The 72,089-nt window shown below is 36.3% G+C and overlaps 1 protein-coding gene across 1 annotated transcript; it reads left to right on the top strand.

Moving 5' to 3' along the window:
* Positions 1-41,577: 41,577 nt before the first annotated feature.
* Positions 41,578-45,565, top strand: LOC111896896 (probable auxin efflux carrier component 1b). Its single transcript, XM_023892863.3, has 6 exons — positions 41,578-42,954; positions 44,047-44,323; positions 44,396-44,481; positions 44,807-44,964; positions 45,053-45,129; positions 45,222-45,565. Exons 1-6 carry the CDS (start codon positions 41,832-41,834, stop codon positions 45,286-45,288), a joined length of 1,788 nt encoding a protein of 595 aa, XP_023748631.1. The 5' UTR covers positions 41,578-41,831; the 3' UTR covers positions 45,289-45,565.
* The last annotated feature ends 26,524 nt before the right edge of the window (positions 45,566-72,089 follow it).

Below are 72,089 nucleotides of genomic sequence, written 5' to 3'. Positions count from 1 at the left end.
TTCCCGAATCTACAAATGTTTTTGATGATCCTCCTCCGAAGTTCACAAATGAAGAAGCTATCAAGCCTCCAACTGACGATGAACTCTCGGATGAGGTCATGTTCGAAGATGACAACACAATAGTTGGTGTTATTCCAATCTCTACCGCTTTCGATCTTCTACAGTAGCTCTCCTCCTCGAAACTGATTTATGATTTCAGTCTCTCCTCATCCTCTAAGGAATCTAAAGAATAAGAAAATGTTGAAGCGAATAAGCACTCCTCTCCTAAAGTTACCTGGGAAAGCGATCATGGTAAAAAGGTTCAAGCTAACCCAATATATGAATCCAAGCCCTCTGAACCACATGATGATGCAAATGATGATGAAGATGACAAGCCTGAAAGCTCTACCTCAGATACAGGATCTTCAGGTGAAAATATTGAAGATCCTTTTGCCCTGTTAGGACTTTGAGATAATGTTACCTAAGCTATCTCCAAAGTTGATTCCCTTGATCAGAAATCATAGGCCTTGATTAAAAGGTTACAAATCTTGACTCCAAGCTCGAGTTGGTCCCTAAATCTCTTTCCGAGGTCCAAGCTAATGCACCCTTGGAACTTGACCGAGCCAATCAGCTTGACCAACTTATTTCCCTTCGTCTCAAGCGCACGATCGAAGAAGTTGAAAATAAGTACAATCATAGTCTCGACCATTACATTTCCACCACCATCATTATGCTCAAGATGTTGGATTATGAGCATGGTCCTTTTGGGTTGCCTTCACCACAGCAATATGTAGGATGAATTAAGGAGAGAAAGGATTAATTATGATTTATTAATATATTATGATAATAATATATTCGAGGAGAAATCATATTGTTTAATTAATATTAGTCAAGAATTAATTAAGAATTAATTTTGTGGCTAAAAGAGATTAATTAAACTTAGGGGACCGGAATTGCAATTATAAGATAATTGCAATTGGGCTATGGATCACCTTGGAATAATAGGTTGGACGAATTCTATGGGGAAGCCCATTAGAAATCGTCCAAGGCATGTGTCCAGAAGAGGTCCATGGGCTGCTTAGTGCTTAGCGTTTCCAGTCATTTTTGGTGCCTCCTCTCTCCTCCCTTTTCATCCAAGTTGCTTAGTGGTGTTTGTGACTCCATTAGAGGTGCAACACTTAAGGCACTAAGCTTTCTGAAGCCAAGGATTGATTTTTATTGCTATATAACAATCAAAGGTAAGATCTAAACCCTAATTTCAGTTATAGTTTATTAGATCTAGGGTTTATGGCTTTGGATTATCAATTGCATGCTCATTAGACAAACTAGATCCAAATCTATTAGGTTTTGCATGTACACCATAGGATTGATGTATTGCTCAAAACCCTTCAGTGGTATCAGAGCCTAGGGTTGTTTGTTAGTGAATTGATGCTTATTTGATAGTTTAATGGTTGAAAAAATTGTTTTTTCCCTTCTGCTTGACTAACTCGGCGAGTCAGTTGATGAACTCGGCGAGTCAGGCTGACCCGGTGAGTCCAGTCTCTGACTCGGCGAGTCCGAGGGTCTAGCAACGTTTTTTGGCGATTTTCCTGCTTTTTTAGCTTGGGATACTTACCATAAACGTTTTTCATTAATAAAATCCGATTTTTATTGATTTTGGGTGAATATCCTTACCAAAATAGTAGATAATTACCATTTAATCAAATTTTTGTTACCTTATAAGATAATATTTAATTATTTGAGTTATTTGATGAATTATCCTGCAAGATATTTAACTAGGTCAAAATTAGATAATTGCCTTTAAGTTGTATAGTTTAAATTTGAACTTAAAAGTTTTGTTCTTTGAAATTTAAATAGTTAAACCCAAATGTTTTGAAAAGTTTCAAAACTTTCCCTCAAGTTTTGGAATTTAAATTTTTGATTAAAAGTTTAATTTTGAAGTATTTAAATTCTAAACCCTAATGTTTTGAAATGTTTCAAAACTTGCCCTCAAGTTTTGGAATTTAAAATTTTGATTAATAGCTTAATTATGTAATATTTAAATTCTAAAACTCTAGTATTTTGAAAAGTTCAAATTACACCCATATGGTTTTATTAAGTTAAATAAAAGTTTAATTGAAAGTGAAAGTTAATAAAACCAGCTAGTATTTTAAAAGTGTAAAATACACCATATGCTATATATATATATATATATATATATATATATATATATATATATATATATATATATATATATATATATATATGAGTAAAGAGTTAGTCTTACCGTTAGTAGGCCTCATTCACGAAGCTGGTCTATAAGGGGTGTTTAAGGAAAATGCCTATAAAATGGCGATTGAATGGGCATCCACTTTTACCCACCGTACTGTTGACTAGTGGAGGGTCATTAGCCGAATGGGTAGGATAGGACAGAAACCTTCCATTATAAGTATAATGAAGTACAAAGTAACTACATGCTTTTACAAATTCCCAAATCATTGTTACTTTAGGCAAAATGTGAAATTATATGCTAATCCATGAAATTACACTTCATACCCTTGTCAAACGTTAGTGGAGCGTGTGTGGTTAACCGGCACACTAATTTGGGATTGACATTGGTGGCGAAGGGTGGCTCGATGTTTATCATAGATCAATAGAGCGTGTGTGGCTAACCGGCACATTGATTAGGTGATAGTAGCATTGAGTGCACCACGTGATTCGCATGGTTATTCACACCTTGTTTGTGATCCTCGTCATCCCAATCGCAAATTGTAGGACATAATCGAGATTAAACATGCCATTGAAAAGTTCAATGAATCTCAAAAGATCTAGGAGTTTCAATTAATTTAAAACTTAAATTTTTTTTTCGTTTTTCATGGTGGAAATTGGTGAATCTTCATTCACCTACCTTCAAATATTTTGCAACTAGATTACGACATCCCTCTTCTAGGTTGTAGATTATTGTGTTGGATCCTAGCCTTGATGTTTCATTTGGGTGTTACATGAAGGATTCTAATCAACTTGACTTGAATTTCTCCCGTTTTATAGATGTCTGAATCTAACAATGGTGTTCCCAAATCCCATGGAACAAGTTTTCCAAATGAAGATGATATTCCATGATATGATCGAGGAACCAGGGATCATGCTTCACTTCCTCCAACTCCTCCAATTATTCTCCCTGACCCACAAATTCGAAGGCTTGAAAAGTTCAAGCTCACTCGATCCCTTTTGGCAAGTAAACATGAAGATGGAAAACCTGTGTGTGCACACGTCTTAGAGATGAAGTCACACATTGACATGTTAAGGATGTTGGGTATCGAGATTTCAGGTGAGTCGGCTGTTGACTGGGTTCTTCAGTCACTTCCTAAATCATATAGTGAGTTTGTAAGAGAGTACTATATGATGGAAACACGACGTGACCCTCATTGATCTCACCTATTTGCTTATAGCTGCTGAATCAGCAATGATTTGGCGTGCTGGTCAAGCAAATTTTTCTGGTGAATCAAACTCCCAAACTTCAATGGACACTGGCAACATTGGAAGTCCAGAAAGGACTAAGCATGAGATTGTCCCATGTGTTGTGCCAAAGGAGTCCATTTGCTTTTATTTCCAAGAGAATGGGCATTGGAGACGAAGCTGCCCAAACTACCTAAGAGATCTAAATGATGGGAGAGTCTAGGAATATGTCTCTACTTCAGGTAAAATCCTTTATCTAACTCTTTTGAGTTCCTATTCTAGATTCTTAATTAATGATGTGATGAGATTACATTTTGATGTATTGTAGGATCCAAGAAAAACAGAGGAAGCTTAAGGGAAGAAGTGAGTTGAATCTAATCGTGAAGAAAATGGATTTCGATCGCATTATTTGAAGATTGGAGTTTTGAGCTACTACTTGGAGTTAGAATAGATTGCTTAGGAATATGTAATAACATAGTTTTTCAGTTGAATTTCATTGTAAGGAAAAAGTTTTTCCGCAATAAAATAAAATTTTTTTTTGTCTTATTTATTTATCCTTGCAATGGCATGTATGAAAAAATTGATGTTTGAATGTTTCCACTATTAGCAATAATGGATTTGATTCTTAATTGTGTTATTTTTGGAAATGTCGAGAATTTACCAAATAGGGAGAAAAAAAAACTTTTATATTTGGAAATTAGACTAATTCTTTGACAAAGTGTCAAGTGAAGGACTAGGAGATCAAGTACACTAGGTTGTGCGTTAATCAAGTCCACCACAAGAGTGATAAAGATATTCGTCATGATTTACTAAAGTTTAGTAAATATGATTATACTTATAAGATTAAGTGTAATTCTGAGCTGATTGAAAAGGTTTCAATTAATGGCAGAACGAATTAGAAGAATCAAGAAGGCAGACAGATAAAAGTTTCTCCATTCTAAGAAGAAGGGAGAGTACCTTTTATCGTGTTTTATGGTAACTCTTAATGATTAAGAACCATATCTCAATTGATCCTCTAAGTGAATCTTAGTGCACTTGTATGCCTAAGAAGAGGAACTGGAATTATTGAAATGGTTAAATCAAGAAGTCAACCATACTTCGTTCCAATATCGAGTCTTAGAGTCATACTCCAAGATTGCGAATTGAGTGACACGTCTTTAGTAGGTTTATAACACTCAACGGATGTGGAATTGGAAAAAATCTTCTTATTCCTGCACATTTGAAATTGATAAGTTGTGATGTCTTGCAGAAGACAAAGACCAACGAGAATCAATTGAGCGAAAGTGTTAGTCTTGATAGGATTTCGCACTAACTCTTGAATATTTGTTTTGTCAATAAAAGTTCCTTGACAAAGAGAATCATATATGTCAAGAAGTTAGTGGGAGTCTCAATTGTCTTGAAAAGTTCAAGAGCTAATCAAGAATAAACCGATAGTTAATCACTAGCACACGACTTGAGGTTGGCGACCCATCGTGTTGACCTAATTTTGTTTCTGTGCCATTCCAGATTAAGTCAACTATGCAATATGAGTTCTATGAGTTCTCAATTGGATTGCATAAAGGCAAGGCACCCTGATCAATGGAAAGTACATTGATAAGGTAAGGGTGAGCTGCTTAACGACCTGGAAGCAATGGTGAGCACTCATTCTGCCATAAGGCAAGAAATCTAGATTGAACAAGTTCAGTCCATATAAGTTGGATTTGTCACAAACATTGTCTTATGATTGTTATGAAAAATTCACATGGATAGGAACACATACACTTTAAAATCTAAGTGTCATAAGGTTTCCCTCCTTCATGAAAATGATTGTAAGGAAATGCTATCACTAAGAGAGATTTTAAGAAGACTGCAATTGTGAAAATTGTATTCTCAGATTCGATTATGATTACGGCATCCCTCTTCATAGTTCGAATTTTGAGATTTGGCGATTAGTCTGAACATTTGGGACTTAGTAACACAAGTTCTGAATTTCTATAGACACACATGTAAGCTTTCTAAGACAAAGGTGTATGAGTTTAAGAAGCTTAGACAAAGGCTTATCAAAGCATCAAGTATTTAGAAATATGAACTTAAGGAATTCAATAAGCATTGTTTTCTGAAAGTTCATATGTTTTCTAGATATATGTCAAAGCTAGTGGGAGCATAAGTGTTATGCTTGTATGGTAATAATCATCGTGTTAGTGGGAGCATGATTGTTATTTCAAGTATTTCAAGTTAGCAATATTAATTATAGAAAACTAAGATTCACTTGGCAGAGTTGTAGGGGTTGAAAAGTTGTTTGCTATAATTAAGGGAAAGAATATTATACTTCATTTCAAATCTAAAGGCTTAGAGTGTGGAATTTTAATCAAATCTAGTCAAATATAAATGAATGTTGTGTTGGAATGGTTCAACATGAATAAATTTTATATATGGAAAGAATAATTGCATTCTCAAAATTTGGTTATGATTACGACATCCCTTTTCATAATCAAAATTGTGTGAACATGGCAATTAGAAATATTATAGCGGAAGACTGGTAAAGTATCGCCGATCGCGTCTTCATGTGAGACATTATCAATCATGTTCTATATGCTTTGGGTATAGGATCGATTTCATATGCCATAATATTCGACCGTTCTAAAATTTTCCAAATGCTTAGCGCATTAAGAGGGAAAAAGGACTAGAACGTTTTTGACTAAAATAATTAAACAACTATCAAAGGACGATCTAAGGTTCGTCAAGGATTTGTTGCTTGTGAGTAGTTGGAAGTATAGTGTTGGATGGGCCATATCGACATTATTATGAATAGCTAAGATTTTATTAAGAATAAGTTGTCGTATGGAAAATATGGAAATGTTTCCATATTGGGAGTTGGAAATTAAGAATTTATGTCTAGATTAGAAAATTTTATGCAAAAAGGATGTTCAAATTAATGTACTTTGAGTGAGAGACATCACGTCTATAGAATTGTTTGTAACAATTTCCGATAGAGACCTTGTAATTTCATTTGCCAAGTCTTGGTGACTTTTGTGCTATGACTTTGCGAAAGGATCGTTGCATAAAATGTTAGAATCTAACGTATTCTAGTAGTGGTAAGAACCTTGTGTTCTTACACTAACGACGAGGATTAGGAATTATGAAATGAGCATCATTGGAAAAGTTTTCAATTGATCTATCTCACAAAGCATGGACCATAGGAAACATAGTGCGCATGCTCGGAGCATGGGACAACTATTGTTGTAATTCAAGTAATAAGTTGATTTTCTGAAACAATAAGCAATGAATAATGAGTAATCAATATGGTGTTTAAATAAAAGTGTTTTATTTACACTCAAAAGTTTTAGGGCCATATAGGATTAATATTATTATTGCGTTTCACTTTGGATGTTCTGACTTCCAAAATAACCGGGTTATTCAAACCTCCAAGGTCGGTTATATGTTGGAAGTAAGTATGAAGGAAGACTGTCATGAATCTGTATGTAGATTCTCTAGAGTGTTTAGACATAGTAGAAGTTTTTGCTGCAGAGTTTATGAGTGCTTTGATAAGATTAAAGTATTGGATTAAACCCACGCTCACTTGAATCACTTCATGGATTTATCACGGGTGATTAGTGAGACGATAACATTCTATATTCTTGAAACCAAGACGTGTGAGTTGTTATTTGCTGGTCGGTTGCACATTGATGATAAGTAAACGCACAGTAACTTGGTGTTATAAAACTAATTGTTGTGTGCGATTCGATTAGTAGGTGCAAGCAAGCATTTGAGTCAAAGTTTATCCATTCATTTTCCCCAAGGTGGGATAAAAGCGATATATGTGGTCCCCTCGACGATTTAGTGATGACACCCTAAGCACTTGGGCAATCTGGGACTAAGTTGATGTGCTCAATTGTAGTTTGCTGTCAGTCGTCATAAATCGGAAATCGGGAAACAGTATAGAGAGAATGGTCAAAATTCATGTCTTGTGTCTATACGATATCTTGAGAATGGAGGAATATATGATCCCTTATCTAAAGGACACACTATCTGATAAGATCAGAGTTGACATCGGCTTTTGAAAGCTACGATTACTGATCATGTTTTGAAGTTATGCAAAATTATTATTAGACTTATCCAAGTGGGAGACTGTTAGATTAGTGTCTAAGTCCATAACTATTTTGGTATGTACTTGACCCGATTATGAGCATGGTCCTTTTGGGCCTTCCCCATAGCAATATGTAGGATGAATTAAGGAGAGAAAGGATTAATTATGATTTATTAGTATATTATGAGAATAATATATTAAAGCAGAAATCATACTGTTTAATTAATATTAGTCAAGAAATAATTAAGAATTAATTTTGTAGCTAAAAGAGATTAATTAAACTTAGGGGATTGGAATTGTAATTATAAGATAATTACAATTGGGCTATGGATCACCTCGGAATAATAGGTTGAATGAATTCTATGGGGAAGCCCATTAGAAATCGTCCAAGGCATGTTCCAGAAGGGGTCTATGGGCTGTTTAGGGCTTAAGCAGTCAAATTAGAGTTTCCTTGTTTGATAACCTTAATAGCCTAAGTATATAAGGAACCCTTGGGCACCAAAAACGTGGCTAACACTTGGATTAGGGTTTCCAGCCGTTTTTGGTGCCTCCTGTCTCCTCCCTCTTCATCCAAGTTGCTTAGTGGTGTTTGTGACTCCACTAGAGGTGCAACACTTGAGGCACTAAGCTTTCTAAAGCCAAGGATTGATTGTTATTGCTATATAACAATCAAAGGTAAGATCTAAACCCTAATCTCAGTTATAGTTTATTAGATCTAGGGTTTATGGCTTTGGATTATCAATTGCATGTTCATTATGTTGGATTAGTGTCTAAGTCTATAACTATTTTGGTATGTACTTGACCCGATGGTGCATGGTCCTTTTGGGTTGCCTTCACCAAAGCAACTTGATAGGATGAATTATGGAGAGAAAGGATTAAATATGATTTATTAATATATTATGGGAATAATATATTAAAGGAGAAATCATATTGTTTAATTAATATTAGTCAAGAATTAATAAGAATTAAGTTTATGACTAAAAGAGATTAATTAAACTTAAGGGACTGGAATTGTAATTATAAGATAATTGCAATTGGGCTATGGATTGCCTTATATTACAAGGTTGGACGAATTCTATGGGAAAACCCATTGGAAATCGTTCAAGGCCTTTAAGGAAAGGAGTCAATGGGTTGCTTAGGGCTTAAGCATCCAAATTAGGGTTTCCTTGTTTGATAACCCTAATAGTCTCACTATTTAAAGAGCCTTTATGCCCCAAAAACGTGAACAAGCTTCCTTCTAGGGTTTCCACACATTTTGGGCAGCCTCCTTCTCTTCTCTTCTTCATCCTCTTGCTCTTGGTGTTTGTGAACCATTAGAGGACTGACATTTGTGACTCTAAGCTTTCTAAAGTCATTACAAGGAGGATTTGAGATTGTTATTGCTACATACCAATCAAGCTATGATCTAAACCCTAATTATATGTTATATTGATTATCATATGCTAGATCTAGGGTTTATAGTCTTGGATAAATTGCATGTACAATAGAGAAACCTAGATCCAAGCATTAGGGTTTGTATGAGCACATAGGATGTTCTTATGACCAAAACCCTTCAGTGGTATCAGAGCCTAGATTGGTTTCTATTGTATTGATGCCTTGTTAATTTGTTCATGCTTGAAAAATTCGATTTTTGTGAGCCTGCCTGATGGACTCGGCGAGTCCCATTGTAGACTCGGCGAGTAGGCCCCTACTCGGCGAGTCCATATGGGTACTCGGTGAGTTCATGCGTCAGAAAGAGGGGATTTCGGGATTTGTTGCTGTTTTTCTCATGGATACTTGCCTTATCTGTTTTAGATCATTAAAATCCGATTTTTATTCATATTTTTGAGTATCTCCTTGATTAAACAAAAGATAATTACCACTTAATTAGATAATAACTTCCTTATATGATTAAAGTTGATTATTTGTATTGATTGGGTAACTTATTTTGCAAGAAATTGAAATTGGGTCAAATATAGATAACGATGAAATTAATTGTTTAATTTATATTATTTGTTATTTGATCCTTGTGTTATGAAAAGTTTCAATCTTCCCCTTTAGGTTTTATAGTTTAAATTTGAACTCAAAGGTTTAGTTTTGAAATTTAAATAGTTGAAACCCTAATATTTTGAAAAAGGTTTCAAAACATGCCCTCAAGTTTTGGAATTTAAAAGTTGATTAAAAGTTTAATTTAGGAATGTTAAATTCTAAAACCCTAGTATTGTTTTTTGAAAAGTTCAAATCACACCCTTATGGTTTTATTAATTAATTAAGGTGTATAATTAAAAGAGGTTTAATAAATCCATAAAAGTTTTGGTTTACATTTAATTGAATTAAAAGTATAATCGTTAAATTTGACCATCTAGTTTTTTAAAAGTGTAAAATACACCCTATACTATATATAACATTAAAAGTCTAATATTATATATATATATATATATATATATGTGTGTGTGTTAGTAAAAGTCAGTCTTACCATTAGTAGGCCTCATTCACGAAGCTGGTCTATAAGGGGTGTTTAAGGAAATTGCCTATAAAATGGCGATTGAATGGGTATCCACTCTTACCCACCGCACTCTTGACTAGTGGAGGGTCGCTAGCCGAACGGGTAGGATAGGACAAAACCTTCGATTATAAGTATAATGAAGTACAAAAGTAACTAAATCTTTTACAAATTCCCAATCCTAGTTACTTAGGCAAAAGTGAATTGATGCAATTCCATGAAATTACACTTTGTGCCCTTGCGAAGACGTTAGTGGAGCGTGTGTGGTTTACCGGCACACTAAATGGTTCTAAGCAAAGGTAGCAAAGGGTGACTCAATGTTTGTCATAGTTCGGTGGAGCGTGTGTGGTTTACCGGCACATCGAATAGGTGACTGTAACATGTGAGGGAATCATGTAAGTTTGCATGGTTATTCACACCCGCTTTGTGATCCTCGGCATCCCAGTCACAAACTAGAGGGGCATATCGAGATTTAAACATGCCATTGAAATGTTCAATGAATCTCAAAGGATCTAGGAGTTTTCATAGATTTAAAACTTAAATTTCTTTTTCGTTTTTCGTGGTGGAAATTAGTGAATCGTCATTCACTTACCTTCAAATATTCTGCAACTAGATTACGACATCCGTTTTCTAGGTTGTAGCATATTGTGTTGGGTCCTAGCCTTAGTATCTCATTTGGGTGATTTACTAAGGACTCAATCAATCAACTAACTTGAATTTGTTTTCTCCCGTTCTGTAGATGTCAAAGTACGACAACTATGGTCTTCCCAAATCCCGTGGAAGAAGCTTTCCACATGAAGATGATATTCCACGATTCGATCGAGGAACAAGAAATCATGCTTCACTTCCTCCACCTCCTCCAATTATTCTCCCTAACCCACAAGTTCGAAGGCTTGAAAAGTTCAAGCTCACTCAAGCCCTTTTGGCAAGTAAACATGAAGAGGGAAAGTCGGTGTGTGCACACGTCCTAGGGATGAAGTCACACATTGATAGGTTAAGAATATTGCGATCCGTTGTCTGTGAGGAGATGGCTGTTGATTGGGTTTTTCAGTCACTTCCTAACTCGTATAGTGAGTTCGTAAGAGATTACTATATGATGAACTGCGACGTGACCCTTATAGATCTCACCTATATGCTTATTGCTGCGGAATCAGCAATGGTTTGGCGCAATTGAAGAGCAAAGTTGATTGGTGAATCTGCCTTCAAGACCTCTATGGATATAGACAATGGCAACGAAAGACATGCTATGATCGAAAAGTTTGATTATAAGAGAAAGGCAATGTCTGAAGTAGTTCCATGTTCTGTTCCAAAAGAGTCAATTTGCTTTTATTGCCAAGAGAAGGGGCATTGGAGACGAAGCTGCCCTATTTACCTAAGAGATCTAAGAGATGGGAGAGTCAAAACGTATGGCTCTGCTTTAGGTAAAATCCATTGACTAACTCTTTTAAGCTCCTATTCTAGATTCTTAATACATAATGTGATAAGATTACGATTGATGTTTCGTAGGATCAAAGAAAACAGAGGAAGCTTAAGGGAAGAAGTGAGCAGAATCTAACCGTGAAGAAATGGATTTCCATCGCATTACTTGAAGATTAGATTCTTGAGCTACTACTTAGAGTTAGAATTAGATTTCTAAGAAATATGTATTAGCATAGTTTTTCAATGAATTGCATTGTAAGGACAAAATTTTTCCGCAATGAAATAAATTTTGACTTTATATTATTTATTTATCCTTGCAATGGCGTGTATGAAAAATTGATGTTTGAATGTTTCTATTATTAGCAAGAATGGATTTGATTCTTAATTATGAAAATATCGAAAATTTACCAAATAAGGAGAGTTTCTCATCGCCCAAGTTTCAATTGGACAGAAACTTGGAATCATGCAACTTGGTTGCATGATGAATGATAAATTTCATATTTGGAAATTAGACTAATTCATTGACAAAGTGTCAAATGAAGGACTAGGAGATCGAGTACACAAAGTTGTGTGTTGATCAAAGTCCACCATAAGAGTAACAAAGATATTCGTCATGATTTACTAAAGGTTTAGCAAAATATGATTACACTTATAAGATTAAGTGTAATTTTGAATTGATTGAAAATGTTTAAATCAATAGCAGAACGAATAAGAAGAATCAAGGAGGCAGAAAGATAAAAGTTTCTCCATTCTAAGAAGAAGGGAGAGTACCTTTTACGCCTTATGATAGGTATTAATGATTAAGAACCATATCTCAATTGATCCTCTAAGTGAGTCTTAGTACAATTGTATGTCTAAGAAGAGGAATCAAGAATTGAAGAAATGGTTAAATCAAGAAGTCAATCATACTTCGTTCCAAAACAAGTCTTAGAGTTAAGATTGTGACATTGAGTGATAAGTATTAAGAAGGTTTATAACATTCATCAAATGACGAAAGTTGTGAGGTCTTGGATAAGACAAAGACCAACTAGGACCTATTTATGAAGCGTTTTGATAAAAACTACACTAACTCTTGAATATTTGTTTGTCAAGAAATGATTATTGACAAGAGAATCTTATATGTCAAGGAGTCAGTGGGAGTCTTAATGGTCTTGAAAGGTTTCAAGAACAAATCAAAAATAAACCTCGTTGATCATCACTAGCACACGAGTTGAGGTTTACAACCTATCGTGTTGACACTATATTGTTTCTATGTCGTTCCAATTGAGTTAATTATGCATGTGAGCCCTATGAGTTCTCATTTGAATGCATAAAAGGCAAGGACCTTGATCAATGAAAAGTACATTGATAGGAAAAGGTGAGCTGCTTGACTACTTGGAAGACATGGTGGGCAGCCGGGCTACCATAAGGCAAGAAATCAAGATTAAGAAAGTTCGGTCCATATGAGTTTGAATTTGTCGCAAACTTTGGTTTTAACAAATTCACATGGATAGGAATGTTGGGTTTTGAGCATTCTAACACTCCTATGGTGTACATGCAACCCTATAAACCTTGGATCTATGTTTTCTCTATTATACATGCAAATAAGAACTTTCCAAGGCTTTAATCCTAACTAGCATATTATGAAGCAACTATACTACAAAGACTAGTCAGATGACATACCTTTTTGATGTAGCTTGATGTCTTCAAGCTCTAAGAGATTAGCCCCAATAGTGTGGAAGCCTCAAGTGGAATCACAAATCACCAAAAACAGCTTGGAAGACTTTAGAGAATATGGATATTTGGTTCTCTCTAGTGAAATCGGCCAGCCCTTCTTAGTGTACCCACACTAGTGCCCATTTCACCAACCAAGGACATCTTTATATAGTGTGGAGGATTAGGGTTAAACCCTAATACCCATGACCTTTCATTTCCTAGGATCCACGGGTTAAAGCTCCATGGACTATCCATGAAGACTTAGCCCAACCTAAATGAACTTGGCCCACTACACATATATATCTAAGAGTCCATATTTAATTAGTTCATTTTGATCACTTAATTAATTATAAATTAATTCTTGATCAATACTAATTAAATAATATGATTATATTAATATATTAGAAATTATAATATATTAATATAAATCATAAATATACTATTCTCAAAATACTATCCATATAAATTGTGCCGGTGAAGTGCAACCCAAATGGACCATGCCGGGTCGGGTCAACTACATACCAAATATAGTTATGGACTTAGACATTAATCCAACAAGGAACACATACACCATTAAAATCTAAGTGTCATAAGATTCCCTCCTTCATGAAAGTGACTGTGAGGAAATGCTTTCACTAAGAAAGATTTTAAGAAGATAGTGATTGTGAAAAATAATTCTCGAATTCGATTATGGTTACGGTATCCCTTTTCATGATTCGAATTGTGAGATTTGGCAATTAGTCTGAATTGTTTAGACACACATATGAGCTATCTAATGGAAAGTTGTATAAGCTTAGATAAAGGATTATCAAAGCATTAGGTATTAGTAACATGAACTTAAGAAATTCAACAAGTATTGTTTTTCTAGAAGTTAAGCTAGTTTCTGAATACATGTCAAAGCTAGTGGGAGCATAAGTGTTATGTTTATAATAATCATCATGATAGTGGGAGCATAAATGTTATGATTGTATGATTATTATGGAAAGTATTGCAAGTTAGCAATATTAATTATAGAAAACAAGAGTTATACTTTGCAAAGTCGCAATAGTTGAAAAGTTGTTTTGCTATAATTAAGGGAGAGAATATTATGCTTCATTTCAAATCTAAAGGCTTAGGTTGTGGAATGTTAATAATTTAGTCAAGGATACATAGTGTGTTCTCAAATTTTCAACTATGATTACAACATTCCTCTTCATAGTTTGAATGTTGAGAACGTAGCACATAGAATATTATGGCAGAAGATTAATAAAGTATTAAATCTTCATGTAAGACATTATGCATCGTGTCCAATACGCTTCGGGTATGGGATCGATTGCAAATGCTATAATATTTGACCATTCTAAAATTTTCTAAATGTCTAGCGCATTTAGAGGGAAGAAGGACAAGAATCGGTTTTGACTAAGATAATTAAACAACTATCAAAGGACAATCCAAAGTTCGCCGAGGATTGGTCACTTATGAGTAGTTGGAAGTATAGTATTGAATGGACCATATCGACATTATTATGAATAGATAAGATTCTATTAAGAATGAGTTGTCATATGGAAAATATGGAAACATGTCCATATTGGGAATTGAATATTGAAAATTGAATATTGAAAATCTATGTCTAGATTATAAACTTTTATGCAAAAGGATGTTCAAAGGAATGTACTTTGAGTGAGAGACATCATATCCAAGGAATTGTATTGTAACAATCTCTGATAGAGGACTTTGTAATATCGTTGGCAATAGTCTTTGTGACTTTTGTGCTATGACATTACGAAAGGGATCATTGCATAAAATGTTAGAATCTAACATATTCTATAAGTGGCGAGAATTTGATATTCTTTCACTTATGAAAAAGGATCTGGAGTTGTGAAATGAGTATGATTGAAAATGTGTTCATTTGATCTATTTCACAAAGTAAGAACCATAGGTAAACATTGTGTGCATGCTAAGAGCATGGGACAAGTGTAATAATTCAAGTAAGAAGTTGATTACCCGAAACAACAAATAATGAGTAATCAATATGGTGATAAATAAAAGGTGTTTTATTATGCTCAAAGGTTTGAGGCCATATGGGATTAGTATTATCTTTGTGTTTCACTTTGCATGTTTTGAATTCCTGAATAATTTAATTGGTTTAGAACAGTCAAATTATTCGAACGGGCCACAGTCGTTCATATGTTGGAAGTAGGTATGAATAAAGACTGTCATGAATTGGAGTGTGGATTGTCTAAAGAGTATTAGACATAAGCAATTGTTTGCTGCAACGTTCATGAGTGCTTATGAATATGATTTGAGCGTTGGATTAAACCCACGCTCACTTGGATCACTCCATGAATTGTATCACAAGTGATTGGTGAGACGATAATATCTTATATTCTTGAAACCGAGATGTGTGAGTTGTATCTTGCAAATCGGTTGCACATTGATAATATGTAAATGCACCAGTAACTTGGTGTCATAAAACATATTGTTGTGTGTGATTCGGTTAGTGAGTGCAAGCAAGCATTGAATCAAAGTTTATCCGTTCCTTTTATCCAAAGAAGGATAAAAGCGATATCTTTGGGCCCCTCGATGATTTAGTGATGACAAACGTAAATGCCCGGCCGGGCTAGGGCTAATTTGATTTGTTCAATTAGTCAGTCGTCATAAATCGGAAGTCGAGAAATGGTATAGAGAGAATGATTAGAAATCATGTCTTATACGATATCTAGAATGGAGGAATATATGATCCCTTATCTAAAGGACACGCGTATCTGATAGGATCAGAGTTGACAACGGCTTTGGAAAGCTACGATTGCAGATCAGGATCTAAAGTCGTACGCAGAATAGTTATAAGACTTATCCAAGTGGGAGACTGTTGGATTAGTGTCTAAGTCCATAACTATTTTGGTATGTACTTGACCCGATGGTGCATGGTCCTTTTGGGTTGCCTTCACCAAAGCAACTTGATAGGATGAATTATGGAGAGAAAGGATTAAATATGATTTATTAATATATTATGGGAATAATATATTAAAGGAGAAATCATATTGTTTAATTAATATTAGTCAAGAATTAATAAGAATTAAGTTTATGACTAAAAGAAATTAATTAAACTTAAGGGACTGGAATTGTAATTATAAGATAACTGCAATTGGGCTATGGATTGCCTTATATTATAAGGTTGGACGGATTCTATGGGGAAACCCATTGGAAATCGTTCAAGGCCTTTAAGGAAAGGAGTCCATGGGTTGCTTAGGGCTTAAGCATCCAAATTAGGGTTTCCTTGTTTGATAACCCTAATAGCCTCACTATTTAAAGAGCCCTTATGCCCCAAAAACGTGGACAAGCTTCCTTCTAGGGTTTCCACATGTTTTGGGCAGCCTCCTTCTCTTCTCTTCTTCATCCTCTTGCTCTTGGTGTTTGTGAACCATTAGAGGAGTGACATTTGTGACTCTAAGCTTTCTAAAGTCATTACAAGGAGGATTTGAGATTGTTATTGCTACATAACAATCAAGGTATGATCTAAACCCTAATTATATGTTATATTGATTATCATATGCTAGATCTAGGGTTTATAGTCTTGGATAAATTGCAAGTACAATAGAGAAACCTAGATCCAAGCATTAGGGTTTGTATGAGCACATAGGATGTTCTTATGACCAAAACCCTTCATATTAGACAAACTAGATCCAAAGCTATTAGGGTTTACATGTACACCATAGGATTGATGTATTGCACAAAACCCTTCAAAAGATTCATGGCGACATGATTACTGCTACCAATGAACTCATCAAGCAAACTCATGTTCGTCATGAGAAACATATTCAACGACTTGTAAATGTGATTCGTAAAAGGATGCCATGAACATGGTCATGCAAGAGTTATTCATCAAGCTCATTCGAGCAACTTGGAATGTTGTGGATGTTGCGAACAACAAATACAATGAGATGCTCGTTATTCTGGTGAAACATTTGCCCATCTTAAAGATCAAGCTCCAACAACCGTGGAATACGACGCTCTCACCAAACAACTTAACCCAAGTTTTTAACGAGTCTTTGAACGATTGGAGTAACTCAAGACTGATTTCGTGCTTGCATCGTAGGCAGGGTCGTCCTATGCAAGAGGGGGAGAAAGAGAAAGAAAAAATCAATGGAAACCTGTCATGGATTTTATGCTCTGAGATGAATCAACCAATGATGAAATGCTTGAGGTCGAAACTCTTGAACCTCTTGACATAGATGATGAAGAAGATGAAGGCTTAGCTGAAAATGTGATCTTAGGACTTCAAGCCCCAAGAAACAACATGTGTATGTCCTTTCGGAAGTGGAGAAGATGAAATGGTCCTCGATTTCTTGGCCATCATCTTTAGTAGAAGTGTTCAAACGAAGTTGAGAAATGCCAAAGCTTAAGACCAAGTTAACAATTGATGCATTCCGAGCAACTCAACCCATGCTTCCACCAATTACTGCTCTGAGGATCGCTCAAATTGAATCAACCATTGAATCCTACACAAGATGTTGACCAAATGGACTTACCAATCTCTCCACATGGTCATTTCTATATCAAGTACGCTCCTCTACATCCGATTGGTGATCCTCAATAATAATCAAAACTGAGCGTGAGAGATTGAGAACCTTCTACTCCGTCAATGCACGACCCCAAAAGGAATTATGGTCTCGGAAGGGAATTACTAAGATAATCAGATATGGTAACAAGGTTCAGAGCAAGTTCGATCTCAACTGCATGTTTTACAGATACTACGTTTCTCCGAACAAAGAATCCACCATCACAATAACGAATGTAGACTTTCCTTCGATAAACCCAAACGACATTCTCATCTTAGTTTCTCACTTTCAAGATTGCCAAATAAGTGAATAAACCATTGGATCCTACAATGCTTCAATAAGCTTCCTGAAGGATTATATTTTTGAAGTCTTTAGATCTGACATTGAATTTGCTCACCTTTTTAAAACAAAGAGCATTCTAGCAAAAATCACTACCGAACTTCCTGAAGCACAGATCCTAGTAGAAGACCCCAGTGAAGAACCGTAACTCGGTTATGTCTATCTGAAAAAGAAGACTAACTGAAAAGAATTCTTAAGAGTTCTTAGCAAACACCTTGTTCCAACAAAGATTCTTTGGAAGTTCATTACTAATGTTGCCAAAAGTGATTCATCTAAACATGTCAAGAAGAAATTCATTTAGCATCTCAGATAGTATATCAATGTCCAAAGTTGGCTCCAAAGTGCTTATCTCTTTGTATTTGATGAAGCTAAGTAAAGAGTTTATTGATTGCTCAGGTTAATTACGGGGAGATTGACGATACATGAAAAGTGAACCTTTAGCAATCCAAAGTGAAGCCAATCCGAAGTAAAGTGCATTTTGAAGTAAGGTGAGTTCTGAAATTAAGCTACATCCGAAACGAAGACTTGTTCAAGAAACACCTTGTATTTAGTGCTCTTTTGAGTCTGTATTTGCATTTAATGTTTCTTGTCTTTTAATCCTTGTTTTATTGTAAAGTTCATGAAACAAGATCGAGAAAATCTCGTGTGTCAACTTTTTTACTGTTCAACTTTACATAGTCCATGCACTCTTTCTAGTTTGTCCTATTATCACTCCTTGTCTATTTAAGGAGATGTAATTTTCATGAAATGTAATAGCTAGAACAACATTCTCTTTCACATCAATACCAAGTATATTTCAAGTTAAATCATTCTCTCTATCATTCTCATTGTTCTTAAAATCTCTTTCCATTGTTCATACTCATTTACACACACTTGAATACTTTGTTGAACTTCTTATTTCAAGACAAGGTTGGTTTACTAGACTTTACTGGACTCTTAATATTAGCAGTAGAAATTGATCTTAAGTTAATTCAAGGTTTGAGTTTTCAAACCTTGTCTGCACACATATTCTTACACTCTCAGATACACCCTATGGTTGGACCCATGATTGTATGTTGGATTGAAAGAAACCCCAGGGTCGGGCCTATTATTGTATATTGGGTTGGAAATTACCTCCGGGCTAGGCCTAATGATATGTTTGGTATGTGGTATTTTGAGGAACTTACTAAGCCTTGTGCTTATGGTTTATATGTAAAGTGTTTTCAGGTACTTCTGGTTTCAAGAGGAAGGGCTCGACTTGATCGCACTATATCCCCTGGAGATTTATTTCGCACTAAATATTCATGAATTACTCTGATGTTGCGAGATCACTATTATTCTAATCATTTTTTATATAATGAATGAATGGCTTGACTTATTTAAAAATGAAAATTTTACATTCTATTTTTAGGATGTTACAAGTTGGTATCAAAGCATTGGTTTGAGGAATTTGGGTACACTTTGGGGTGCGGTTGAACTCAAAACGAGTAATTAGTAAACTTTTTGAAAGAAAATAGTTTTTATAAAAAAAAGGTTTCTACAAAAAAATGGGTGTGATGCATGCAATAAGCCGAGCTTAAGTAAATATTTCCCAATATACCCATACATGTGTTATGCTTATTAGTTTGGCATGAATATATGAGAGTTGCATGCTAGATTAAGGCTAAGGATCTACTCAGGATTACATGATAGAATGTTAGGAGAGATGTTTGTATATGCCTGTTGATTGAGCTTTTAGAACAATATCCTAGTGTGGATTTCAAATGTTGGATAGAATGGCCTGATTTGTGATGCTTTGTAGCCTGGGAGGAATTAAATGGTATGGTGGATTTTGAATCTAAGTTGGTGGAATTGATTGCTAAGTTTATGCTTTAAAATTTGTATAAGATTAGGATCATATAGCCATGAAGGACTGATTTGGTCTTATTTTCTGTTCCTTGTCTGGTTGTGGTCTTAAGGTAGAATCATTCATTCGACAGTCTATGTGATCCAGTTTTGTGTATAATTTGCATGCATAAGGCAATCGATAGTGTTGGTGGAAGTTCCAAGCATCATAGAAGCAATTTAGGGGGATGTTTTTTTATGTTTTATGGCCTATAGAGTGTTACTGCCCGAATGTTGCTTGATTTGTGATTTGTGGGATGCATCTTGATGTGAGCTAACTATTAAATGAATATGTTAAGTTACAAGTTGCAAGGGTTAAATAATTATAGAATGATTGATTTGGCCCTATTACGCAATTATTGTTTCTAACCGTCGTAGGGTTGGGTCTTTTATTCGAAAGATTATTTAAGTTTTGTTGCATGTAATTGTATTCATGAAGTAGTTAGCTAATATTAGTAGGGGTTCTGTAACATCCCGAAATAGCGAGAGTAGAGTTGAAGGGCCAAAAGTGTTAGTTGGGAAAGAGTGACTCGGCGAGTCCATGGATGGACTCGGCGAGTAGAGTCGCGGCTTGACCGCGTGTTAAGTAGCCGACTCGGCGAGTCGATGAGTTGGACTCGGCGAGTAGGCGCTGGGTGGAGAAAACCCTAATTCTCAGGGTTGAGCCCTATATAAGGAACATTATGTTCCTTCCCCAGCCTCTTTATTTCCCTCTTGAGTTTCAGAAACCCTAAATCGCGAAGGAGCTCCATTGTTGAGTGGATTGGAGCATTGGAGAAGTTTATTGAAGGAATTTGGTGGGAATTGAAGGCTTGGGGCAAGGGGCTTTACTTGGAATCAACTTCATTGTAGTTGGGGGCGTCCATTGGAGGTAATATCCCGTCCTTGGTCTGATTGTATGTTGTTTCTTCAATTTGGGGGTTGTGGGATCTTGTCTAAGGGTGTAAATGGAAGTCTAAAGGGTAGATCTGAGGTTGCTACCTCAGATCTGGAAGGGAGGAGAATCAGAGAGCATGAAAGTCCATGTGTTGGAGTGTTTAGTGAAGCTTGCAAGTCCCAAACCCTAGTTATAAGTGATTAAGGCCTAGATCTCTTGGGATTCACGTAAAGTTTGCCACTTTACGTGATGGATGAGTTGTATAAGGCTAGATCTATGTTTTGGATCATTTGCATGGCCTATAATGCTTCTGAAAGGATTCAGATCGGTGGTACTCGGCGAGTCACATGGGTGAACTCGGCGAGTTGCTTGAAGATGAGCTGGGACTCGACGAGTTGGAAGAACAACTCGGCGAGTAGGTTGATGTTAGCCTTGGACTCGGCGAGTCTGTTCTTGGACTCGGCGAGTCTTGTCGAAGAGTTCCGATAATCTCAGGTCGAGTCGAGAATCGGTGAGTCAAGGGATGACTCGGTGAGTCGTGTGCGAGTGGACCCTGAGTTGGTGGGCTCGGCGAGTCTCGGGGTGACTCGGCGAGTTAGGTCGCGGATGGAGTGAAGTCTGAGTATGGGAACTCGACGAGTCATAGGGTTGACTCGGCGAGTAGGGTCAGTCAGGAGTTGACTTTGACCTTGTCTTTGTCCAAGGATTGACCAATGGTGTCCGGGGGCATTTTGGTAATTATTGTTGTTGTTTTGAGTTCAGCGCATTGGTGGTTGATCAGTGGTAGAGATCGTATCAGTGATCGGAGTAGCTTGGATTATCTGTTCAGTCGGCAGCTTCGAGGTGAGTTATCCTCACTATATCAAAGGGGTCCAAGGCACCAAGGCCGGCCCTTATCGGATTGAGATCCGGGTAGTTGTTTTTATGTTGCTACTTTATCATGTTGCATCCTGTGAGTTAGGATGGTATATGCTAGAGACCTGATTGAGATCGTTATCCAGAGAGATAGGGAGATGTTATGTTAGTGACCTGTTAGGTCGGTATCCTGGTTAGGATAGTGGCATGTTATGTGATCTGTTGATCTGCTTGTTATCTGTGAATTGTTAGATGATTGTATGCATATGTGCACAATGGAGGTTGGACTGGAGTTGGGTTGAGGCGGGTCCTGCTGTGTGCAGTAGGCCAAGACACCCAGGGCGGACCGGTTGTCCCGTAGGCCTAGCGAGCGGTCCAGACAGACTGAAGGCCCGGTGCGGGCGGACCAGTCATACTGTAGGCTCAGAGAGTGGACCAGGTGGATTGAAGGCCCGGGAACGGGCGGACCAATCACACTGCAGACTCGATGTATGCGGATTGACTCAGAGGGTGGACCAGGTGGACTGTTGGCCGGTGCGGCGGACCAGTCACACAGTAGACCCGGAGAGTATGGCTGTTCTATGATCGGATATGTTATGGCATGTTATGCGTGTATGGTATTTGTGGTTGGTATTTTGGGGGTATCTCACTAAGCTTTCGGGCTTACAGTTGTGGTTTCATGTTTTTCAGGTTCTTCAGGAGATCGTGGCAAGGCGAAGGCGTGATCGTACCGCTCCTCGTAATTTTATGGTGTTATGATTCTGGGAATACGATAAATATTTTGAATTGAAAACCTTTTTGTAAAGAATTGTTGGAATTGAGATGTTTTTGGAAAATTTAAAATTTGTTGTGTTTTCGGTCGTTACAAGTTGGTATCAGAGCCTTGGTTTGAGTGAATTGGAGGAACATTCGTGTGACTCCAGTCTCAAATCGAGAAGGGTTTTAAAAAGAGAAATTAAAATGGTTTTCAAATTAATTAAAAAGAGGACGCGGAGGTACGATCAGCCGGAGCCAGTAAGTAACCCCAAAATACCATGCATGTTATTTGTTTTTGAGCTTTGATAGAACAGCATGCTAGTGTTAGGCTAGGGATCTTCAGGATTTCATGATATGTTGCCTGATTTGTGATGCCTGTAGCCTAGGGTCCCTTATGGGAGATCCTCAGTGTTTCTCTAGTGGTGAGGGTTGATTATTGTTATGCTTGTTCTCTAGGGTATTGTGGTAGTACTTCATACAAATGTGGGTAGGTGTGGAAGGTAGTATGGGCCCGTACTACTGAAAGCACAGGACCCATACGCGTATCAGGGAAACCATGATCTCTAGGGTGGGTTGAGAGAGAGTTGGATCCCAGGGGGTAGGAAGAGTCTGAGATTTTGTGTGGTGTTTCTTTTCAGTATGGAGATTCCGAGGCATGATGAGAGTGGATCCGGGTCAGGATCGGGAGCTGGAGAGAGGGTTCCGGGCGAATCGGTGCCGCCCGAGGTTGTCGGTCAGATGAGCACGAGCGAGTTGGACGTGAGGATTCGTGAGATCCTGCGTGAGGAGATTGCGGAATTGTTCCGGGCTGAGTTGCCAGAGCTGTTTGGGTCGATCAAGACCGTCATGGTTGAGTATTTTGATGAGCGTTATGCGGCTCTCACCGAAACGGCTACCGCGGCGGCTACAGCAGCTGTAGCAGCGGTAGGGGGAGGAGCTAGTCGGGGTTTTCAGTATCGGGACTTCGATAGGACGAAGCCTCCCACATTCGACGGAGTTCAGGACCCGATTGTTGCCATGAGGTGGTTGTCTGACGTGGAGGGATGTTTCTTCACGTGTTCATGCCCTGCTGATCATAGGGTGAGGTGTGCTCTGAATCTGTTGAGGCTCGGGGCGAAGGATTGGTGGAGATTGACCACGGGGTCATTTTCAGAGGCGCAGAGGGTTGCGGTTTCTTGGGATCAGTTCAGAGAAATGTTCAGTACTCGTTATGTTCCGCAGGTTGAGAGGGAGAGATTGGCTCAGGAGTTCCTTGAGCTGAAGCAGGACTCGGAGTCGGTGACTGAGATCACCAGGATGTTCACTGAGAGGGCGATGTTTTGCCCAGAGTTCGCTTCAGAGCAGGCTCAGATGTCTCGGTATCTGAGCATGCTCAAGAGGGACATCAGGCAGTTTGTGTCTGCGCAGAGATGCGAGACCTTGTTGGATTTGCAGGAGGCCGCTAGGCGGCGTGAGTTAGAGATTGAGTTGCAGATGCGTGAGTTGAGGCAGGCTCCGGTGCAGTCGCAGCCGGCGCCGAAACGGTCCAAGACCGTTGATGTTAGAGTGGGGGATTTGAGCAGCCACACTTGTGGGAAGTGTGGGAAGGGTCACACCGGGGTTTGTAGGACCGGTGGTGCATGCCGCAAGTGCGGAAGGGATGGGCACTATGCGAGGGATTGTCGGCAGTCAGCGCCAGTTCGGGATTTGAGGATCTGCTATCATTGTCATCAGGTTGGACATTTGAGGGCCAATTGTCCACAGTTTGCTGCTGGATCGGTGCAGGCTCCAGCACCGGCCACTTTGAGGATCACAGGTGGAGGTCAGGGTGGAGCGGAGCCCCCAAGGGCTCAGGGTCGTGTTTTTCAGCTTGTTGCTGAGGAGGTCAGGGCAGTGCCAGAGACAGCTGCGGGTATGTTTCCTTCTTGATCTCTTGTTATCTTGTGATTATTGTGGTGTATGTTCATGAGCCGATAATTGTTTGGATTTTCGTTGTGATATTCTTCATTTTGCGGGTTGTGGTTGGGTTATGGATTTGTGTTTCGGGTTTTCGTCTTGGTATTCGTTGTTCTTGAGGGTTTGTTATGATTATGGTTAATGTTTCGGTGCTTTCGTTGGCTATCGTTCGTAAGGGTTGTTAGTGGAGATGTGGTATTGGGTTATATGTCAGGCAGCATCATCGTTCATGGAAGGGATAATTGGAGATCGGATTCTTCTTGAGCGGATTGATCAGTGAGGAGATGTGTTTTGCTAAGGGTTGTTTATGCTTGTGAAAGCGGCCCGTGTGTAAGTGGTCTCTTGGTGCAGGGTTGTTTGGGAAGGTCGTTGATGGCGGCTGGCGGTTGTTAGTCAGTGCTATAGTGGGGGAGAATTGGAGAATTCTCCGGGAGATCGATGAGTATTTGAGGGTGTTTAGCTGTTGGGTTTCAGCAGTGTTCTGTCAGCCTAGAGTATAGGCTGATAGGAGCGAGTGTCGGGCATGCGGGGCGGGATACAGACCTAGGGCATTGGTTGTGGAGGCCTGGAAGCAGGCCGGGATCGAGTATGTCGACGGAGTTAGAGTTCGGAACCCCTAGAGGGCTAGAACGGTATGCATGGGAGGAATTCTGAGGGGGATAGCATGGGTTGTTGATTGATAGTGAGCGGTCCGGATAGACTGGAGGCCGGAAGGCGTACCCGTCATACCGAAGGCTCGAAGAATGGTCCAGCCAAACTGAAGGCTCTGAGAGCGGTCCAAATTGGCTGAAGGTTCTGAGAGAGTGGTCTAGATGGACTGAAGGCCTGATGAGGCGGTCCAGTCATGCTGAAGACTCTGCGGGTATTGTTGGATCAGTTTGAGATTGCTGATTGTGTATGTTGCAGTGTGATTGCATTGGAAGGTCTGGCCCCGGGTAGTGATTTTGATGAGTTGAGAGAATGCATGGGATTGAGAGCCCTTGCAATGAGAGCCAGAGTATGTGAATCGCGGTTACGCAAAAAAGGGTGGTGTCGCAGTGGACGAGCACCGTGGCACGTGTTGAAGTAGCAATGTGGCCAAGTGGATTCCTTGGAAGGGGAAGAGAGAAAGTTGTGTAACTCCGAAGGGGAGTGCAAGTTCGCGAAAGTGAAAGCTGCAGAGCAGAGTTATGATTAGAGTAATTCGAGTATGATTTTGGGCATCGTGCTCGCGGCAGTAAAGTAGGAGCTCATCCGGTTTGGGATGTCTGCTGAGGTTGCGGAAGGAATTCCACAGGTGTAGAGCCCAGAGGCTTGGAAAGGATGCGGGGGGAGAGTCCTGAACTCTCTGTATGATTCTGTTCAGGGTATTGGTTATGTATTAGTGGTTCATCCTGGGGGATGTTTGAGGGTGTCATCAGTGTGTCGGGTTTTCCAAAACCTGAGGATACTGGAGCTAGTTCAGCATGTGCAAGTGTTTGTAAGAGGAGGACTCGTGGGAGTGCTCTGAGATAGAGAATGGGTTTCCGTCGTCACGGAATGGACAGAGTGGGATTCGGATCAGGGATCCGATGGTTCATGGTTTTCTAGCCTTTATGAGTCGAGTGATGGTTGTGATTTGGAGTAGTGTTTCAGTATGGGTAATTCTCAGGGGTTAAGCGAAGATATTAGAGAGTGAATCCGGTGCCCTATTTGAGACGGTGGTCAGGACACCGTGAGGGAAGGAAAGTGTATTCGAGTTCGTTTGGGTATGCCTTGTGGGGCCTGGTCTGGTTAAGGCCAGGTGGAGCATTGTGGGAGTATCCTTGGAGTTGAACTGCTATAGGCTTCGAGGGCGAAGCCTAATGTAAGTGGGGGAGAATTGTAACATCCCGAAATAGCGAGAGTAGAGTTGAAGGGCCAAAAGTGTTAGTTGGGAAAGAGTGACTCGGCGAGTCCATGGATGGACTCGGCGAGTAGAGTCGCGGCTTGACCGCGTGTTAAGTAGCCGACTCGGCGAGTCGATGAGTTGGACTCGGCGAGTAGGCGCTGGGTGGAGAAAACCCTAATTCTCGGGGTTGAGCCCTATATAAGGAACATTATGTTCCTTCCCCAGCCTCTTTATTTCCCTCTTGAGTTTCAGAAACCCTAAATCGCGAAGGAGCTCCATTGTTGAGTGGATTGGAGCATTGGAGAAGTTTATTGAAGGAATTTGGTGGGAATTGAAGGCTTGGGGCAAGGGGCTTTACTTGGAATCAACTTCATTGCAGTTGGGGGCGTCCATTGGAGGTAATATCCCGTCCTTGGTCTGATTGTATGTTGTTTCTTCAATTTGGGGGTTGTGGGATCTTGTCTAAGGGTGTAAATGGAAGTCTAAAGGGTAGATCTGAGGTTGCTACCTCAGATCTGGAAGGGAGGAGAATCAGAGAGCATGAAAGTCCCTGTGTTGGAGTGTTTAGTGAAGCTTGCAAGTCCCAAACCCTAGTTATAAGTGATTAAGGCCTAGATCTCTTGGGATTCACGTAAAGTTTGCCACTTTACGTGATGGATGAGTTGTATAAGGCTAGATCTATGTTTTGGATCATTTGCATGGCCTATAATGCTTCTAAAAGGATTCAGATCGGTGGTACTCGGCGAGTCACATGGGTGAACTCGGCGAGTTGCTTGAAGATGAGCTGGGACTCGACGAGTTGGAAGAACAACTCGGCGAGTAGGTTGATGTTAGCCTTGGACTCGGCGAGTCTGTTCTTGGACTCGGCGAGTCTTGTCGAAGAGTTCCGATAATCTCAGGTCGAGTCGAGAATCGGTGAGTCAAGGGATGACTCGGTGAGTCGTGTGCGAGTGGACCCTGAGTTGGTGGGCTCGGCGAGTCTCGGGGTGACTCGGCGAGTTAGGTCGCGGATGGAGTGAAGTCTGAGTATGGGAACTCGACGAGTCATAGGGTTGACTCGGCGAGTAGGGTCAGTCAGGAGTTGACTTTGACCTTGTCTTTGTCCAAGGATTGACCAATGGTGTCCGGGGGCATTTTGGTAATTATTGTTGTTGTTTTGAGTTCAGCGCATTGGTGGTTGATCAGTGGTAGAGATCGTATCAGTGATCGGAGTAGCTTGGATTATTTGTTCAGTCGGCAGCTTCGAGGTGAGTTATCCTCACTATATCAAAGGGGTCCAAGGCACCAAGGCCGGCCCTTATCGGATTGAGATCCGGGTAGTTGTTTTTATGTTGCTACTTTATCATGTTGCATCCTGTGAGTTAGGATGGTATATGCTAGAGACCTGATTGAGATCGTTATCCAGAGAGATAGGGAGATGTTATGTTAGTGACCTGTTAGGTCGGTATCCTGGTTAGGATAGTGGCATGTTATGTGATCTGTTGATCTGCTTGTTATCTGTGAATTGTTAGATGATTGTATGCATATGTGCACAATGGAGGTTGGACTGGAGTTGGGTTGAGGCGGGTCCTGCTGTGTGCAGTAGGCCAAGACACCCAGGGCGGACCGGTTGTCCCGTAGGCCTAGCGAGCGGTCCAGACAGACTGAAGGCCCGGTGCGGGCGGACCAGTCATACTGTAGGCTCAGAGAGTGGACCAGGTGGATTGAAGGCCCGGGAACGGGCGGACCAATCACACTGCAGACTCGATGTATGCGGATTGACTCAGAGGGTGGACCAGGTGGACTGTTGGCCGGTGCGGCGGACCAGTCACACAGTAGACCCGGAGAGTATGGCTGTTCTATGATCGGATATGTTATGGCATGTTATGCGTGTATGGTATTTGTGGTTGGTATTTTGGGGGTATCTCACTAAGCTTTCGGGCTTACAGTTGTGGTTTCATGTTTTTCAGGTTCTTCAGGAGATCGTGGCAAGGCGAAGGCGTGATCGTACCGCTCCTCGTAATTTTATGGTGTTATGATTCTGGGAATACGATAAATATTTTGAATTGAAAACCTTTTTGTAAAGAATTGTTGGAATTGAGATGTTTTTGGAAAATTTAAAATTTGTTGTGTTTTCGGTCGTTACAGGTTCTTCAATAGATGATCGCAGGATGAGGTGGGAATCCTGGGAGAGGCTAGGAAGGGCCTTAGAGGAATTGGTGCGTTGTTTAGCGGTGTGTATTTGTTGAGGACGGGTATATGTGATTTGATTGGACGGTAGTAGACATAAGTAGTTACTTAGACGGTCTAGGATGATTCTTGAGGAAAAATACTGATAGGTGTGGATGATAGTATTGGGCCCGTATTACTAAAAGCATAGGATCCATACTCGAGTCGAGGATGACTTCAAGGATTCTAAAGAGTTTAAGGAGGGTAGATTGTATGATTTGGCACCATGATTCACTATAGTATGTTTTTGTTATTATCAGATTATCGGTTATGGTTTTTCAGACTGAGGATGGGTCTGGTGATTGCTTGGACCTTAGTGGCCATTTTAGTCTGGGTTTTGAATAGTACAGACCTAGGTGAGTTAGTTGATTTTGAGGTCTTTAGGTCCTTTCTTGAGGTAGTGCCAAGTGGGTCGCAGGACTCAAGAAGGAAGCGATTGTGATGATCGGCTTGAGGATTGTAGTCAGAAGCTGAGTGATTAGCAGAAGGATTGTGACATCACTATCTTCGATGGGGGTTGTGTTCTTCTAGCTTTCCGTGTGCAGAGGAAAGAGAAACCAGACATGAGATTTTCAATGTTGGAATGTAGACCCAACATGTAGCTAGATAGTTGCGGTTTTTGGTGACAAGTGTCGCCTTATGGGAACGCATAAGAGGATTCTTGTGGTATGATTTCCTCGATATGAGATCAAGGGCACGATTTCTTTGAATTTAGTTATGTCAGGTGCTAGTTGATTGTTTCAGGTGAGTAGGGAAGTGAATTAGCAACGAAAAACTTTTATTATCCCTAATGTATCTCGATTATGGGAACGATTCCTCTTGAATTTATGAAGGATTCCCACGATGAATTGATAATTAGGGAGTTTCTGAGGTCTCTATCTAAGATTTAGAACCTTTTTGAGTTTGCTTGGTCTTTATCTAGAAGATCATCTTGGGTTGCGTTATTTATTCCAAGGGTCAGGGATGTTATGTATATGTTTGAGCCGATTTGAGTTTTGGTCTATTTCAAATGTTAGTTGGAGGTAGTTTCAACCCTAAGTGGGGGAGAACTAGGTATTCTTCATGGAGGATCATCGATCTATGTGAGTTGTTGGTTTTGGAATAATAGGTCATAGGGACCTGCGGTCCGGGTACGCTTGACCTTGGTCCAAGATTTCATCAAGTCGGGCATGCAGGGCATGTTGCCATCAGATGTATGTGCTTAGGAAAGTGTGAGTTGTCTTCACGTCAAGAAGTTGTTGGACTAGGAGCTCGTTGTATCCAATGTTTTCTTTCAGGATCATTGATGTTTAGGTCATGGGGCGTTTGGTTCGCTCAGGTTGAGTATCGGTTGTTGAAGCATTAATTGGCTCGTTGTATAGATTGCTATCTATAGTCTAGGATGATTAGTTGATGAGATGCCAATCAACTTCAGAGTTTAGTATGTGTAGCTCCATATGGGCTTTATTCAACAATGTATTGGATCAGTGGATTAGTTGTCAATGCATTCTCGATCGCGGTCCATTTCATTAATCGTCAAGGGCTAAGATTTTTTGAGAGTTTTTAGCTGTATCAGTGGAAGTTCAAGGGATGCGTCAACCTATCATCAAAATCTATATATTGAGCCTTTTGGTTCATGGGTATGGGTATCCTTAATTATTGGTTATCGAATTATTGTTCATAGTAGGCTCCGGTTTTGTAGTTGTCCTTGGTTATTGGGAGTTCAGATGTTGGAGTGGTATTGTTTACTTTTTCAGGTGTGGCTTTGGATCTACGCATAATCCAACTTTAGCATGTCGTGTTGACATGGTTGGCATTTGTATTTACCCGACCAAGATTTTAGCAACATTTCTGGATAACCTTGGAAGTTTTATCGAGCTAGTTACGTGCTGGTGGAGTCTGTTTAGTCTCAGTCAAGGGGTAGGAACTTGTTTTAGACATTTATGAGGATGTTTTTGTTAACAATTGAGATTTTTCATTTCGTTAGATCTACTGGTACTTCACCCTTTGGGTAAGGTCAGGAGGAAAAAGGAGTGCATTAGATCCAGAGTTGGTTTTGGGTTCTCTTGAGGGTGTACATTGTTGTAAGTTCATTAGATATTGTCAGGATAGGTGTATGTGGACTGAAAAAGATATCGAATGAGCACTTCGATCGAGTTATTGGCATGGTTCTTATTTGGTTTATATCCTTTGAATTAGAGCAAGAGTGCAATTGCCCATCTCATTCTTTGGTTGTGTGTGACCATGTTTTCGACGAATTTTGCATTGGTAGTAGCCTGTTATGTGAAAGGAATCGTGCATGATAGAGGGGTGTTGATTGGTTCCTTCAAGTCATTGGATTAATGGTTGAGCATCTTTGGGCCCCTATGGTTCTAGCCCATGTTAGTTTCGATTAGCGTTGAGAGGGTTGTTGATTGGTTCCTTCAAGTCATTGGATTAATGGTTGAGCATCTTTAGGCCCCTGTGGTGCTGGTCGTGAGTCTTCAGGACAATGATGGAATAACGAAAAGATCATCATAGTAAGGTGAGTTTATCGTTCTTGTGGCTAGAGGGTGCCACGATATATCGTGAAGCAGTGGTTGTATGACTCATATGAGTGGTACCCGGTCGTCATTTGATTGAGACTCTTAGGTCTCAGATCATTAATATTATTGGCATGAGTGGGTGATAGTGCATTTTTTGGGAGTCAGAAGACTTAGTGACCAACTGGTTTGGAGCATGTGGATAATAAAAGTTTGTTTTGGTTGATTATTAGTTGTGCATCGGAAGTCGCTTGATGGATATTTTCAAATGTGGTTCCATTTTTCTTGTGGGTTGTTTATTAGGAGTTTGGTTACCAATGTTGGGTATAAGTTCTAAAATCTCGAGTCAAGAAGTTCGTTGTCAATGTCTCGAGTGATTTTTCAGATGGATGTACCCCTGAGCCGATGAGGGATTTGGATGCAACGTGAGATTCTTGGATTAACCATCATTATTCTTGTGGGAGCAGCATGTTCGTGAATACTTGTCATGAAGTCAAGTGTGTATTCAAGGTTTTGGGCATAATTTCTAGATTTGGGATTGGGCAAAATTCACGATCGGGATGTTTTGAGTATTCTTTCTATAGGGTTTGGTGGTTTTCGTAGTCAGGGAACTAGGGGTAGGTACGACGTACGGATGATCATCAATCTTACAATTTGATTTCTGATGTTTAGACTGAAGGGTTCCTAGTTTCGAGGAGTATATTGTCGGAGATGGTTTGTGGTTGTAGTTTTTGAGAAGTTACCCAGTTTGAGTGGTTTTCACTAGGAGTTGGGTCTTACAGTTTGTGTGAGAAGGATAGTAGTTGTAGTTGAGTATTTTTCATGTTATTAGGTTGTTTGTTGGTAGTTGTGGGTTTTCCGAGTGATCTCTCGACTTCTATGTATAAATTTGATTTTGAAGTGGTTAGAGGGAGCTTGTGTAACATGTTGATAATGTTTCGGAGATCGTAACCAAGACGGATTTCGAGGATGAAATCCAGTTTAAGTGGGAGAGAGTTGTAATATCCTGTTTCGAGAAGTTTCTTATTTCAGGTTTATGGAAAATAAATAGATCAAGTAAAGGCCTTGGACTTCATGGGAATATGTTTTAGACCCTATTAGATGTTGTTAATATTGATTATGTGATCCAAGCTCTTGGTTTGTGTTTTAGAGTCAAAGGGTGAAATGGGAGAAGTAATGTTTCAGACTTCTTTCATGGAATAATGATTTTAGTTTGGTATGTTTTAATTCAAAAGTAATTATATAGGAATGTGGGACTCTTCAAGACCTTTCCGTGCATATCAAGAACGTCGAAAACGGAGTTGAAACGAAAAAGTGATGGTTGTTTGAAGTTGAAGGGGAAATTAGGAACTTTTGGGTTACGTTTTGCGTAACAGGTTTTAATGAATTATGTTAGGCGTAATTTAAGTTACGTTGAGCGTAATCTGGGCAGATCTAAACCCTAAATCTTTTGTTTTGATCCCTATTTAAGGGCTCTAACTTATAAGAAACCCTCTCATTACCAGCCTCCATCACCTAAGATCATTTCTTGAGAAACCGTAACATCCTCTCATTTTGTTTAGCCTTGGCATCATTTATGGGATTATTTCTCTATTGGAAGGTTGAATCTTGAAGAGTAAGGTGGTGGCAAAGAGTATAGAAGAAGATTTCAAGTATAGATCCAACAAGATCACATCATTCATGGACCATTGTGAGTAAAAAGCTTCTAACGTGATCATAGATTTCATAGTTCTAGCTATTTGTCATATTTGCTACTTTTTGGTCATTTTAGTACATAAAGTTTAGATCTTGGAAGTTTGTGACCTTGTTATGGATAAATTCGGAAACTTTATCCATCTAAACATTATATTGATTCAGATATGAAGGTTGGAGACTCAGACTCAATTGATTAAGTTGAGAGAGATGCATTTTTGGTCCTTTTGAGACTTAAAGACTAGATCTTGGTTGTTTAGACCATCCTAATGGATAAACTTCGAAACTTTATCCATTATGGAACTATTAGGAACCAGATATGAGCTTTAAGTGAAAGGTCTTAATGAAATAAGTGTTTAATGTGAGTATTGGAATCTGAAGCGGTACGTCATGCGTAATTCAAGCTACTCGCCGCGTAGCCTAACCGAGGCATGTTTTCTGGATTGATGCTCTACGGCCAATGTATCGCTAGAGTACGCAACGCGTAGGTCAACAAATGGTTGGCCGTTGATTTTTAGACAATTTGACTTTTGGTCAACAGTGAGGGGTTTAAGATTTGGAAGAGGCAAAATGGTCTTTTGCCCAAATAAGGGTTATCCCTATTATTTTTGGACATGTTAAGTTGGAAAATTTTCATAATTGTTAAATGATATTGTTTTGGTTATGTATAGAGTGAGGAGCTTTGGATAACAGCACGATGAGTGTATGTTTTACTCGATAACAACATGACGAGTTTTCTCACTCTACTTATGGGTCGAAGGCACCAATGCCAACTCACTTGATTGTGTTATGCAGAATGCTATCTATCTTTGTGACTCTTGCATAGATGATTGGGTTGAAATATACTCAGGACTAGGCCCAAGATTGTATGTTGGGTTGAAAGAAACCCCATGGCTGGGCCCATTATTATATGTTGGGTTGAAATATACTCCAGGGTTGAGCCCATTATTGTATTTTGGGTTGAAATATACCACATGGTTGGTCCCATGATTGTATGTTGGTTTGAAAGAAACCCAGGACTGGACCCATTATTGAATGTTGGGTTGGAATATACTGCAGGGCTAGGTCTAATAATATGTATGGTATATGGTAATTGGGGAACTAACTAAGCTTTGTGCTTACGATTTATGTTTAAAATGTTTTCAGGTACTTCTGGTTTCATAAGGAAGAGCCTAGTTTGATCGCACTACATCCCCTGGAGATTTATTACGCACTGAATATTTACGAATTACAATGATGTTTTGAGAAGACTATTATTCCGATCGTCTTTGAGATAATGAATGAATGATTTTGACTTATTTAAAAATGAAATTTTTACTTGTTATTTTTGGGACGTTACAGCGCAGCACGCATGGTAGGTGGGCGCGACGCGTACTTCTGCTATATATAGAATGCTTCTCTTTCATTTGTCTCCACACCTTCTCTCTCATTCCTCTTTCTCTAGTTCGATTTTTGGGTTACTTTTCGGAGTTTTAAGGGTTTCACTTTAGTAAAACTCTGGAGAATTGGAGGGCTCAGGAAGTAGAAGTTCTCGGGTCGAAGTTCTACCTGCAAAATTCCACGTTTTTGCTAGAAACCTCTGTAAGTGCAGCTACACTTACTATGCTTTTAGGAGAGCTTAATTTCATAATTATAATTGTTTTTAGGAAACTATAAATGCTAGATTTTTTATTATTTCCAAGTAATATTGATTAATCTACTTATGAGAGAGGTGTCTATAATGGTCACGTTGGCTTGATTGTTGGATTTTAGGAAGGCTATATGTCGAAATGGTCATGCCTCCCAACTATCCTGCATGGCTGATGCATATTTGATAAAAACTCTCGGTATTCATTGAGATTAATGAAAGATCTAGTTTTCATTATCAAATCGTCATAAAGATTAACAAGTTATAGTATTATAGGTTAATACTCATTAGACACGTTACCCGCCAAGTTGGATCGCCAATTGGAACACCCATATAGCTGTGAATCGTCTAAGTAATTGTCCAGATTAGTTTTTTCACTATATTATGTGCTCTAGTATATATCCTATGTATGTTAGGATATAGTTGCCATGTAGTATGCAATTAGGCCACTATACTAGTTTAGTTGGTTGCCTGTTATGTTGGACTGTTGGTATGTCGTATATGTGTCGATAAATTATGCGGGGAGTCGAGTGCAGACTAGCCTCGTGCTGAATACCAATAGATTCGGGCAGCCCAAGTTTATGCTGAAGGCCAAGGTGCAGACTGGCTTTACATTGTAGGCAAAAAGAGGCGGACCAACTTCGTACTAAAGCCCGAAGGCGGACCAACTTTATGCTGAAGACCGTTATGTGTATGCATTGTATATGTATTGTGGTATATGATATCTTGGGGAACTCACTAAGCTTCCCGCTTACCCAGTTGAATATAAATATTTTTCAGATACTAATATGAAGGGCAATGTTCGACTGGGCACACATGCATTTGCAAAATGTTTCTGCATAATGTAATTATACTATGATATATTTAATAAATACAAATGACAAATATAGGTTGAAATTGGGACATTACAAGTTTCGATCTGATCTTCATGATTACATTGAACATGTTCATATTTAATATTTGGATAACTAGTTTATTTTAATTGTCAGTTTCAAGATTTTTATTATTGTGTATTTTTTATTATTATCATTTTTTTCTTATTTGTATTAGTTTTTTAATTATTATTTTTTAATTTAATTAAAATAATAATAATAATAATGTGTTAGAAAAGATGAGTTTTCATAAAAAAAAATTAATATAAAATTGATATAACAAATAGATTAAGGGGCTGTTTGATTGTGGTCTTATCGGGTCCGGTCAGACGAAAATGTTTGACTCGGCCCAATCAGTTTGTTTGTTGTGGGTAAAAATACCACTTACTCGGTCCATTGATATCTGACCCGGTCAATAATAAAATGAAGCTGACTGAGACAACACATTTTCTTTACCCTCATGTGCCCTTCTCCTTCTCAATCCCTAGTCCCGTTCTTCCTTCAGCCTCCTACTTCGTTCCTTCCAGATTCTCCCATATGTGTGAGGATAGTCGATTCATCACTGGGAATGTTGTCCATCCTCTTATTCCTTTTTTTTTTCGGGTGATATGAAGCTATGATGATGTATGATTCTTCGTATACGACTTGGTTGATGCATATCGAGGAGATTGATTTCTTACTGAATCCGTTTTTGGTTCCTGGACTTCCGCTTATCAAGTATGTGCTCTTAATTTCTTCATTTGACGTGTGTAGAATCGAATTAGACAACACATTTTTCTGTAGAATCAAATTATATGAAGAATTTGCCCCAAAAATCATAAAAAAACCAAGACCAGTTCAAGCATTCCCAAAAATCATAAAAAACCAGGACCAGTTCAAGCTTTGTATTTGACAACGGATTTGCTTGCTTAATACTGATATACTCTAGTTCCGATGTAATTTCTTATGTAATATCCTAAAGGGATCCCCTGGTTATTCAATTATATCTCAAATGCTTTTCTTGTTTCCTAAAATGTCTTTCTTATTTCCTCTGGTTTTTTTATTTCTGAAATTAGATGCATATATGTATGTTTTTTCTGAAAATTGATGTTATTTGTGTATGTATTTTCTGAAATCAGATGCTTTTTGTGTATTTACTTGCCCCTGATCATTTTGGCATATTTGTGACAATCTCTAGTTTGATGAAATTTAGGGACAAGGATTATAAAGAACAAAACATGGTTAATGGATTTTTAATGACATAAATCTAGCCAACACATGGTCTGTTTGTAATTTCTATTGATTCGTTTAGCAATTACAAAATTTATAGAATGAAAAAAGAAATCCAAAATGATTTAAAGTCCAATGATTTGTTTGAAATATTATACTGTGGATTCCACAAAAGATTTTTAATGGTTATAACACTCAAATATATGTTTAGTTAAAAGTTTATTTTGGAGGATTGAAGTCACACCCCAAAACCGAGAATGGCGGAAACGTTCTGGGGTGGAGGACGTCATGTACAATATCATAACAATGCATAATAGTAAAGACAAGCAACAACATCCATTGCATTAATATAATAATTTGTAATACAAGCGTGTTCTGTACAGTTTGTAAGACACCAAAAGTATAATCAAAATAAAAGATGAGTCTTGTATGTGTTCCATCTTCTCAAAAGCTGCATTTGTACCTGTCTACTGTTGACCTGAGAATACAAGTTATTTTGAAAGAGTTTATCAGCATAAAGCTAGTGAGTTCATAAGTATTTAGTGTCATTGCTTGTATAAAAATGTTTACAACAAGGTAGTATGGTAACTGGTTTCAATGTTTGGAATAGTATACTCCCTAGAAAATCCTATATTTTCCAGTAAAAAGTAGTCTTCTACCAAGACCCGTTTGTTTGTATATTTGTTCCTTTGATATGTAAAAGTTTTCCCCAGTAAAACTATCAGTATGAAAATATAGTTTTAGACTTCATTTATGTAAAGTAATGGGAAAATAGTGTTTTACCCCAGCAGTGCCACTGCCGGCTAAGTGTAATAAAATACAGAGTCCAAGTGGTATTAAATGTACAATACACCTTGGGGAACCTGTTTTGCCTTTAATTCTTAATGTATTAATTAGATATCTGAATGTGAACTCGTATGTAACCATACTAATTGACGATCGAATAACTGATGACCCTCCGAGTCATATGTGGAATGGTGACATTTTGCCACCCCTGGGCCTAGTCGGCTCGGACTGTAGTTAGCAGTCGGGATGTGGGAGTGTCTGTCCCGTATAGATCTATACATATAACGCCCGCTCTCCCTCCAGGAGACTGTGGTTACACAGTGATAGCATAATGAAGTGTCGTATCGAGAAGTAGTATGTCACATTCTAATTATAGAATATTCTCTTGTATATTGTATAATGTATATTCTGGTATAATGTATAGCGTGTTCTCTTATTTAGTGTTCTCTTTGTATAGTATTTAACATGTATTGACTCATAACTGTACTGACTCTGGTAGGTGTCATTGTAATAGCAGTAATGAGCAGTAATCCTTAACTATACCTATTATAGTTAAATAGTAATGTTGGTTGCATGCCTTTGTTACACAAAGGTACTGAACTGAAGTGAAGACTTTTATATCCCTCACAAATATATATGATATATAACTAAGAATTCAACGACAGTCGGACAAATAACAGAATACCCTAAGTCCACAACCAAACGAGGAACAGGAAATAAGGTGAGCTATCAGTCCTAGGTCCTTCAAGTCTTACTTATATAAATATATTGGTGTAGATATGGTTTTAAAAGTAATGCAAGTTTAAAAGAGTAGAAAACAGTTTTGACATTTAAAATGTTTATTAAAAAGGTTCGAAACACTTTGAAAATCCAAGGTTTGATAGAAATCTTAAAAACAATAGTAAATCTTGCAGTCTGTTCGAGTTATTAATCACATGTGATTGATACAACAACTATAACAGTTCAACTTGTATCCCCCCTAAAAGCATTTACAATCATTTAAAAGGTTAATTAAGGGGTATGAACTCACCTGAAATGAGTGGTGTGAATGTAAGATTGAAAAGAGACGCTAAGTGTCAAGTGAAGACTTGAGCACACACACGGAACCTATTTAGCATATAAAGACACATATATGGATGCAATTAGTGTTTATATGGTTAATCAAGAGGGATAGCATTCTTATAGTTTAGGAAACATGTAACATCCTGTTTCAGATTGTCCGTGATTAGTGTTGGTAGGCACACGAGTCGGGCACGAGAGGGTTTCGAGTTGAGGCGAGTTGCTAGAAACGTAAGGGATCTCATTACCTTTCGATATGTATGAGGATTGTGGAATCAAAGTTTTATCTTTGAAACTATGGAAGTTGGAGGGTTGACAAGTTAAGTCCTTAAAGTCAAGAAGTTGGCAGCAAAGTACGCTGGGCGTACGTATGCGTACGCTTAGCGTACAGATGCGCGTGTTTCTTAAGCAAGAGCCACCTAGTACGCTGGGCGTACCAGGGGGTACGCTGGGCGTACTAGGCACAGAAGAAAACCCTAATTAAGTGAAGTGTCCCTATAAAAAGAAAGAGATGGTCTCATTTCTGGCCACCTTCCTCAGTTATTAAACCCTCTCAAACCCTAATATCCGTTCTTGAAGCTTGTGGTGGCCATGATGAGCTTGTTTGTGTTCTTGTGGACTTTTGAGAGTTAAGAAGGAGCATGGAAGGGAGTGAAGTCGAAGAGCAAGTTGTGGATCTGAGCTTCCTTGGGGCTAGAGCACCATTTGAAGGTATAAAGCTCCATGCTTTCCCTCTCTTTTTGTTTTGTGCATTTTAGGGTCCATTTTAGGGTTTTTGGTCCCAAGCTTGAGACTTTATGAGTTGATGCACTCCAAAGCTTAATAACCTGTCCTTTTAAGTGTATCTAGTGATGAAGAACCATAAAAATGAGATCTTGATCGTGTGAATCTACCCATGCATGAGTTATGAGCATTTTGGGGTAAGAAAGTAAGAGTTTTTATGTGTTGTGACCTCATCAGCCATGCAAAGGCTTAAAGTCGATAACTTGACGGAGTAATAGATGTTAGGAAGTCCAGATCCAAGAGATAAGTTAAGGTCTTAGCGGGTTAAGAACCATAAATTGATTTAAGCAAAACTGAGGGTACGCCCAGCGTAATCCTAGTACGCCCCGCGTACTGGGCTGAGGTCCCCGATCAGATTTGTGCATGCTTGAGTACGCTGAGCGTACCAAGAGAGGTACGCCCCGCGTAACCCCTCTGTGGGTTTTTGGGCTAGGTGATCTTTTGGGCTTTAAGTGTTGGGCCGGAATCCTTGGGCCTGCTTAGTGGAGCCTGTGAACAGAGAATTAAATTGATGTCTTGGGCCTCATGTTGGGCTTGTATTGTAGGGTGAGGTTGGTGTTAATTGTGGGATTTGACACAGAGTTAGAGGTTGGTGTTTGGCAAGCAGCATGATTGGAGGTTGATTCTTCGCGCCAGGTGAGTCTTCTCACTATATGTTACCTTGAGTGGTATTATGAGTTGACCAGAGGGTCTTATGTGTTATGTATGAGATTATGTGTTATATTAGAGATTACATGCTATGTGTTATTTGTATGTTGTATGACTATATAGACCGGACCGGAGGGTCCAATGATTCAGACCGGGCCAGAGGGCCCAATGAGCTATGACTGGACCGAAGGGTCCGACGAGCTGCGGGACTGGAGGGTCCCGCTGAGACATCTTGACCGGAGGGTTGGGTTTAGCCTCAAGTGGCGTATTTGTGGTATGTGGTATTTTGGGGAACTCACTAAGCATTTATGCTTACAGTTGTTGTGTTGATGTCTCAGGTACTAGCGAGGACCGTGGGAAGGCGACGACGTGACACGTACACACACCGATGGAGTTTATTATGCGTAGAGATCTTGGGATTTGTTTTGAAAACACTATTAATTATGGATTTGAAATTGTGATGTGATACATTATGTGTTTTTGAAAATGAAAATTATTTTTAAAATTTACGGTGTTACAAAACACTTATATGGAAGTGTTACAATTACAAGGATTGCATAAAAGGAGTGTATGGTCACCAAATGGAGCTTTCGGTCCAAGTGGTATGTTCCTAGGAGCTTTCGGTCTCAATGGTATTCTCGGTCCAAAAAGGTTCTCGGTCCGAAGGGGTTCTCGGTTTTTAGGGTTTTCGGTTAGGACCGAAAACTCAGGATCCTCGGTGCATGTGTTGTTTTTCAAGGGCTTTCAAACATGCAAAGGGGTTCTAAGCTTTATCCGAAGTCTTAAGTGAGTTTTGAGGTCTTAAAGGGACCTTTCTTTAGGGGTTTTCAGTTTAAGGAGATGCACTAAACCGAAAACTCCCTTTGTTCTTGGAAAAGACGATTTTAAGGCTTCTAAATCAAGTATCTTTACTAGATAACAAGTGTAGGAAGTAGATACTTACAATGTGGAAGCAAAGAAAGGTGTTTTCGGCCACACACACTAGTGTGTGCTCTTGGTGTTCTTGAAGAACACTTGAAGATCTAAGAAAAAGAGAAGATTTCATGGATGAAATCATGTAAAAACACTAGATTAAGTGTTGTAGGAAAGATTCTATGAAGAAAACACTTATATTTTGGTGGATTTGAAGAAATGAACTTATGATACTTTGAGAGAAAAAAACTTGGTGTTCTTGGGGTGGGAAGTGAAAAAATGAGGGAAAACTGTGTAAACTCATGCTATATGCATGAGTTCTTGGGAAAATGGTGTTTTCGGTCCAAACACCCCTTACTTGGCCGTAAACACTTAGTTAAGGTGTTGATTTATTTTCTTGTTACACCTCACTCATAACGACACTTCCTTTTATTAAATCGTTTGACAAAATTAAAAAAAAAAAAATAAAACACCCAAACGGCTTAAATCCGGCCAAAAATGTACTGAAATGTTTTTGACTAATTTTTGAAGTGTTTGACCGTAGAAATTATATAAATGAAAATTTTGGGTTGTCACAATTGATTTCATATAAAGAAAATGACATATTTATTGGTTTAGACTATTCATCATTATTATTCAAATATTAAATCAAACATACATTTAATTTGGCTCAAAACAAAAAGAAGGATAAAATGATCATTCTCAGCAGTCAACATAGTCAGTCAGATACGTAATCAAATAATAAAGTTTCAGTCAGAGGCAGATACAGTCACAACGTCAAACCCAATCAGGTTTTGACTCAGTTAAAACTAATTCAGTCAAAAACTATTAAACAACCTAAGTGAATTTCATCCTAATATCTGAAGGATCATTATGTTTACTTTTTCAATTTGAAACTATTCCTATTATATATATATATATATATATATATATATATATATATATATATATATATATATATATATATATATATATTACATTACCATCAAAATAGACAAGACAATTCTTTTATCATACCTTAAAATCAAAGGAAAAACAAAAACCGAAGCCTAAAATTTTTATGCTTAATAATAGTATTTGTCCAGTTGGTTGAGTGAGCCCGAGCCCCCTATTTTCTCTCTCATCATCAAAAGACTATAAAAAAGCTCTCAAAAACATCAGCTTTTATTTCCCTGTCTGCCATTAATTCCCATAAATATAACACATCACATCGCCTTCCTTTCCCCCTCATACCCCCTTTCTCCTTAAAATCAGACTCCCTTTTCTTCTTCCTTCATTTCCTTTCAGGTTTCATGGACCAAAAGACCCACCTCAAACCTAAACCTTTTTCTTCTTCATCTTTAACCTTTTCTTTAGCATAAATCACACTTGGGTTTTGACCCTTTTGTAGCTTACATTCTTGTTTTATCTGGGTTTTGTTTCGATTTTGAAAAACAGAAAAGAAAAATGATCACCGGTTCCGATCTTTACCATGTTCTCACAGCCGTTGTGCCACTCTACGTAGCCATGATCTTAGCCTATGGCTCAGTAAAATGGTGGAAGATCTTCACCCCGGATCAATGTTCAGGAATCAACAGATTTGTGGCTCTTTTTGCTGTTCCTTTGCTTTCGTTTCATTTCATCTCTACCAACAATCCTTACACCATGAACACTCGGTTCATAGCCGCTGACACTCTGCAAAAACTCATAGTTCTTGTGGTTCTTGCCATCTGGTCAAGAGTTAGCGCTAGAGGCTCACTCGAATGGTCGATCACTTTATTCTCACTTTCGACTCTTCCAAACACCCTCGTCATGGGAATCCCTTTGTTGAAAGGAATGTACGGAGATTTTTCCGGGAGTTTAATGGTTCAAATCGTTGTTCTTCAGTGTATTATTTGGTACACTTTGATGTTGTTTTTGTTCGAGTATAGAGGTGCTCGTCTTTTGATTGCTGAACAGTTTCCAGACACTGCTGGTTCGATTATTTCATTCAGAGTTGATTCCGATATTCTGTCGTTAGACGGAAAAGAGCCTCTGCAAACGGAGGCGGAAGTTGGAGACGACGGAAAGCTTCATGTCACTGTGAGGAAATCCACCAGTTCCCGGTCGGAGATCTTCTCACGGCGGTCGCACGGCGGAATGAATTCCGGGGTTTCCTTAACACCACGTCCTTCAAACTTAACAAATGCTGAGATTTACTCTCTTCAGTCATCAAGAAACCCAACTCCGAGGGGTTCGAGCTTCAACCACACCGATTTCTACTCCATGGTTAATGGGAAGAATGCTAGCGGTGTTAGCCCACGAGGGTCGAATTTTGGGAACGTAGGGTATGATGAAGAGAGTGGCAATAACACTGTTAGGGTGAATGGACAGGGAAGTACAGGGTATCCTGCACCAACTAATGCCGGAATCTTTTCTCCGGTGTCAGGTCCGGCGGGGAAGAAGAAAGGCGGTGGTGGCGATGGTGGTGGAAAAGATCTTCACATGTTTGTTTGGAGTTCAAGTGCTTCACCTGTTTCAGAAGGAGGGATTCATGTGTTTAGAGGTGGAGAGTATGGTAATGATCTTGGAGGTGTACCCCACACTAAAGGTAAGACCTTTTTTACCCTTTCATGTCTCTTTAAGCCATTTTCGTTGAATTCTGGTGTTTACTTTGCTAAAAAACGACTTTTTTTGTTGGGTTTTTTTCTACATATCTTGATGGGTCCTTTCATACCATGAATATTCAAGATTCTAACCTTATGGTTGGAAGGTTCTTGATTTAAGGGACTCAAGATTTGTAGGGTATCCCCAAGATTTGGTCCAAATTGATTCCATTTCTCACATGAACTCTTGATCTAGTTTTTGTGCCCTTGAATAAGACTAATGTTATCAAAACTAAATGGCTTATTAGTCCTTATATTATGGGAATGTTTTGTATTATTAGTGTAATTAACGACACCCAAAATCTTGGGTTTGATTCACTTAATTCCAAGATGGTTGTGTTTGTTTGTTTGTTTGTTGTTGATTATGTCGGAGAGTCCCCTTGAATCTTGGCCATGCATGTCTTCATCTTTTTTGGACACATGCTTCATTTATTTCCCTTCCTTTTGTTGCAACATGATTAAATTCGTCCCATGAAGTCAACTTCTTCGGTCAAATTTGAAATATTTCAATTTCGAATTCCACATGAGTCATTATTAATTTTTTCGTATATAAGATTATAAGATCCAGATTTGTGCGAATTTATAAAACCGCATGGCAGAAACATTTTTGATGTATTATCTGAAAGTATTCGTGTTAAATTTTGATATTTGAAATTTGTCGCTTTGCCTTATTAATGGTCAAACATTCTCCAATTTTATTTTATATACATATCTACTGAAACATTGGTCATTTTGTTTCTTTAATCACATATTCTTCGTTATCGACGTTTCATTCTTGTTTTATTCCTTTTTAAAATCCAAGAATCCCTTAAAACATGGGCCTCATGTTTCTACCCTTTGCACATGTGCTTCACTTATTCCCTTCCATCTTCCATAATCATCCCAAATGTTCATACAATTAAAAAATAGGACCAAAAGGTGAAAAACTAGAAAATACATTTTCTCATATTTAATTAGTTTAAACTAATCAATGAAAGTACATTGCTATTTCTTGATTAAAAGCCCACTAATTCTAACCCATTTGATGTTGAAACTAGATTACGACGATTTTGGCCGGAACGAGTTCAGTTTCGGGAACCAACCAGGCCCGAACGGTGTGGACCGCGAAGCATCGGTTTTGTCTAAACTCGGGTCGAGCTCGACTGCTGAGCTCCACCCAAAGTCTAGCCCTCATGGTGAACCTAAGGCATCGGCTATGCCACCGGCTAGTGTCATGACTCGACTCATTTTAATCATGGTGTGGCGCAAACTTATTAGAAACCCCAACACTTACTCAAGTCTCATTGGGCTCACATGGTCCTTAGTGTCATTCAAGTATGTGACAAACCAAGTTTATATTCTTTTTATCAAATACAAATGATTTATATATCATTTTCTTTTTTGTAGATGGCATGTTCAAATGCCCGCAATAGTTGCAAAATCCATTGCGATTCTCTCCGATGCCGGTCTTGGCATGGCCATGTTTAGTCTCGGTATGTTTACACATTTTTTCACTAGACGGTATAAGTATGTAAGTACTAGGTTAACAGACCTAGTACTCATTTTTTCACTAAACGATATAAGTATGTAAGTACTAGGTTAACAGACCTAGTATTCATTTTTTCACTAAACGATATAAGTATGTAAGTACTAGGTTAACAGACCTAGTACTTACACCTGCAAGCCTGATACTATATCATAGTATCAGACCTTGATAGTTGCATTGTGTCTGATACTTGCATAGTATCAGACACAATGTATTTTATTAAAGAGGCGAGTGTTTTCATAAGTGTTTTTGTTTTCTATGTTAATTTGTAGGTTTATTCATGGCATTGCAACCGAAGATTATAGCGTGTGGGAACTCAGTTGCGACTTTCGCCATGGCGGTTAGGTTTTTGACTGGACCTGCGGTCATGGCGGCTGCATCGATTGCGGTTGGACTTCAAGGAACTTTGTTACATGTTGCCATTGTCCAGGTATAGAAACTTGTTTGACTTTTGGAAGTCAAAATCTTGACCTTTATTTTAACTAATGAATTTGTTGTTGTTATTTAAATATTTACAGGCAGCTCTCCCACAAGGAATTGTCCCTTTTGTGTTTGCCAAAGAATACAATGTACATCCGGATATACTTAGCACAGGGTGAGTCTTGTACGTCATGCATTGAAAGTTGTATTATGGAAATGTACAAGCTTTTAATGCATTGTTTACATGTTTTGTGTTTTGTGTTGCAGGGTTATATTTGGAATGTTGATAGCGCTACCAATTACTCTGGTGTACTACATTGTGTTGGGGCTTTGAATGGATGCTGACTTTTGTCCTGTTTGAAGAAGGAAGGGTTTTTTTGGGGGTTCTCTAACATGTGAAATTACCATTTTGTTAACGTAGTAAAAGAGAAAAAGAGAGAGAAATTAGAGGGGAGGGGTGGGGGTGGAGAGGGAGAGAAATGTAATTTGATAAGAAGAAGACATTGTCTGGTAGTAGAATCAATGTTTGTCTCTCCAAGTTCTTTTGTGTATTCCAACAAGAAAAGCAGTGAAGGCTGAGATGCTTCTTCTTCTTCTACAGTTTTACTTTACTTCCTTTGCACTTTTGGCAGATATTTAGTACATTGGAATCCCAATGCGGCAATGCTGCAACATTTTGTCTTGTCACATAAAAGTTGTTCCCTTTTCCTTTTAAAAAGGGTAAAACATTTTTATCAATTTTGATTTTTAAATAAACAAGATACAAATCCTAAACATTTTGTAAAAATGTCAAATATTAAGTAACAAACAATGATTATTTTCACATGATTTATATTTACCATAGTAACACTAGTGATTTATACAACAAAAGCACATTTGTTACTAACTAGAAATGTGTCAAATTAAATCATACAGTTATTTTCAAACCAAACCATTTTATAAAAATCACAAAATAAATAATCAAAGAAATCTATTTGTGGTCTCAGCGGATATTTGGTACACAAAATAGAGAAATGAGCACAATCATAACCCCAAGATATTTTTTCAAACGTAGGAGATTAGTTCTTCTATTTTTCGGTTTATACCACCATGGGGGATGATTTCTCTCTCTCTTTTTTTTTTTTTGGTTCATCGTGATTTAGAGAATGATTTTACTAATTATGATCCGATCGAAATCTTCAACTTTATTTTGATGGAAGTACATTTCCTCTTACTCTTGCATTTTTTTCATCTAGATCTTCTCTTTTTTTTTTTTTTTAACATTGTCTATTTGTAGAAACTTTCTGTATTGTAAATTGGCAAAGAAATGTTAGAAAGTCACACACACTAAATATTTTAGTTCTTCAAGAACCATTCCATCAATGGATATTGTGTGTTGGAAGATCTTGAAGAATTACAAGGCAAAAATAGTTTGAATCATATTATCTAAAAACGGTTGTAAGTCTTTGAGCTTATTCTATATCAAGAAGCTTTTTGAAGTTTTATTCATCTTGAAGATTAATAAATAATTTTTAGTCAATACTTCTAGCAAATATGAATTTTTAATTGATTCTCAAATCTTATAAAGATGCAAAGTGAAAATGGAAATGTTCATTTACAAGGTATGTCGGTGTGGTTCGGGGGTGACATTTTTGGGCTTGGGGGATTGCCCAGGGTTGAGGAAGCCTCTCTCTCATAAGCTTAAGAATTTGTACATATTTTGTTGTGTATATTTTTAATTGATTGAGTTGAAAGGATTGAGAAATATATTAATTCTATGTGTTGTAGTTGAAAAAAATGAAATAAACAAGAGCGAAAAAGCTGATATAAGAATATATTGAATGAGTTGGGAGGGACCCTCTCCCTCAAAGCCATCAAAATTTATTACATCTTGAAGTCAATAATTTTATAATAACTAATTCTCACCTTGAAAACTTTAATAAAAAATAAGAAGATCAACCACTCTATATTGATTGTAAGTGTAAGTTGGAGATGTGCTAATGGAAATTTTATTCATGTTTTAGCAATTGTTAATTCTCAAACCAAGTTTATTAAGATAAACACAATCCTTCGATTTATATATAAAAAAAGCACAAGGCAATTCAAAAACATAATATTTTTTCCAACCAACAATAACAAAGATAAAACAAAATATAAATGCGAAAATGTAAAAGTTAAAGGAAAGAAATAACACAGTGAATTATAGTGGTTGGAATCTACAAAAGCTTAATCCATTTCGTCAGGGCATCCCTCTAAATCTCCATCAGCTACCCAACGATATATGGTTGATCGAGTAATAAAATAGCTTAAGACTTTTACTTAGTCTTGAAAAGCACAATATTTGCATTTCTAGTAATGTCATACTCTTTGCAAGAGGAGATTGACCACTCAAATAAATACTCTTGAAGTCTTAAACACTTAAAGGATAATGATCTGTGATGAAAGCACACAACGAATAAAATAAATGCAAATGATGATTTTAATCAAGGTGCGAGGAAGACATGAAGAAGTCAATAGTAAAATTGAAAGCTTGAAAATGAATGTTAGAAATGTATATTATGATTTTCGTCACCTCCACATGTATATTATGATTTGGCCCTCGTGTGATGGTAGGAAGTTACGTCGGGGGCTATTCCCGGCTAGCATTGGGAGACCGCCTTTGGGAGTGAAACTTCTCGGAGGATCTGTTAGTAGAGATGCTAGTTTTATTAGCAGTTTAGCTATAAATAAAGCCGAAAATGATGTGAATTTGACGCATCTTCTTCCACAATTGTCTGACCCAGAGTGAGCTCCTTCTGCTTCTGTCTTGTATGGGTATTGCTAAACTTTTCTTTGGGCTGTGGGCGTGCCAACCCGTTCACATGGAGGAGGCTGCTATATTCTTTGACAGTGGGTGGCGCGGGGCGATTGAGGACATTGTGGTTTGTGATGACATTTTCTTTGATTACATACAATGGCAAATTGTTTCCTTACGCATTAGGTTTGGTGGTTTGGGTTTATACTCGGCAGTAGAGACTACCCCATATGTTTTTGTTGCCTCAAGGACCCAATCTTGGATATTGCAAGACCACATCTTACGGGATAGCGACATATATGGTAGGGATTTTGATTATGATTGTGCCTTGGCTTCTAATCGTAACAAGCTTCCGAATATTGACCTTAACAGTTTTACTACTAAAGACACCACCCCTGCTAAATCCTAGAATACACTAGCGAGTGTTATTTTTCGTAAAATTGTCCAAGATATGGAAGTACATCTCGACATGACGGTTCGACAGAAAGCGTTTTCAAGTGCTTACGTGCACCACATGCTCAAGATTTTATTTTAGCTATCCCTATAGATGGGCTTGGCCAACATATGTCTCATGTGGAATATCATACTATCCTCAAATATCGACTCATGATTCCAATATTCCTAACCGTTGAGATATGTACGGTGTGTCGCAAGGCATGTTTGGACTCTTTTGGAGAGCATGCAATTTACTGTAAAGAACTCCCGAGGTTCAAATACAGGCACAATATGGTTAGGGATGTTTTGTTTGACAGATTTAAGCATGCCGGTGTTTCCACCAAGAAAGAGGCACCTGTGAATTTCTTGATTGACATGACAAAAGGAAGGTCAACCCTTAGACCGTCTGACATTTTGATTTTTGGATGGATCGGAGGGAAACACGCATGTGTGGACCTTACAGGGGTATCCCCTCTCGTGGGCTTGAGGGTTGGGGGTTTCACGACAAGATAGACTGCTTTAAAAGTTGCTACAGACAAAGTCACCAAACATGAGAAATCGTGCATGGAAAATCAATACGTGTTCATACCATTTGCATTTGATACGTTTGGTTTTTCCTCGCCCCAGATACGATGGAACTTCTTAATAAAGTACAACAGATCATGCATAACAATGTTATATCCCCTAGATCTATGGATGTAGTCTTTAATAAATTAGCTTTACCATACAAAAAGTCTTTGCAACGCAACTTGTTGCCCGTTTTTCATCTCACTCGTTGTACGATGATAATTAAATGTTTCATTAATTTGTCTAAAAAAATGCAATAAAAGCGAAATCAAAAGATGCCAAGCCGTCCTGGAAAAGACCAAGTAGAATGCAGATTACTATGAACTTCTTTTTAAATGCAAAATATTATTACCCACAAAAACTAGCAAGACGCTAGAATAAGCAAACTACAAAACTGGTTTAATTAAGGAGAATAAGACCATCATGACTAATCTAGAAGCTTGTACTTTGATCTAATATTGATCTAGTTAAAGCCCATAAATATAATATCATCCGATTTTCAAAGGAGTGGATCTCTCTCTCTCTCTCATATTTATTTATTTATTTTAATCTGTCCATTCATCGTCTTCTAAATCAACTAGATAGTTGTGTAAACAAGCGAACATCTCAAGAAAAAAAACTTGTTTCTTGTTAGGGAAGGGAGCATTTAACACCATATGAAGATCAAAACGATTATAAGGAACCAACGGTAAAGTTGAGACCACAAAACCATCCACCTCCACACTACTTTAGCAAAGTCACAAAAAAAAACATGATATATTGTTTCTTCTTTTCTGTTACATAAATTGCATCTAGTCAAAGCGACCGAGACACCTCACTTCACAAGATTAACCGAGAGCAGGAACTTGTTTTGAACATCCTCCAAACGAAGCAATTAACCTTTAGAGGTACCCACGACACCCAAATGAACTCCAAATCTAGAATCCAAAGGTCCATATTAGCCACCACAGTCCTCAAAGACTTGATAGAAAAAATGTCGGAACTGTCGCCATTCCACATCCATTTGTCAACAACATTAATGAAATGAAAATTCACCATCAAGTCACATATATCTTTCAGTTGCTTCGCCTCCTTACCTCTTCCAATTGGTCTAAACCAACACCACCTAAACTACACACCAAAAGTTGATACATTTCTATCACCAACAAGACAATTCTTATTATATACCACAACGTAAAGATTTGGAAACTTATCTTTAAGAGCAATCGAATCGCAGTAGAGATCTTTCAAAAAGAATGTATTATCTCCCTTACCCACAACCTTGCAAAAAAGACTATCCAACGACAAACTATACTCTTCAAATTCAATCTTGATGGTAGCAATATTTAACTACACACCCGGGATTGAACTTTTAGCAATCAACTTACTATCCACAATAGCAAGCTTATGAAAAGCTTTGACCCAATTAAACCAAAGCTCTTTACTTTCCTTCTTTAACCTCCACCACCACTTAGCAATGAGTATTTTCACAATATTTATTTTTCAAAGAAATGAATATTATCACAATTTTCAAGGCTTATAAACTTTTCAAATAAATACCTTAACTATAACACCTTAATTTTATAAACCTTCTATTGTTTATAAAAAAATCCATATATTAAAATGGAGTGTCTAATATTTATTTTTCTCATATAATTTAGCTAAATAAAGTTCAATACATATCGATGGAAGGCAAACGGGCAACAAGTTGTGCCGCTAGCCCTTTCTGGATGGCAAAACTAATTATTTTGAAAACAACATCTGTGGATCTAGGAGATCTGATATTAGAATGCATGACCCGTTGGACTCTGTTGAGGTGCTCCACAGCCTCTGGTGCGAGAAAACAAAATGTATCAAATGCAAAAGATACAAACACATGTTGATTTTCTAAACAACACTTGTTATAATTTTTTTTAACTTATAACAAAGTATAAAGATAAACTTTGTCACTTGAAACTTTTATAAAAAAAATATTGCTTATACAATTTTATGAAGATCTCACATTCAATAAAAATACTCTTTTTAAATATTTCAACCAAAGTTATTAGGAGTATTATCATTCAATATTATTATCCTACAAAAATCTTAATTTGATCTTATAATACTTCTTTACCTAAACTTGTCACCACATACATTCCGAATGCTTTGCCAAGCTTCCTTAGGAGGCATTTGGATTACATAATGTTTTTGAAAGGAATAGAATCTGTCGAAGGATTGTATTATGAAGTAAATGGAAACTAAAGAAAATGGAATCTATTATGTGTTTGGCTGACATGGAATGCAATTTGTTTTCTATTTGGTTTGCAAATTTGACAAAAGAATTGGAGAGTAAAGTATGTAATATGACCAAAATATCATTTTAGTGATTTTTTTGTAAGTTATTAATTTTTTTTAATAAAAATGAAAATCATTTAAAAAAAATAATTTGTAAATGCTTTCAATGAATATAAATTACACAATATCTAAAATATTATATTATGAACACAACTAAAAATCATAACTCTTTTCAATAAAAGTATTAACCACCTAACTATAATAATATAAAGCAACAAAAGTCAATCTAAATTTCAAAAACTAAACCACACACAAATATGTAAAATAATATCCAATTATGTAGTTGATGCCCGTTTCACTCTTGCAACATAAACTTCACAAAATCTTCCCGATCTTGTGTTTCCAAATTCTAAAAACTTAACACAGTTTCAGGATCACACATTATTTTCCGACTTGCTCTGAACTTATCCAATGCACTCAATGATTGCATTTTGGTAACTTCAGAAATCACCATAGAAGCTTTCTTTTGTACATCTGTTTCTCCTAGTATAGCTTGATTTATGCTATTGTCCACTTGTTCTAGTTTTTCTCCAAGCACTTTAGCTGCAATAGTGATTCCCTCAACAATAAGATCAACTCTATTTTTCCTCTTTCTTGAGCGCGCGCTTGTAAATTATTCACTTTGGGTAGGTTGTGTATTTTGGCGTACTACCACCGGTTGGTCGTAATCATCATCCATTTGTTTTGTTCTTTCTTCACTGTTTGCATCTTCTTCCATTTGGAAAAAATCTTTGGCTTTATTCCCTTGAGCTCTATCGTTTCAAAAAACAATGAATAAATCCTCATAATGAAGAAATGTCTTATTTCTCCACTTACCTACCTCTTTATGAACCTATTATGTATCATAAAAGTTTAGTACATAAAAATGCAAAGTTATCATAATAGAATCTATATAAAAATCCAAATAATGTACCTGTATGTAAGACTCCGAAACTGTGGGCTCGGCTATTATGGAATGTATGGAGCTATTATAACCGAAGCCAATTGTGTTTGTACCATTTAACATATCATAAACGACCTGCCAATCCTTTTCATGGTTTTGATCCTTGACTCAATGTGTGGTTTACCCATTATTCCAAATTTAGGAATTTTCCTTTAATGCTTTTTCTAGATGTTGTAAATAGTCGGATTTGAAACCATTATCGGCTTCAAATCCTCTGATGTTCATTATATTTACCAATGCTTCCACAAGCTTGACATATTCGTTAACTGTCCAATTATAGTTTATGCTTTTTCCATCACACTTAGTATTACACGCATAAAATTTAGATAAACTAATAAAGAATACAATTAAATTACACAACCAATTATATATAACAAATATAACTAGTAAAAAACAAATCAAACTTTATCATTTAAAATAACAAACATAGCACCATATTCTTCATAATAAATGATAAACAAAAGATAAAGACAAATTATTTTCGAATCTCGATACAACACATCAATGTGTAGCACTCAAAGAATCAAACATAGTTTGAGCTAAATTGTTTCGAAATATAGTCCACTCGGTTGACACACCAATAGAACTGATATTATCATCATCTCCCGCCCTGACATCTTAAGTTCCTTCATCCGGTTGAAAGTTGTTCTGAAATGGATCAGTTGACATTTCTTTCCTTATATAATTATGAAGAAGACAACATGCAATTATGATCTTATTTTTTAGGTTAATAGGATGATATGAGTTGTCCTTTAAAATTCCCCATCTTGCCTTTAAAATACCAAAACATCTTTCTATGAATTTTCTTGCAGATGAGTGTCTCATGTTGAAGATTTCTTTTGGTGTAGTTGGTTGGTGTGCATCACACCAATCATTCAAATGATATCGTTGTCCTCTATAAGGGGCTAAGAAACCTTTTGCATTTGTATAACCAACATATACCAAATAATAACCTAAAAGTACACTTTAGTTAGTAGAATAAACTAGTAATACAAATCTAGAACATTATTTACACATACTCGGTCTCAAAACATTCAATCCATGTTTCCTAAGAAGGACATCTCGAAGTACTCTACCATCAACAGCTGAGCCCTCCTATCCCGGTAGAACATAGATAAATTGCATATCTTATGAAAACACCCCTAATACATTTGTGGCAATGTCATTTTTTCGCATTTTGTATTTAGGCATGTCTTTAGTTGGCACTAAGAATTCTATATGTGTTCCATCTAAAGCTCCTAGGCAGTTCTACACAAAATAACAAAATTTCTAGTGAATATGCCCTACCAAGCAAATTATGCGATGACCAAAAATTTAAAAAATTTATATATACCTAGAATCACTTCCATCTTTGATTGATAGAGTTCTCCAGAATGGGTTCAGGTTTCTTAAGCAAATGTGAATGCAATCTTATCACCTCATTGCAAACTCGGGTAACAAGTCTACTAATTGTTTCTCCCGAGCGATGGAACCGACATCTGATGACCCGATTCTTTACATTATAGGCATGAATGTGTAGAAATATAGCCACTTGTTCGTCAATGTTCACATATCTACTTGCTCTTAATCCACTTAGCGTCTCAAGCATGTTACACAACTTTGTGAAACATATCCTACTCATCCTTAGTTGTGATATGCACATAGTGTCACTTTCATAAGTGTATCTATACAATATTGATCGTCGATCTAACTCCGATGATATGTTTAGGATACATGGTTTGCCCCTCCTATATTTGTGTAGCAAGTTGCAAACCATTATAAAAAACCATTTAACGGTAGTCATAACTTCGTTCCAAAACATAGAAATTATTTGCTTTATCTTCATCTTATGTTTGCTTTTTGTTAGACTAAGTCGAGCCATTCCCTAATCACCGACTGTTAAAAATACAAAAACTAAATGATGTTCTGATATTAATAGGTTGTTTAACGGAAGTTAGAACAAAGCGATATTATAAAAGCATGTATATGCTGAATACATATAAAAAGCATAACAATAGGCCAAGACTTTTCACATACTTAACAACTACACTTTTCAAATACAATTGATATGACAAGTCTCGTAAAAAGCATAACAATGAACTTTCACATAGTATAAAAATTAGACACTTTCACATAGTAAAGAAACTATGAATTTTTTTCAACTACCTCATTATATGATAGTTGCTTTTTTCATATAGTAAAAAACTACGCATTCGAATGGTCATAAACTATACTACCACATAGTAAAAAACTAGACTTTTTTCAACTAGACATTTTAATAAGCAGGCATTCATGCATGCATGGTTTTTTTCTATGAAAGCATATGTGGATTGTATATAAAAAGTAGGAAATACATCGAGCAACTTGTGTGCAAAGTAAAAAAAAAAAAAAAAAACTAGACACTGCAATTATAATTGATCAGATGGATCTGGTGATCAAAATCATTCTCCAAAATGATTTATGACCAGGTAGGTATACATGTGTAGCATGGTGGATTGAGCCGGATGGTATTTGTAATTTACTGATTTTCGGTGATTATGGCAAAAGATTGGATGCGCCTAGTGAAAAAGATGGATTTATGGAGTTCATGTGTGTTGAAGGAAATACATAAAACGAAGTATGTAAAGGAGTGCATACTTTCTAGGATAATTACAACAAAGGAAATGTACATAGAGAAAAATCAAAGTTATACAAAAACAGATTGAATAACTTACTTGGTAAAAAGGACGACCCAACAACAACCAATGGCAAGAAATCGAGAACGATGTGCAATGGTTAGAGAGATAATCGAGTGAACGGTTTATATACAGAAAAGAGATAATTATGGAGGAGATAGTTGTAATCGTGGAAAGATAATGGTAATCGTGAACTTTTGATTTGAGAGGCGAGGCTAATTTTGTACTTTTTATAAAACAAAAGGAAAAGGAATTTGAAATCTTTGATCCCACCTAAAGAATGAGCAATTTGCGTGGGCGCCGAATTTAATGAAATTTTAGAAAATTCCATTCCCTTAATTTTTTCATCCAAACACCATTTTCATAGGAATTTAGATTCTAATTCCACCACATTCCTTTAGAATCCTTGAGCCAAATATGTCCACATTCATTTGTTTTTAGTGTTTGATTTAGAATTCGTGATTTCTTATTTATGCCATAATAATCTATGACATAAATTAAAAGTAAGGAATGGATCAACAATTAATCATCAAAAATCATGTAGAAATACTTGAGAAATTAAAAGGGTTTAATCATTCAGAGATGAGAATAGAAGATGTTGTTTTACATGAAAACACTTCATATTTCTAATGTTCTTACTGATGAAATTCTACCTTATCCCACTAGTGAAGGACAAAATCATCTCATAAAGGGTTATGGAAGATTATGAATTAAATGAATGTAATTGCAGAAATTTTATTTTGAATACATTAGATGATTCCCTCTATAATATGTAATCTACATATTCTACTACGAGAGATATATGACAATTACTGGAAAAGAAATACAAGATAGAAGTACCATGTTCCAAGAGATTCATGGTTGGGGAATTTTCGAATTTCTGAATAATGGACACCAAATCTGTCTCTAAAAATAATAGAGGAATTCCAAGTCAATATCCATGATCTTGAAATTGAAGGCATAAGAATAAATTCTAACTTTCTTGTTGGTTCAGTTATTGAAAAACTTCCTACTCCGTGCAAAAAATTCAAGTTGAATCTTAAACACTTGATTGATGATATAAGTTTTGAGCAACTTGTATTGAGGATTCGGGCTGAAAAAGACAATACAATGACTAAGAAGGCTAATGCAGGAAACAAGTGCCAATTTCATCAGCGAATGAAGTACATCCAATTTAAAGAGCACAAACAAGAAAGGGAAACATGGGGGATCCCAAAACTCCTAAAAATATGGCAAAATCCATAGCCTAAACAAGAAAAAATTTAAGAAAATTTATGGTAGTTGTTTTAATTGTTGAGAATATGGTTAAACTGATGTTGTTGAATTACAAAATCAGTTTTTTTGCAATGATTTAACCAACAAGGTTAGAAATTATGTGGACTAGTAGGTTGATATTGGAGCCACATGAAACATTTGCAACTCCCAAACCATGTTCTCTACATATCATGAAGTTGTTGATGTTAAAGAAATATATATGAGAAATGCTACGACCGCCAAGATTGAAGGAAAAGGAAAATTTGTGTTGAAGTTGACTTATGAGAAATAATATATACATAGTAATGTATATCATGTACCTGAAATTGCTACAAATATTATTTATGATATGTTTCTTAATAATAAGGGATTCAAGCTTTTGTTTGAGTTTGATAAATTTTTTCTCACTAAGGGTAAGGAATATGTTGGAATGAGCTACCTTAGTGAGGGGCTCTTCAAAGTCAATGTTTTAACTATGTAATTGTAACGCCCATAATTTCAGGCTAGAGATTTAGAGTATAATAATAATAATTATACATTTTAACAAACAATGAAAATCCTTGATTAGGGTAATTGTTCTTCGTATGTGTTGCGAGCCAATAAATAAATATCATACACACATTAAGTGGACAAATATTAAGAGTATATAATATTTGTTGGAAATATTAATATAAAAATGATTGTTAAGCGATAAAATAACATTAAAAGTAAAATATTATTTAGGATACAATAGTCTTAACAGAAGTTGTAGTAGTCATGATCATGAGCCTATGAATAAAAAGAACTATTAAATCTGACATCGTATGAGGAAGTTATGATTGATCTAAGTTTCACGTTCGACACGATATAGTGTATGTGTCATAAAAAGTGAATCAGAGATAGGTTGCGTATTAGCCTAAGTGATCTAAACGAAAGTCAAAGTAATCTTCAATAGGAACACGTCAATTTAAAGAACGCTAAAATCTGTCTGCGTATGAGGAAATTGAAACAAATTTGGTTGATTGTTAGCCAAAACAATATAAATAAAAGTTGTAGTACTCTTCGATATGAAATCGACAGTATAAAGAACATTGAAAACAGAGCTGGTATGAAGAAGTTTTAAATTTCGCAGCGTTATTTACAGTCTAAGCCTTCTCACACCATAAAATGAAAAATAAAGTGAAAATTAGCTGAAGAAGTCTAAATGAAAGTTGTAGTACTCGTGACAACTATGCGTGGATATCAAAACCATAAAAAACGGAGTCTGTATATGAAAGTTATGATTTTTAGAAAAGTAAAAAATTCAGACCGCCGGATGGGAGATACATGGCACCGCCGGATGAGCGATACTTGGAAGCATCTCCCTCCACCTTTCCTCCCCATGATATGGCATCAGATTGTGACATGTGCAGGCGTTGCGCTCCCCTCCTGAAAGGCAGCGAAGCTTTGGAGTGCCAAAAAGCTTGGAGAAATAGAGCTTTCAGTTTCGAAGTTTTGCCCGCGTAATGTCCAGTTTTTCTTCAAGCAACCTGTAAGTTGAGTTATGTTACCGTGCTTTAAGTATACCTTATATTTATGTTTATAATCATTATTTTGAACTTATAAATAATATTTATCAGTAATACGAGTTGTTTTACTGACCGATCTACTTACGTGAATTATGTGAAGGCTAGATTATTGAGGTGCTTCAAGTGAATTTTCCAAACAATATATTTTTTATATGCCAAACGGATCCTACATCCGATATGATCTTACCTTGGTTGTTTCTTATCAGCTATACATTAGTGTTCTTGTGGGATTATTGATAAATTTGAGAAAACATTAAAATTATTTAACTTCATAAATACGAATGAATACTAAGGTTTAGTAATATTCGTGTTTAGGTAGATTTAAAAGGGAATTGAAAGTGTCAGTCAAAGAGATGACTTTCCTACGAGTCTTCCACCTATATCTGGTGAGTACATTGTTACTTTCAAGAACATAATTTTAATACAAAGTATTTATTTAAAGGTATTAATGATCCGTTGAAAGTTTATTTGTGAATTAATTGCTTATTATTTGGAATATTTATTAAATGTATATTTGATAACATATACAGTGTGAACCAGATATGGTTAATTTTGTGTTAAATGTTTATATGATATTATTATATGATAATCTTAAAAATAAGTATTATTACTTAAAACATTATTGTATATTAAAATACCTCATACTCCGTGTTAAAAATATACACTAACTTATGATAGTATTGTCTAAATAGAGTTATTTTTAAAGTTAATTTCATGGATTGTAATTGGATCTAAGTGTAAAACTAAGACATGTAATGAATATTTAGACCTAGTTACGTGATAAAAGAATAATTGCATATTGTATTGCGATAGTATGGAATAAATAGGAAAATGTTTTGGAAATCGATCAAAAGCATTATAGTCTCACCTAGTAACGAAATAAGATCTGCAAAGGATGCTTAGTTCGATTTAAATCAAAAGTGTGTTTAGTATACGCTATAGTGTAAAGATATTACATAGGCATGAAATTATGTTGATTACATTCATTGTAATCTTGTCTAGTTATACACTAGGACTTAAAGGGGATGCTTAGTTCAATTAAGTTTGGATATTGGGTGACATCATAGAAAGGGTGTGTGTGATAGGAACAGAGAGTAGAACTCTATTACGTGACACTATTGGGTGTTGATGTACGGTTAGCATATCGAAGTACGATATTGTACTCCTTTCGATAGCTAGATATGGTGGGTTCGATCAGGCAACTAAAACAATATGTATGGTCATCAAACAGAGTAGGATGACAACACTTGACATTCTAGAGAGTTTGTAAATTACGTTGCTATTGTGGATTTATAACCCATAGAAGTAGATAAAATAGGGATGTCATATTCATCAAATACTCTGATGGCTTAAGTGCCTTTATAACTTATACCAACTAAGGAAGCCCCTGGATTTGTAGTCAAACCATTGCTCTAAAAAATTCATAAGGTGAGTTGATTCTTATTGATAATCGTGGACTAAGATCTGTGAGAAATGGTTGGGATGGGTATGTATGGGTTTAATGTTTTATAGATATCTAAGTTATGGGATATATCTATATTGTTTGGTAATAGTTGGTTTTACTTTGATAATTATTAATTATTATCATTAATAATATTATGGGATTGAAAACCCTATGTGTCTCACCAGGTTTCCCAACCTGACCTACTCAAATTATATGCATCACAGGTAACATGGTTAAAGCTGCTGGAACTTGTTTAGGATGTCGAGTGATTAAGAGACAACCTGCAATTGTGTTTAGGACCAATAGGTCTTCACATTGTAACAATGTTAAGTATTGATTATGACATCGTTAGAGTTTTTTTTTTTAAATTTTTTTATTTTGAAAAATATTTACTCAAAGATATTTTAATAAAACATAAAAATTTTCGCAATATGTATTATTAAACTGAGATTTTCCGCAAACAAAAATACTATGATTTGAAGGCGTACATAAACGCTTTCTTTTTGTTCTAAAAAATAGGATATGTCACACTAGTATGGTGTTGAAACACCAAATAATGATTTTGTAAGTAATTAAATAACATAAACTAGCACATGTTCTATGTAAATGCTTGAGTTTTTTTCTTTGTGGCATTTTGGTTTAGGACATGTTAACTTTTATTCTATTCAAAGAATGATTAAACTTTTAATGTCAATGTTCATTAGAGGAAATCATTAAGTGTGAGGTTTGTGTAGAATCAAAGTATTGTCACCATCCTTAAAAATCATTTGAAATATCTAATGGTACTCACAAGTTAATTCTTACTGATTTATTTGATTTCAGAGCAACTTCTACATGAAAAGGAAATAATTATTTCAATGCTTTCTAGATGATTAGATTGAGTGTTGATATGTTTACTTATTAAATACCAAAGATGAAGCCTTGCATTCTTTTAAGAAATACAAGGATAGAGTTGAACACCAACTTGATAAAAAGATTAAAATTTTAAGGTCTGAAAGAGGAGGAGAATATGAGTCCAATGAATTTGCTGAAGTTTCTTCTTTACACCGTATTAAAAAGAATCTAGGTAATAGTGTATCCTAACTAGAATATACTAAAGTTCTTGAAATCTTGATATATATTATGAATTGTACTAGACCAAAATTGGCATATAGTATAAGTAGATTGAGCTGATATTATCATAATCGTAGAAAATATGATTAGTATCCATTAATCAGAATGGTTAGATATCTAAAATACACACAAAAATAATGGGGTGCATTACGCGAGATATCCTCCTGTTAGCAAAGGATATTATGATGCAAATCAGATTTCCAATACCTCTGAGGGCAAATCCATAAGTGGTTATGTATTTACACTTGTTGTAGCCGCTATATATTGGAAATTATGTAAATAAAATGCGAACACTTGTTCTATAATGGAAGCATATTTTGTAGGTTTAGAAAAAGTTGGTGAAGAAACTGAGTGGCTCAAAAACTTACCTATAGGGTATTACTTTGTGTCCTAAACATGTTATTGTTGTTTGTATACATTATGATATCATGGTTGTACTTAGTAGAGCACACAATCATATATACTACAACAAGTCAAAACATATTCGAAGTAGACATAATACAATAAGAGACTTACTGAAAAATGGATCTATTTCCATTAGTTATATAAATTCAAAGGAATATATAGATGATCCCATGATAGAAGTACCTAGTAAAGAAAGAAAATTATCTTCACATCAAGGGGAATAGTCTTAAAGCCAACACGGTGAGTTACCACTTGGCAGAAACCTAACCTCATAGTATTGGAGATATATTGGTCCGAGTTCAATAGGCAAACTAGACATGGAAGACTCAAAGTAGTAGAAATACTCATGTATGCTCATTCTTATGATTTTTTTTCCATTGAAGATTTATGGATGAATATTTTATTCTTAATAATACTTATAGCTTTCATAGTGTAAGACTATGGATAATTCCATATTAGCATTACCTATGTAATATGGATATGAGGTCACCACTTCGACAAATCATAAGACTAAGTTCTTTAAAAGTCTGATGAAGATAAGAGTGTTCATAACCGAAATGAACACAATGGTAAAAATCAATTTATGTTTAAATATGACATGTGATATACTTTTTATGTAGTTCAACTACGAAGTGATTAGTTCAAGGCTTAAATTCATTACTTTTTATGTAGTATTTACTATGAAAGGTTCAAGTCTTACATCATCTTTTTCAGAAGCATATCATATCTGGCCTTCCTTATTTGAATAAAATAATTCACATACGCCGTGATTTCATCCATGTAGAAAATCCCATGCTGGAGTTGATGAATGAACATGTGTTCAATAGGATCAACACCCATTGGCAAGGATTTGTCAATAACTTTGGTATCATACACAAAAAGGAATCAGGCGTTGTTAGGAGTTCTTTTCCTCGACATTGAAGTAGACACTAAGGACGAGGAAGGTTTAGTGGAAGTCTTTGACATTAAATCTACACTTTTAACCTTTGTGATAAGTCTCTCTAGTACAAGCCCCAACTCCTCAACATATTTACCTTTCTGATTGTTGACAAACTCTAAAAGATGCAACCACTTGCTGTACCCAAAATTCAGCAAATCATTGGCAAAGAAAACTCACTATTTTGGCCTGCAACTTGGCCACATTGTTAGACATGATGACGAAGTCATACGCAATAATAGTTTTAGACTTATCCAAGTGGGAGACTGTTGGATTAATGTCTAAGTCCATAACTATATTTGGTATGTACTTGACCCGACCCGGCATGGTACATTTGGGTTGCATGGCATCATGTACTTGAATAGACTAAATGAGAGAAATAAGACACTTATGGTTATTAATATATTATAAGTTCTAATATATTAATAATAAAAATAATAATATTTAATTATTATTGATCAAGAATTAATTTAGAATTAATTATGTGATCAAAAGAAGACTAATTAAATATAGGGGTTGATTGTGTAAATCATCCATAACTTATATAGTGGGCAAAAGCTCCATGGATAACCAAGTTGGGTTAAACCCATAGGATGCTCCATGGAGGTTACATAACTCATGGGTCATGGAAACGAAAGGTCATGACAATTAGGGTTTACATGGTGTAACCCTAATTGTAACATACTATATAAGCATCATATTATTCAACAAAATCGGCCACTAGTGTGTGTAAAAGAAGGGCTAGCCGATTTCATGAAGTGTGGATTTCTCTCTAACTTATTCCAAGAGCATTTGATGTTGTGTGAGCCATTTGAGGTGTCACATTTGAGGCACTAGGCACTCAAGCCCCATGGAGTCAAGCTACACTACAAGAGGTATGTATTCTATCTATATTATTACCCAAGTATCTATGATTGTATGCTAGATAGGGTAATACCTTGGAATATTAGTATTTGCATGTATATTAGAGAAAACATAGATCCAAGGTATTTAGGGTTGCATGTACACCATAGGAGTGTTAGAATGCTCAAAACCCAACAGTGGTATCAGAGCCACGGGTTGTTTTCTGTTATATTGATGCAAATATTTTATTTTCAAAGTTGAAAAAAAGAAAAAAAACATGAAGTTTGTCAAATTTTAAGATAATTACTTGTTCTTGTGAAAAATTAATTATTTGTAAAATTTGAATAATTTGCTAGATGAGTTGAATTAGGTCAAATTTAGTAAAAGATAAAATGATATGATTATTTTATTAGTTTTAAAAGTTTGATCTAAAGAGTTTTATTTTTTGAAACCTCCATAAGTTATGGATATGAAAAGGTTTTAAAAAAATTGATTCAAAGTTTTTATGGAGTTACAAAATTTGGTGTTAATGTTTTAAAGAATTCCACAACACCAAAAGTTTTTTGTGTTACCTTGTTTTATGAATGAATTTAGATTAATGGAAAAAACTTATGTGATAGTTGGTTTTAATCCAAAGTAATCTAAAAGAAGTTCATAAAATGTGTTTATGTAACTTAAAAGTCACATTTATGAATCTTAAAACTCATAAAGGTTGTCATAGGTTACAAAATGAAGAGTCTTTTTCCTCATTAAATTGTTTTATGACTCCATAACTTGTCCTCAAGTTATGGATGTTCAAGAGTCTCTTCATTAAAGTTTTTAAAACTTTAATTAAACTCATAAGTTATGAAAATCCAAGAGTTTTGAATAGTTTCAAAAATTACCCTCAAGTTTTGGAATGTGTAAAGTTTTCCCCATGAATACTTTAATTCCAAGTTAAGCCCTTAGAATTTTAAAAGTTAAAATTCAACCCTTATACTTTATAATATTATAAGTTAATAATATATATATATATATATATATATATATATATATATATATATATATATATATATGTATATATAAGAGTAAAGTCAGTCTTACCGTTAGTAGGCCTCATTCACGAAGCCGGTCTATAAGGGGGTATAAGGTTACTGCCTATAAAATGGTAGTTTAATGAGTGTCCACTCTCACCCACCGCTTCCTTGACCGGTGGAGGGTCGTTAGCCGAACGGGTAGGACAAGGACTAGAATTCTCCCTTCATTAAAAGTATTAATGATAAATACTAAGTAACTAAACTCTTATAAATACCCAATCTTAGTTACTTATGAAAATGTGAATAAGGTGCTAATCCATGAAATTACACTTTGCACTTTGTTTAAGTCGGTTAGTGGAGCGTGTGTGGTTAACCGAGACAATAACTTGTATTTAAACAAGGTAGGCAAAGGGTAACTTAATGTTTATCATAGTATCGATGGAGCGTGTGTGGTTAACCGACACATTGATTGAGGGGTAGACACTTAAGGGTACCAAGTAATTTGCATGGTTACTTCACACCTTGTTTTGCGATCCTGGCATCCCAGTCACAAAACCTGAAGGGTACACTCGAGATTGAAACATGTCGTTGAAAAGTTCAATGAATCTCTAAAGATCTAGGAGTTTCAAATCCAAGTAAAACCTAATAATACATTTTGTTTATCTTGGTGGAAATTGGTGAATCGTCATTCACCTACCTTCAAATATTTTATAGCTTGGATCACGATATCCCTCTTCTAAGTTATAAAATAGTTTGTTGGGTCCTATCCTTAATATTTCATATTGGGTGTCATATTAAGGACTTTATATCAACTATCTTGAATATCTCCCAAAAGATGTCTAAGTTCAAACATCTATGATCTTCCCAAATCTCTTGGAACTTTACTTCTTTCACCTTCTCCAATTATTCTCCCTAACCCACAAGTTATTGAAAAGCTTAAGGTCACTCAATCCCTATTGGCAAGCAAGGTCTATGTGTGATCACATCTTGGAGATGAAGTCACGTATTGACAAGCCGGGAGAGTTGGGTGTCAAAGTCTAGAGGAAGTGGATGTTCAATCACTTTATAAGTCACATAGTGAATTCCTTTGGGACTCCTATGAAATAGACTATGACAAGACCCTTAATGATCTTATCTATTTGCTTGGTGCTGCTAAATCAGAAATGATTTGGTGTACTAGTAAAGCAAATTTGATTAGGAGATCAACTTCCCAAAACTTTATGGACAGGGACAATAGTGACATAGGAAATCCAGAAAAGCATTCTCTTCCCAATGGAAAGGGATTGGCCATAGTCAACTTGGTTGACCAAATGGTAAAGTGAAAGGCTATGTCTGAGATAGTCCCATGTACTATTACCTAAGGGTCCATATGTTTCTATTTCCAAAGGAAGGGGCTTTGGTTATGAAGCTGCCAAACTTACCTAAGGATGGTAAAGTCAATAAGTTTGACTTTATTTCAGGTAAATTCCATTGTCTAACTCTATTAAGTTCCTACTTGGAGATTCTTATTACATGATGTGACTGGGTCACATGTTCATGTTTTAAGAATCAAAGAAAAGTAAAGAAACTTAAAGGAAGTATATGCTGATTCTGATTGCGAAGATGGATTTCGATCGCATGGTTCGGTGATCAGAATTTTTGAGTTGTTGCTTATGAGTTATGATATATTGCTTAGGTATAGATAACAACAAGGTTTTTATATAGATTGTAAGGATAAGGTTTTCCGCAAAGTTTTAAAATAAAAGGAAAATTTTTTGATTTCATTTATTTTAAGTATCCTTACAATGACATTTGTGGAAAAATTGTTGCTTATAAGATTGCATTGATAGCAATATTGAAAATGGATTTGATTATTCCGTCTGTGGTAGTTTCTAATTTTACCAAATAAGGAAAGATTCTCATCACCCAAGTTTAAATTGGACCGAAACTTGGAATCATGCAAGTTGTGTAGTATGATGAGTGAGAATTTTCATCTTTGGAAAATTAAGACTAATTCCTTGTTCACATGTTTAAGCGAGTCAGGTGAAGGACTAAGGGATCGAGTACACATTCTTGTGCACTGATCAAGTCCACCACAAAATATCAATAAGACTATTCGTCATGTTTTACTAAATTTTAGTAAATGTGGTTACACTTACAAGTTTAAGTGTAATTCTGATACATTGGAAAATTTTCGATGTATGGCAGAATGGATGAGAAGAATAAAATTAGGCAGAAAGGATAAAAGTTTCTCAAATCTGAAAAAATGGGAGAGTATTTTAGCATCATGTTATGTGATCATCTTAATGATTTGGAAATCATGTCACAGTTAGTCCTCTAAAGTCATCTTAGTGTATTCTTATGACTGAGAAGAGGAATCATGAATTGTTGAAATGATGAAATCAAGAAGATGAGTCATGCTTCGTTCCAAAAACAATTCTTAGAGTCATACTCCAAGATCGTAACTTGAGTGACATATCTTAAAGGAAGGTTTATTAACACTAGTCAAATGTAAGAGTAACGTGTGTCCTACTCTTATACATTTGAAATTGGTAAGTTGTGATGTTTTGGATAAAACAAAGACCAACTAAGACCAATTGTGTGAAGTGTCTGTCTTGATAAAGAATACAAACTATCTCTTAAATATTTGGCAAGATAGTCTTATATGTCAAGAGGATAGTGGAAGTCTTAAAGATCCTGAAAAGAATTTCATGATCTAATCAAAAATAAAAACCTATAGTTTAACACTAGCACACAACGTGAGGTTTATAACCTATCGTGTTGACATCTGTGCCCATTCTAGTTAAAGTTGGCTTTGCATATGAGTTCTTAGAGTTCTCAATTGGTTGCATAACAACTTGGAAGCAATAGCAGGCCCTGGAGCTGCCAGGTGGCAAGAAATTAAGATTGAGTTCAGTCCATATGAGTTTGGATTTGTCATTAACCATGTCTTGTGATTATGGTTTTGACAAATTCACATGGATAAGAACACATACACCATAAAATCTAAGGGTCATAAGGTTTCTCTCCGATTCATGAAAATGATGGTGAGGAAACATTTCCACCAAGTAGATTTGAAGTAGATAGCAAAGATCTAAACAATTGAGACTATGATTATGACATCCCTTTTCATAGTTCTAAAATTGTTTAGACACATATGTGAGCTATCTAAGATAAGGTGTATGATTTTGATAAAGTCTTATCAAGGAAATCTTGTCTCAGAAATCTGAACGTTGGTAAGAAAGTCAGTAAACTATTGACTTCTAGAAGTCCAACTGATTTCTGAGTACATGTCAAAGCTAGTGGTAGCATAAGTGTTATGCTAATAATCATCATGTTACTAGGAGCATGATAATTATGATAAAGGTTGCAAGTTAGCAATGTTAATTATAGAAAACAAAAGTTTCAATTCATGGAGTTGCAGGGGTTGAAAAGTTGTTTTGCTATCATTAAGGGAGAGAAACTTATACTTCATTTCAATTCTAAAAGCTTAGATTGATATTTTAATAATCTTTAGTCAAGAATATATATATATATATATATATATATATATATATATATATATATATATATATATATATATATATATGAATTTTATGTTGGTTTGGTTTAACTTGAGAAAATTCTATATATTGTGTTCTTAAAATTCGATTATGATTACGACATCCCTCTTCATAGTCAAGTTTTGAGAACATGGCAAATAAAAAATATTGTAGCAAAAGACTGGTCTTGAATCATGTCTTTATGTGAGACATCATGAATTGTGTCCCATTTGCTTTGGGTACATGATCGATTGCATGTGCTATAATATTCATCCTTTCTAAAATTTTCCAAATGCCTGGAGCATTAAGAAGGGAAAAGGTCTAGAATTGGATATGACTAAAATGATTAAGCAATTGTCTAGGACAATCTAAGGTTTACCAAAGATTGGTTGCTCAGGGACAGTTGGAAGTATAGTGTTAATTTTTGGAAGAACCATATTGACATATTCTGAAAAAATGCAACTCTTGTTCAGAAATGATAGTCAAAATGGGAATATGGAAATGATTCCATAGGTGGAAGTTGTTCAATTTGTGTAAGATTAGGAAAAATTAATGCAAGAAGGATGTTTCCATGGAGTTGATCTCCATTGGAATACTCTGTAATGTCTGTTGACAAGGCTTTGTGACTTTGTGCATAATCATTACAAGAGGATTATTGCATATAAGTTTAAAATCTAACATATTTCGATAAATGATAGGAATTTGGAATTCTTACATTTTCGATAAGGATTTGGGAGTGTGAAATTAGAATCATTGAAATTATGTTCAATTGGTTTATTTCACAAAGTATGGATCATAGACAAACATAGAGTGCATACTTAGTGTATGGCAAAGCTATTGTTTAGAAAACATAGTGTACATGCTTGGAGCATGGGACAACTTGTGTTTTTTAAATTTAAGTATAAAGTTGATAAAACCGAAAAAATGAATAATGAGTACTCAGTATGCTGATAACTAAAAAGTGTTTTATTTATATTCATAGTTTTGATACCATATTAGATTCATTTATTCTTGTGTTTCATTTTGCATGTTCTGATTTCCAGAATAAACTAAGTTATTCTTCCTGAATGACTAAGTTATTCAAACCATCCACAATCGGTCATATGTTGGAAGTAGATATGAATCAAGACTGTTATGGGTTGGCTTGTAGAGGTCCAAGTTGGTGGACAAAGTGGTGCTACAACACTCATGAGTGCTCATAAGTTCTGAGTATTGGATTCAATCCGCGCTCATTTGAATCACTTCATGGATTTTATCACGAGTGATCATGAGACGATAATATCTTATATTCTTTAAACCTAGAGATATGAGTTGTTACTATGAGTTGATAGTACATTGATTGCACGAAAACGCATTGGTAACTCGATGTTATAAAACGTGCCTTTGTGTATGACTCAAAAAGTAGTAGAACAGGCCATATGAGTCGAAGTTTATCCATTCCTTTTACCTTCGGGATAAAAGCGATATCTATGGGCCCCTCGATGATTTAGTGATGACACATGTGAGTGCTTGGCCAAGCCAGGACTGATTTGATCTGTTCAATCAGTCAGTCGTCATAAATCGGAAACCGGGAAACAAAAAATGGACAGAGAGAATGACTATTAATCCATGTATCATTCCATATGATATCTAGAATGTAGAAATATATGATCCCTTATCTAATTGACAAGTCATTGACAAAGTCAGAGTTCAGTAACAAGGTCAGAGTTCGACAACAACTTTTGAGAGCTACGATTGCTAGTTGGGTTTCGAAGTCATACGCAATAATAGTTTTAGACTTATCCAAGTGGGAGACTGTTGGATTAATGTCTAAGTCCATAACTATATTTGGTATGTACTTGACCCGACCCGACATGGTCCATTTGGGTTGCATGGCATCATGCACTTGGATAGACTAAATGAGAGAAATAAGACACTTATGGTTATTAATATATTATAAGTTCTAATATATTAATAATAAGAATAATAATATTTAATTAGTATTGATCAATAATTAATTTAGAATTAATTATGTGATCAAAAGAAGACTAATTAAATATATGGGTTGATTGTGTAAATCATCCATAACTTATATAGTGGGCCAAAGCTCCATGAATGATCAAGTTGGGTTAAACCCATAGGATGCTCCATGGAGGTTACATAACCCATGGGTCATGGAAACGAAAGGTCATGACAATTAGGGTTTACATTGTGTAACCCTAATTGTAACATACTATATAAGCATCATATTATTCAACAAAATCGGCCACTAGTGTGTGTAAAAGAAGGGCTAGCCGATTTCATGAAGTGTGGATTTCTCTCTAACTTATTCCAAGAGCATTTGATGTTGTGTGAGCCATTTAAGGTGTCACATTTGAGGCACTAGGCACTCAAGCCCCATGGAGTCAAGCTACACTACAAGAGGTATGTATTCTATCTATATTATTACCCAAGTATCTATGATTGTATGCTAGATAGGGTAATACCTTGGAATATTAGTATTTGCATGTATATTAGAGAAAACATAGATCCAAGGTATTTAGGGTTGCATGTACACCATAGGAGTGTTAGAATGCTCAAAACCCAACATTAACAGTGTGAATCATAAACATAAGATTTTCTAACTCATCAACTGGAAGTGGTTCAACTTCTAACATCATCAAGTTAAGGGGATGAAGCACTCAAGAATATTAAAAAATTTCTTGAAAGGACCAGGCAATCTTATTCTAAGGATATGGATACTGCCAAATGTTCAATGTGAGTGAGTGAGTCAATGATATTTCAACGGTTGTTCTCATTGATGAGATACTTAGAGAGATTTTGACACATTCAATAAAATGCTTCTCAGGACATTTTAATGTCAGTGTAACAGTCTAGAATCAAAAGATTCTCCATCAATTCCTTTTAAAAGGTACAAACACGAAAATTAAAAATAAAGGAAAAAGAAACAATCAATAAAGAAAAAGACAAAAAGAGAAACATGCAACTTTTTCAAGAGGATTATAAAGTCATGATTTTAAGAATCTTTTGAATTGAATACTCATAAAAATACTTTCACTTTTCAAGAAATCTTCCACATAAGACTTCCCTATAAAAGAGATACATATTATCAAGTAATTCATACACTCAAACAAATCGAAATATAATAACAATCATAAGATATGAAGACAGAACTGATCTTATTGTTTGAAGATTCCATTTTTCTGATGGATTCCAAGATTCATATGAGTCACCATGAAAGGAGATCTGAGAGAACACAATATTTGTAACCAACGAGTTAAGAAGTTCTAATGTTTGTAACCTTCGAGTTACGGAAGTCAGCTGGAAGATACTCGAAGGAATAAAAGATTAGGAGCCACAAGATGTGAGACTAGAACAATTGTCTTGAAAATAAGTTCTTTAGATCTTAGATGGGGTTAAGTATATCAGTGAGAGCATCTATGAAAATTAGACGTGCTATACTCATTGTCATCACTGTACTCAGTTGCATCTGGAGAAGGCTTCTAAGGAGGAATCAAGAGCAATCAGAGCATTCTATTCAGACACAATTCTTCCTTTTCTTGTGTCAACAGTATTATGCTTAGTGCCAAATTCTCCAAACATCACCTTGGAACTAAAATTGTAGCCGCTAAAGAAAAGATGCAGAGCCATCGAGACAAGTTATACAACCAAGCTCAATGATAAAATCTGCTAATGAAAAAGCTGCAACGTCAACATTGAATATAGAAGTTGAACAATCCTGAGACTTTTGCTTGATAGGAAAGAGTCATGATGGGTTAATCATTAGAAAGACGAAGACATGAAATGTATACTCTTTTGGTAAAAGAAGCTAAAAACTTGTATTTTTGTGTTTTTCTGATGAAAGCAAAAAACTCATTTTTGTTTTATGTAGTTTTTGTTTTTGAAATTAAAGTAATAAATCACTAGAAATACAAGTACATACATTGTTTTTTTAGACATCAACCATATCCAAGACATAAATGTCATTTTTCAAGATGACAGTGAGTAAGATCAAATTTTTTGAATCAAGGATGTTCCCTTCATCCTAATTAAATTGAACTTTGTAACCAACGTCACACAATTGGCTGATTGAGATGAGATTATGTCTAAGCCCCTTCACATACGAAACATTCAAAAATTTCATGGACGTGCACCGTATCATTCCAAATCCTTCCGTTATTCCTTTGTTGTTGTCTCAAAAAGTCACTAGAGGGACATCCTTTTCAACAAACTCATCCAGGAGAGACTTAAATCCTGCCATGTGTTTAGAGCACTCACTATCACGATACCAAACGTACGCCTAACCCTACAATGCTAGGTAAAAAAATTAGAACGCACTGATCCATTTTTCAATGGGTCTTTTCACCAAGGATTTAACATCAAAAATATTATAAGAAACAACAGGGAGACAATTTAAGGAATTATTATTTTAATCCATTTATCCTTTTTTATGTGAATATTATCAACTCTTGTAGTGTTTTCTCTAAATGTACAACCACTGATCTTGTGAGAGGTATCTACACATCAATAACAAACCCTTATCCCATGATTTTTATTTTTATTGAAAATTTTCAAACATTTAGTTTTCCAAGGAGATGAAATATTTTCATGTATTTTGTGAACTTTTGAACAGGATATAGAAACAGAGGTTTTATCAATGTGACAATATGTGGAGATGGTTGACCGATACACTGATGTACTTAAAGATTCATTAGTATCAGAAGAAATTGAGTCTTTAAAGTCACAACTACTAACGGTAAAATTAGGAGAAAAACTAAGTATTTCGTGTGTTGAGTGAAATTCTCATTTGAGATAAGAAATTTAAGATACAGTTCAATGGTAGAAGTAGGAATATCGGAATCAAGATTTCTAATAGTAGGATCTAGAGTTGTTTACTTAGTAGTACACATAGTGAGACCACCAGAGTTAATTATGCAGTGTTTATCAACAAGAGTCTGATTTATGTATATATTATTGACAAATCTTGATGTATAATCATTTTTAATTTCAGTGAGTGTAGAGAAATTAGGTTCAATTTCGACATGTTTGTAAACTTTAACGACTTCATATATATTTCCACCAAGGATTTTCTCAAACTGATCATGTATCTGGACATCTGTGATTTTGTTTAGATTATGATGAGTGTATGCCTAATTATCAATTATACCTTGTAACGTATTTGCATGTAGTTCATCATTATCCTTTTTTGTGTGGAAGTTAGCATTTGTAAGAGATAGATTTGTGACATTAATGTTTGCACGGGCAACAATTATTTTAGTGTCAGTCAGTTTATTCATAAGAGTCTCAATTTCTAGTCTAAATGAGTGTTTTTCTTGGCTAATAGTTGAGAGTTCAATAGATAAGTAATCAAACATCATGCATTTTTCATTA

This window comes from Lactuca sativa, chromosome 5 (genome assembly GCF_002870075.4).
Source record: "Lactuca sativa cultivar Salinas chromosome 5, Lsat_Salinas_v11, whole genome shotgun sequence".
Classification (NCBI taxonomy): Eukaryota; Viridiplantae; Streptophyta; class Magnoliopsida; order Asterales; family Asteraceae; genus Lactuca; species Lactuca sativa.
Note: the sequence above shows the minus strand (reverse complement) of the source record. Positions and strands in the feature narration are given on the sequence as shown.

What these genes read in the sequence shown, in the direction of transcription:
- LOC111896896 (XM_023892863.3), top strand. Translation starts at nt 41,832, where the DNA reads ATGATCACCGGTTCCGATCTTTACCATGTTCTCACAGCCGTTGTGCCA. An exon ending in CATGGCCATGTTTAGTCTCG is followed by an intron (nt 44,482 to 44,806) that starts GTATGTTTACAC and finishes GTTAATTTGTAG; the next exon opens with GTTTATTCATGGCATTGCAA. An exon ending in TACATGTTGCCATTGTCCAG is followed by an intron (nt 44,965 to 45,052) that starts GTATAGAAACTT and finishes AAATATTTACAG; the next exon opens with GCAGCTCTCCCACAAGGAAT.